Source organism: Eubalaena glacialis, chromosome 12, assembly GCF_028564815.1.
Source record: "Eubalaena glacialis isolate mEubGla1 chromosome 12, mEubGla1.1.hap2.+ XY, whole genome shotgun sequence".
In the NCBI taxonomy this organism is placed as follows: Eukaryota; Metazoa; Chordata; class Mammalia; order Artiodactyla; family Balaenidae; genus Eubalaena; species Eubalaena glacialis.
Window position 1 is genome coordinate 44704446 of NC_083727.1, and position 72089 is coordinate 44776534.

At 38.7% G+C, this 72089-nt stretch overlaps 3 protein-coding genes across 3 annotated transcripts; 1 reads left to right on the top strand and 2 right to left on the bottom strand.

The window, feature by feature from the left end:
* Positions 1–15697: 15697 nt before the first annotated feature.
* On the bottom strand, positions 15698–18750 carry CALHM4 (calcium homeostasis modulator family member 4). The gene is given in 3 exon segments (XM_061207552.1): positions 15698–16084; positions 18195–18278; positions 18280–18750. Coding segments are annotated over 3 exon segments (942 nt in total).
* A 10634-nt stretch (positions 18751–29384) lies between these two features.
* TRAPPC3L (trafficking protein particle complex subunit 3L) lies at positions 29385–57689 on the top strand. Its single transcript, XM_061207207.1, has 4 exons — positions 29385–29426; positions 32611–32709; positions 54531–54716; positions 57570–57689. The coding sequence occupies exons 1-4, from the start codon at positions 29385–29387 to the stop codon at positions 57687–57689; spliced, it is 447 nt and encodes a 148-aa protein (XP_061063190.1).
* CALHM5 (calcium homeostasis modulator family member 5) lies at positions 47823–52310 on the bottom strand. Its single transcript, XM_061207533.1, has 2 exons — positions 51771–52310; positions 47823–48282 (listed from the first exon to the last, which is right to left on the bottom strand). Exons 1-2 carry the CDS (start codon positions 52308–52310, stop codon positions 47875–47877), a joined length of 948 nt encoding a protein of 315 aa, XP_061063516.1. The 3' UTR covers positions 47823–47874.
* Positions 57690–72089: the final 14400 nt, after the last annotated feature.

Below are 72089 nucleotides of genomic sequence, written 5' to 3' on the forward strand. Positions count from 1 at the left end.
AAGTCTGAAAGTGTGGAGACCAATTAGTCCATGGCAATAAGCTAAGCAAAAAATAGTGATGACTTGGACCAAAGCTATAGGACTGAACGAATTCTGGATATATTTTGAAGCTGTCAGGATTCGATATGTGTTGTGAGAAAGGGAGAAGTAAGGGGTGATTTTTGGCTGGAACAACTGGAAAGATGAAGTTCTTTTGACCACAGTGACAGGTGAGGAAGACAGAATGAGTTTGGCAAGGAAGTTGATAGCACCTTTAATCCATGGACCAAAGAAAAACATCAAGTAAAAAATTTTTTTAATTTCCTAACATAATAAAAACACAACTTATCAAAATAGGTGCAGCAAAGCAACCAATTTAAGGTTTATATTAGAAAGAGAAGGTTAATTACTGGCCACAAGTTTAGGTAAATGGAGTGCCCCTTTATTTGCTTTACTCTTTTATTAACAGAGTTTTTGGTAAAACATCCTTTTCAAACCTGTTGTATATCCACTGTAAAGCCTTCATATTTCAGAATGCTCAAGAGTTGTTCTTTAGTTTTTTAATACTAGAGATAACTTTCTGAGAGACTTCCAATGCTAATGTAAGCAAGAGAACACACCTCCAAATCTTTGTCACACCTACATGGGCATCATTAAGCATTTTTGGTTGATCTCTAATTTCATTTTGACACAGAGACACTTCAGCGAACACAGGGAGGTCCTTAACTTCCTGAAAGTGGAGAATTTTTATGAGGCAGATTGGCTTTCTTTCAGTGTCTCATTTTTAATTTGTAGTTAAAGATGTTATAGGATAAGTGTGTTTCAAGCTCTGCAGGGATATAAATGATGTAGTGGGAATAACCATCATGGGATCTGGAGCCAAAAGTGAGAAGCCCAGCCTTAGCCATTTACAGGTTATGTAAACTTACAAGATCATTCGAATAACATGAAATAATGTATGTGAAAGCACACTGCAAATTCTCAAATAGGATATCAGTGTTATTAGTAATTAGTAAGATATATATACATACACATATATATATTCCTCTGAAGCAGTTCTGTTCTCCCTCTTCTCTGTTCATCTTCATTGCTAAAGAAAAATGTCCCTGAGAGATTCATCTTACTCATTTGTATTTAAGTTTTTTTCTGCAGATAATGCAAAGTCACAGTTGCTGCTTCCTAATATTAGCAGTCTTTAAAGTGTGTTTTGATGTTTACTTTTGCTTTTCTGTCCTTATGAGTTTTCTAGGCAATCTCGCCTCTCTCAGAGGTGCAGAATTGAGAATTCCCTATTTAAAGGTTAATCTTCTCAAACACAGTTCATGTGGCTAATGTTTTATTTAGTCAGGTGTCTCAAGAACTCATCACCAGTCACAAATACAAACAGCCATATGAAATTCTAATTCTGTGAGTTCCTTTGAAGGGTAGTGAATTTCAGTATCACTTCTTCTAGCCTAACTGATCTCCCTGACTGACTCAACACAGCAGCCAGATTGATCCTGCTACAATGGAAATTAGGTCATGTTACTCCTTTGCTCAGAACTGCCCCCTCCCCATCTCATATTAAAGGCCCATGTATTTACAGCCTAAACTCTATAGAATCTGGCTCCCTGGCCATCACCTGCAGCTCTTGTGACCTCTCTAACCTTATCTCCTGTTACTCTGCCACCTATTCTGTGCTTCAGCCACACTAGACTCCTTGCTGTTCCTCAAACCCACGAGGCAAGTTCTCCTCCTAAGGAGGGACTTGCTGTTCCCTCCTTCTGGAATGCTCTTTCTCCCATGCCCAAATGGCCTACTCCCTCATCTCCATTTTATTTAATTAGATTAGTATTTCTTTATTTGTGGAATTTCTCCCAAAGTGAGGCCAATTATATTGTCACTCCTAAAAACAAGCTACAGGTTTTATAATATGTATGCAATACAAATAAAATTCCCTTTCTTCTCTGAGCAGACTCACCAACTTCTCAGTGGGTATTGAACTTGTTTCTAAAGAGTACATGCACTAATTTCATCTGGAAATTATGTTATTCCATGATTTCTATTGATTATTTGTCTTCTAATATTGAAGTCCACCATCTCCTCTATCTATAACAAAATCTAGGCCCTCTGATTTCCTCCTATTGAAAATCTTCTGTCCCAACTTTTTTTTTTTGCCTTTTTTTTTAACATCTTTATTGCAGTATAATTGCTTTAAAATGGTGTGTTAGTTTCTGCTGTATAACAAAGTGAATCAGCTATACATATACATATATCCCCATATGCCCTCCCTCTTGCATCTCCCTCCCACCCTCCCTATCCCACCCCTCTAGGTGGTCACAAAGCACCGAGCTGATCTCCCTGTGCTATGTGGCTATTTCCCACTAGCTAGCTGGTAGTGTACATATGTCCATGCCACTCTCTCACTTCGTCCCAGCTTACCCTTCCCCCTCCCCATGTCCTCAAATCCATTCTCTAGTCTGCATCTTTATTCCTGTCCTGCCCCTAGTTTCTTCATAACCAATTTTTTTTGATTCCATATATATGTGTTAGCATACGGTATTTGTTTTTCTCTTTCTGGCTTACTTCACTCTGTATGACAGACTCTAGGTCCATCCACCTCACTAAAAATAACTCAATTTCGTTTCCTTTTATGGCTGAGTTATGCTCCATTGTATATACGTGCCACATCTTCTTTATCCATTCATCTGTCGATGGACACTTAGGTTGCTTCCATGTCCTGGCTATTGTAAATACAGCTGCAATGAACATTGTGGTACATGACTCTTTTTGAATTATGGTCTTCTCAGGGTATATGCCCAGTAGTGGGATTGCTGGGTCATATGGTAGTTCTATTTTTAGTTTTTTAAGGAACCTCCATACTGTTCTCCATAGTGCCTGTATCAATTTACATTCCCACCAACAGGGCAAGAGGGTTCCCTTTTCTCCACACCCTCTCCAGCGTTTATTGTTTGTAGATTTTTTGATGATGGCCATTCTGACTGGTGTGAGGTGATACCTCATTGTAGTTTTGATTTGCATTTCGCTAATGATTAGTGATGTTGAGCATCCTTTCATGTGTTTGTTGGCAATCTGTATATCTTCTTTGGAGAAATGTCTGTTTAGGTCTTCTGTCCCCTTTTGGATTGGGTTGTTTGTTTTTTTGATATTGAGCTGCATGAGCTACTTGCATACTTTGGAGATTAACCCTTTGTCAGTTGCTTCGTCTGCAAATATTTTCTCCCATTCTGAGGGTTGTCTTTTTGTCTTGTTTATGGTTTCCTTTGCAGTGCAAAAGCTTTTAAGTTTCATTAGTCCCATTTGTTTATTTTTGTTTTCATTTCCATTATTCTAGGAGGTGGGTCAAAAAGGATCTTGCTGTGATTAATGTCGTAGAGTGTTCTGCCTATGTTTTCCTCTAAGAGTTTTATAGTGTCTGGTCTTACATTTAGGTCTTTAATCCATTTTGACTTTATTTTTGTGTATGGTGTAAGGGAGTGTTCTAATTTCATTCTTTTACATGTAGCTGTCCAGTTTTCCCAACACCACTTATTGAAGAGTCTTTTCTCCATTGTACATTCTTGCCTCCTTTGTCAAAGGTAAGGTGACCATATGTGCGTGGATTTATCTCTGGGCTTTCTATCCTGTTCCATTGATCTATATTTCTGTTTTTGTGCCAGTACCATACTGTCTTGATTACTGTAGCTTTGTAGTCTGAAGTCGGGGAGCCTGATTCCTCCAGCTCTGTTTTTCTTTCTCAAGATTGCTTTGGCTATTCGGGGTCTTTTGTGTTTCCATACAAATTGTGAAATTTTTTGTTCTAGTTCTGTGAAAAATGCCATTGGTAGTTTGATAGGGATTGTATTGAATCTGTAGATTGCTTTGGGTAGTATAGTCATTTTCACAATGTTGATTCTTCCAATCCAAGAACATAGTATATCTCTCCATCTGTTTGTATCATCTTTAATTTCTTTCATCAGTGTCTTATAGTTTTCTGCACACAGGTCTTTTGTCTCCTTAGGTAGGTTTAGTCCTAGGTATTTTATTCTTTTCGTTGCAGTGGTAAATGGGAGTGTTTCCTTAATTTCTCTTTCAGGTTTTTCACTGAGTGTATAGGAATGCAAGAGATTTCTGTGCATTAGTTTTGTATCCTGCAACTTTACCAAATTCATTGATCAGCTCTAGGAGTTTTCTGGTAGCATCTTTAGGATTGTCTATGTATGGTATCATGTCATCTGCAAACAGTGACAGTTTTACTTCTTCTTTTCTGATTTGGATTCCCTTTATTTATTTTTCTTCTCTGATTGCTGTGGCTAAAACTTCCAAAACTATGTTGAATAATAGTGATGAGAGTGGGCAACGTTGTTTTGTTCCTGATCTTAGAGGAAATGTTTTCAGTTTTTCACCATTGAGAACAATGTTGACTGTGGGTTTGTAATATACGGCCCTTATTATGTTGAGGTAAGTTCCCTCTATGCCTACTTTCTGGAGGGTTTTTATCATAAATGGGTGTTGAATTTTGTCAAAAGCTTTTTCTGCATCTATTGAGATGATCATATGGTTTTTCTCCTTCAAATTGTTATTATGATTTATCACATTGATTGATTTGCATATATTTAAAAATCCTTGCATTCCTGCGATAAACCCCACTTGATCATGGTGTATGATCCTTTTAATGTGCTGTTGGATTCTGTTTGCTAGTATTTTCTTGAGGATTTTTGCATTGATGTTCCTCAGTGATATTGGCCTCTAGTTTTCTTTTTTTGTGACATCTTTGTCTGGTTTTGGTGTCAGGGTGATAGTGGCCTCATAGAACGACTTTGGGAGTGTTTCTCCCTCTGCTATATTTTGGAAGAGTTTGAGAAGGATAGGTGTTAGCTCTTCTCTAAATGTTTGATAGAATTCGCCTGTGAAGCCATCTGGTCCTGAGCTTTCGTTTGTTGGAAGATTTTTAATCACAATTTCAATTTCAGTGCTTGTGATTGGTCTGTTTACATTTTCTATTTCTTCCTGGTTTAGTCTTGGAAGGTTGTGCTTTTCTAAGAATTTGTCCATTTCTTCCAGGTGGTCCATTTTATTGGCATGTAGTTGCTTGTAGTAATCTCTCATGATCCTTTGTATTTCTGCAGTGTCAGTTGTTACTTCTCCTTTTTCATTTCTAATTCTATTGATTTGAGTCTTCTCCCTTTTTTTCTTGATGAGCCTGGCTAATGGTTTATCAATTTTGTTTATCTTCTCAAAGAACCAGCTTTTAGTTTTATTGATCTTTGCTATCATTTCCTTCATTTCTTTTTCATTTATTTCTGATCTGATCTTTATGATTACTTTCCTTCTGCTAACTTTGGGGTTTTTTGTTCTTCTTTCTCTAATTGCTTTAGGTGTAAGGTTAGGTTGTTTATTTGAGATGTTTCTTGTTTCCTGAGGTAGGATTGTGTTGCTATAAACTTCCCTTTTAGAACTGCTTTTGCTGCATCCCATAGGTTTTGGGTTGTGTTTTCATTGTCATTTGTTTCTAGGTATTTTTTGATTTCCTTTTTTATTTCTTCAGTGATCTCTTGGTTATTAAGTAGTGTATTGTTTAACCTCCATGTGTTTGTATTTTTTACAGTGTTTTTCCTGTAATTGATATCTAGTTTTATAGCATTGTGGTCAGAAAAGACACTTGATACGATTTCCATTTTCCTAAATTTACCAACGCTTGATTTGTGACCCAAGATATGATCTATCCTGGAGAATGTTCCATGAGCACTTGAGAAGAAAGTGTATTATGTTGTTTTTGGATGGAATGTCCTATAAATATCAATTAAGTCCATCTTGTTTAATGTTTCATTTAAAGTTTGTGTTTCCTTATTTATTTTCATTTTGGATGATCTGTCCATTGGAGAAAGTGGGGTGTTAAAGTCCCCTACTTTTATCATGTTACTGTCAATTTCCCATTTTATGGCTGTTAGCATTTGCCTTATGTGTTGAGGTGCTCCTATTTTGGGTGCATAAATATTTACAATTGTTTTATCTTCTTCTTGGATTAATCCCTTGATCATTATGTAGTGTCCTTTTTTGTCTCTTGTAATAGTCTTTATTTTAAAGTCTATTCTGTCTGATAGGAGAATTGCTACTCCAGCTTTCTTTTGATTTCCATTTGCATGGAATATCTTTTTCCATCCCCTCACTTTCAGTCTGTACGTGTCCCTAGGTCTGAAGTGGATCTCTTGTAGACAGCACATATACGGGTCTTGTTTTTGTATCCATTCAGCCAGTCTATGTCTTTTGGTTGGAGCATTTAATCCATTTACATTTAAGGTGATTATCAATATGTATGTTCCTATTACCATTGTCTTAATTGTTTTGGGTTTGCTATTGTAGGTTTTTTCCTTCTCTTGTGTTTCCTGCCTTGAGAAGTTCCTTTAGCATTTGTTGTAAACCTGGTTTGGTGGTGCTGAATTCTCTTAACTTGTGCTTGTCTGTAAAGCGTTTAATTTCTCTGTCGAATCTGAATGAGATCCTTACTGGGTAGAATAATCTTGGTTGTAGGTTTTTCCCTTTCATCACTTTAAATATGTCCTGCCACTCCCTTCTGGCTTGCAGAGTTTCTGCTGAAAGATCAGCTATTAACCTTATGGGGATTCCTTTGTATGTTATTTGTTGCTTTTCCCTTGCTCCTTTTTATATTTTTCCTTTGTATGTAATTTTTGATAGTTTGATTAATATGTGTCTTGGCATATTTCTCCTTGGATTTATCCTGTATGGGACTCTCTGTGCTTCCTGGACTTGATTGACTATTTTCTTTCCCTTATTAGGGAAGTTTTCAACTATAATCTCTTCAAATATTTTCTCAGTCCCTTTCTTTTTCTCTTCTTCTGGGACCGTTATAATTCGAATGTTGGTACACTTAATGTTTTCCAGAGGTTTCTGAAATTGTCCTCAATTCTTTTCATTCTTTTTCCTTTATTCTGCTCTGTGGTAGTTATTTCCATTATTTTATCTTCCAGGTCACTTGTCCTTTTGGGGTCTCCTTTTCACAGGCTGCAGGTTCATAGTTCCTACTGTTTTTGGTGTCTGCCCTGAGTGGGTAAGGTTGCTTCAGTGGGTTGTGTAGGCTTCCTGGTGGAGGGGACTGGTGCCTGTGTTCTGATGGATGAGGCTCGATCTTGTCTTTTTGGTGGTCCGGTGGTGTGTTTTGGGGTATCTGTGACCTTAGTATGATTTTAGGCAGCCTCTCTGCTAATGGGTGGGGTTATGTTCCTGTCTTGCTAGTTGTTTGGCATAGGGTGTCCAGCACTGGAGCTTGCTGGTCGTTGAGTAGAGCTGGGTCTTAGCATTGAGATGGAGATCTCTGGGCGAGCTCTCACCGATTGATATTACGAAGTGCTGGGAGGTCTCTGGTGGACCAATGTCCTGAACTCAGCTCTCCACCTCAGAGGCTCAGGCCTGACACCTGGCCGGAGCACCAAGACCCTGTCAGCCACACGGCCAGGTACATGGGGAGTTTCTTGCCTTTTGGGAAGTCTGAGGTCTTCTGCCAGCATTCTGTAGGAGTTGTTCCACATGTAGATTTATTTTTGATGTATTTTGGAGAGGAAGGTGATCTCCACATCTTACTCCTCTGCCGTCTTGAAGGTCCTCCCTCCCTCATCTCCTTGAAGTCTTCCTCAAATGTAAGTTTTTCAATGAGGCTACTCAATCACTCTACTTAAAATTACAACCACTCCCTTCTCAGTACTATCGATTCCCTTTATCCTATTGTATTTTTCTCATGACACTTTAAAATTACATTAGAATTATGTATGTTGTTTATTCTCTCTCTCCCTTTACTAGAACATAGGTTCTGTAAAGTCAGGGATTTTATATACTGTTGTACTTTAGTATATAGGGTAGTGCCTGACACAGAGTAGGCACTCAAAAATATATTCTCTGAATGAGTGAATCACATGGAGTCGTAACATGGGATGGTTCTAAAAGCACTGGACCAGGGAATTATAAAACTAGTTTATAGCCCTTCTTTACAATTGACTTACTATATGTATTTGGACAAGACACACCCTCTCTGGGGCTCAGCTTCCCCATCTATGAAATGGGGGAGTTGGACAAAAATAATCTTTGAAATACTTTCCAGATGTAAGTATCTATGATTCCTCGAGATCATGCATATATTGAAGATAGGTGTGTGAAACCAGACTTCACAGTTAGTGGTTAATATCTCTGACCCAAGGTGTCATGGCCACACGAGTGGTATCTGTGGGTGGAGTTGTTATTCCCCTAACAGCCTTGATGCTAATGTTCTTGAACCAAGTGACAAGATGGGGGCCTCAATTGTGAAGAACAACAAAGTAGGGACAACATGAGTTTTAAGTGCGCTACACTTCCAACATTACCTTGCACGTAAGGATGAAGTATAAGGTAGACAGACAAGAAATAGCATCTGTACATGTTCCTTTTCTCCCACCCTAGTAATGACCATTTTGATCGTTTGTTCTCTTTGACTTTTTCTCTCCTCTTCCTCCTCCTCCCTCTTCTCCTCTCCCTCCATCTCTCTCTCTCTCTCTCACACACACACACACATGCACGTGCATGCACTTACCTTTGCTTTGGATTTGAAAGGGACTGAGTGGGAAAGAGAGAAAATGAAGGAGCAAAAGAGGTATGGAAGAAGATAAGGTTAGTGAAATGCAGTATGATTTTTTTTAATGTAGGGAAGGAAAATAAACTTGAGAGTTAAAATGGAAAATTAAAATTTAAGTCAAATCACCCTTTTTGGCCTCCTGAGAGAAAATATAGTGAAGGTTGAGTCAGGGATGCCCCTAAGGGTGTGCAGGGTCCTGGGCAAATATTTTTGTGGGGTCCTTGTCTATATAATAAGCAATTATATTAAAAGATGTGTTTTTAAAATTCATGGGCTCATGTAATATATAGTGGTTAACTGATGTAGATGTAGAATAATAAAGAGAGGCACTTACACATTAGTTTACTGTTAATCAGTGTGAATGACGATTCTCCACGGTGTCCATGCACCATCTCCTCCTGTTCAGGTTGAAGAACCATCTCTTCCTGTTCTTTATTGCCAAATGCACTGTCCCCATCTAATTTCATATCTGCTACAATGACTTTCAAAAAAAGTAGCAGTGCTGTTACTACTCTCAATGCCATGGCTCTCTGTAATTTCTATTGAGACAGTATAGTTCTTGCCTCTGCAGTATCCTAATACCATTTATGTAATGCTGGTGACATCACTAACTCCATCATCATCATGCTGCTCTTGAACACTGGCTTCCAGTGATTTTTCTCAAAGAATGTGCTCTCTAGATGATGTCCACAAATACATTTCTTACCCAAAGTATGCAGGAAAATGTGAATGATCATTTGTTTCCTAGTCACCTTAAATTTACTATCTTCCAAAAATGTATTTTCTTGATTTCTTTCGGCCATAATCACTGCATCCTTGGACTGGGATCTCTTTTTGTGTTGGCTGCACGCTACCTTCCACACATGGCCACCAGCTGGGAGGACCAGCCAGAGACCTGCAGCGGAGCCAGAGGAGCGGTCCCCTTTGCGTGCAAGGAATGCACTTGACCCACCCAGCCAGGCACAGCGTAACCACAAGATCAGCAGCCAGAGAGGACAGCGATCGGAAGGGCGCGTCGTAAGGAGGACTTGCTGCCCCGCCCACTGCGCACTGCCTGGTCAGAGGCGGGCATCCCGCGGGCAGCCCACCCTGGGTGTCAGCGGTGCTGCGCAGTGAATAAAGGACCTGCTGCCACCCCGCCGGCTCGGATGCTGCAGCCGGAAGCTGGCACCTCTGGTCGGAATACCGTGGGCTCCCTAAACTCGGGGAGCGCATGGAAGGAAAGAAACCCGTCCAAACGGTCGGGCCCCAGAAGATTTCCAAGAATGAGCTCAAAACGCAGAGCGCCCTGACCACAGGCAGTACGGAACTGCATACTTACTACATTTTATAATATTAGTCTAGCTCTGCCAGTAATAGCTTGGATGGTTTTTGCTTTTGGCTTTATCTTCCCCGCAAAATATAGACCTTTCTCACAGTACTCAGGATCCGTTAAATCATTAATGGAGTGAAGATGCTTAATTTGTAGGCAGCTTTCTCAAATTCAAGTTATCTCAAAGTGAAAGAATGGCAAGCATGAACTTATCAATAATAAGCCAAGTATTCTTGATTTATGAAATTTATATAATTAAAGCACCACATGGATCCAGATTAGTTTTTTTACCTTTGGCATTTGTTTTCCTACATTTCAAATGCTGAATTATGTCCACAATATGTAATAGCTTGTAACATATGGTTCTGTTGATGTCATTAAAGGGCAACTACAGAAGAAAAATGCATTTTAAAAATTTTTATTTGTTTAGACTGAAACATCTATAGAAACATATAAAATGTATATTATTCAGCTGTTCTTTCTGCACTTTAGAACACCTTAAAACATTAGAACACATTGTATTTTGTATATTTATAAAGTATTATATTATAGATATATTTATTTGTTTTCCAGGAACAAGAGTTTTGCCTAGGGCAGAGCATCAATGCATGTAGAATCGTAGAATGCTTATGCAAACTTACCTTGAAGAGGTCTTAATCCAGAGCATGTCACTCATGACAGGCTTGTGGGTTCATAAACTCCTGAAATGTGGTGGTATGTGTATTTCTTTCTCATCTCTGCTGTAGCCAATTACCACAAACTTAGTGGCTTAAAACAATGCAAATTTATTATCTATAGTTCTGTAACTGTAAGAACGGTATATATTTCTTACTGTCTGAAACAAGTCAGGCACAGGTCTCAGTGGGCTAAAATCAAAGTGTCAGCAGGACTGTGTTCCTTCTGGAGGCCCTAGGGGAGAATCCATTTCCCTGCCTTTCCAGCTTCTAGAGGCTGCCTGCATTCCTTGGCTCATGACCCTCATCATCTTTAAAGCCAACAATAGCTAATTTCTCAGGCATCACTCTGATACTCCATGACACTCCTCTTCCGTTGCCACTTTGCCTTTTCTCTGACTTTGATTCTTCCTCTTGTAAGAACCCCTGTGATTCCAGTGAGTCCACCAGGATAATCCAGTATCCTCATCTCAAGATCCATAACTTGATCACATCTGCAATGTCTCTTTTGCCATGCAAAGTATAAAGTAACACTCACATTTCCCAGAATGGCTCTTCAAAGGGGTCTGTGACTCAAAATAGTTTAAACACTTATTCCCACAATTTGATCACCCGCCCCCATCTCTTGGAAAGGAAATTAGTCCTAGAGAGATTGACTTGTACAAGACCCTATGAATGATGAGAGAGTGTGTTTCCCTACACCTCACTTTGATCCTTCATAACTATGGCCTATTGAAAACAAATTGACAGATTAGAGCAGTGACTGCCACTTCCTGCATGAGAAAGAGAATACCGGAGATGCCTGGGCAAGCTTGCAGTTAGTCTATAGCTAACAAAATCAGTGCTGCTGGCTGTTGGGTAGCTCAGGTCCAAAGTGAGAGTGGACAAGTCAGTTTGCTAAGAAGAACAGTGCCCTGAAAGTGAGCCGTTATATATGCTGGTACAGTGGAAGTGGAAAGAGAGGGACTCAGGTGTGATATGGCATCCTGAACTCAGGATGTTTTAGTTATTCATGGACAGGAGTAGGAGGAGAATCCTCCTAACACCTGCAAGGCCCTGGAAGGTTTGTGATATGCCTCCTGTTGCTGTATTCAGTGCTATGGAGTGCAGTGTGAGAAGTCAGACTACCAGGGCTAGATTCTGGCTCCATCACTTATAGGTGTGGGAACACTGGCAAAGTGCTTGACTTCTCTGTATCTCAGTTTACCTCATCGATAAAATGGGGGAACTCATTTTATTAGAGTCAGATAGGCCTGGATTCCAATTATGAACCATGATTCACCAGTTATCTAATAAAATAATTATATCAATGAGAAAGCATTTTATTCGTATAGGACTTTATACAAAATTCCTTCACATTCTCTATGTCATTTAATAGCATTTCAGCAATTCATTTTCTAATATGTGACTCCGTTTACCATTTTGCTGTAAAGAGTGAATGGAATAATTTGTTTAAAGTAGCTGCATAATATGGAAACACTACGAATTATTTTTACCACAACTGTGTCACCACTACACTTGCGTGCAGCCATCTGTCTAGACCACTGGGGAGCAGCAGAGGAAACAAAACGAAATCCATTTCTTTCTGAAGCTCTGGTGCACTGAGATTAGAGCTTCATTGTACTTGGTTAGCACAGAGGAATAATTCGGGTCAGGAATAACGTAATTTGTCTCTCTGGAAGTACCATCTTTGCTCCTTGGTCCAGAGGTCACATTTATAGATGTGTGCCCCACAGCTCAGGGAGCCAATTGTGTAGCTGTCTACTCTTGAGGACAGCCTGCCAACATTTATTCTTTAGTGACCAGTACCAAATTTTGGTAGATTTATTTAGAAGCTAAAATTGTATCTCTAAACTATATATTTTGAGGTAACAAATAGCTGCTGAGTCTCGCATTTGGAAGGCCTTTGGTTGGCCGTGATATTTCAGAGTTCGAAGTTAATGTGATTTCCCTTTGCGCTACAAACAGAATGCAAGAAAACACTTTGTAAAATCATATTGTTGTTTCTTATTACAATCATGCATTAGAATTTTTTTAATGGAATTGGAGACTGAGAACAGAAAGAAGACAAAGAAGATGATGAGTATAAGTATGATTCTGCAACTCAGCTTTGGAGAGCATTTAGAAAGCTGAGTAAAACATGTCTAAACATTGGGATTGTATTTGTCTCCTGGGAAGGAGGCAGCTTGGATTGTGGCAGGCAGATGGGGGAGCTGATGAAGTTAAGAAATGACCAAGTCTGTATTTATGCCAAGCCACAGCATTTGATGTAGGTTCCAAAACCATTTGGTAGCAAAATATAAGGTAGTATTAGCACATAATTGATTTTAATCATATGTTTTAAAATTACATAAATCCATTAAGCATAAAGGGGAGGAAGTACAGTGTTCTTAATGGAAACGTTTCATCTAACTGGCTATGGAACAGAAGAATATGCTGGACAAAACCAAAAAAACTTGGCAATTTAATTTGAAATAGATAATATACAATAAAACTCAAGGTTGTGTACTACCCTTTAAATAGTCATATAGATGTTATAAAGCCCTTTGAAGCCATGCAGAGGAGCCAAAAAATACTTAATCTTTTGATAGAAAACTACAGTGAAAGGTCATGATTAAGTGGTTCAAAAGATAAACTGTATGTAATACTCTGGAAGAGTTTGGTATAGAAAGCACTTCTAGAATATAGTGGAAAGAAAGTTTCCTGGTGTCAGTATATGAACAACTATTCTTTCTGATGATATAATGCTTTAACTTCATACACTCTGACTTTGCTGACAGAAAAATCTTACTGAAGAGTATTTTTTCTAATTTCTGTATATTATTCTATATATCAGAGTATACTCCCTGATAACTAATAAAATAATTCTGATCATGATATAAAATGTTGATTTAACTAGTGTGTCCCAATACAGAGGAACTTCAAAGATTCTCAGATAAGTAGGGCCATAGAATTTGGAGCTGGAGAAGATGGTAGAGAACAAAGTGGAAGGGGCCTTTCATAATTACACAGCTCATATCACAGCAGACAAAGACCCTACTTCCATACTTACTTCTATTTTTTAAAGATCCCTCTTGTAATGTCATATCAGAACTGTATATCGAATTAGATGACAAAGTGGAATAACTCTCCTTGGCCACTTGAAAAAATCAGTAAACAAACATTCTTTTAAATGTGGAATGCCAGGGAATGTCTGTAGAGAAAGCTCAGAATCAAACTCAGTGATATTTTCCTTCCAATAAAAACAACCTGAGCTACTAGCACTCCAGAAGATTGTATACTCATTCACCTGTATATATATATACATAAACATCTTATTAGATTTAGAAGGGACCTCAAGAATTCATTTGGTTCAGTTCCTTCCCTTTCAGCAGGTATCATCCCTACTTTACAGATGCAACAACTGAGTCCCAGAGAGACTAACCAACTTGCCCAGTGAGTAGTGGAGAGGGAGGAACAGGTCTCCTGTCCTAGCAAACTACCATACTATGTGTCTCCCATTGTTTAAAAAAGGATAGTCTTCTTAGAACTCATTTTTTATTTGTTTCTGTTAAGTTTGAGGGACCCATAATTTCACACAAAATAGACTCTTCCATGACTGTGTAAAAGTAGATTACCAAGTAAGTGATTGTTTTTTAGATAGTCAAATTCTCTGGTATCCTTGAAAGTGAATCCTGAAAGTCAGCTTGACTTTTGGCAGTTGGTCCATTGCCCAGTAAGCAGCCACTATTTTGGTTTAAAAGATAAAGAAAAACCCTCACTTTGCTTATTTTGGCCAATGAACCAGTTGTTTAAGTGAATGTGGCAAAAATCAGGCATGAGACACTGTATATATCAGAAATAATCAAAATAAAATAGAAAACTGTCAAATATTAGAAGTGAAAAGGTAGGTAGGTCTTCTTTTTTAGAGTTCTAGATAATGGATAAACAAATGTAGGTTGCAGTCTTGCTTTCTAATATGGATTATGAGTGCAAAGGTGCAATTGATAATGGAAAGGTACCGAAGGTGTCACCATAGTGGAACACAGGGGAAACTTTCTAGAATAAACTTTCTATATCATAGCTGTAAAAATACTTCTAGTATGGAGGTGCTACAAACAACATTTATGACACCAGTGAGGATACAATATGTCATCTTTCCTTGGTTATGGCACGATGACTCAAGACCTTCTTGCATGGGCTTCTCCCTTACATGTTAACACTTTAGAAAGGGCTTTTTATCCTGATTCCCAAAAGGTCAGATATTTAAGCTTGCAGAAAGAGGAAGAAGCAGTGAAAAGTTGCTGGATATTATATAGAGGTAGAAATTTTTAACAACAGAAATTAGAGACAGGGAAAATAATGGTAGAAGACATGGAATGCCAAGAGAAAGGGTGACAGTAACATTTATTACCACTTGTTTTATGAAAGGCACTGTGCTGAGTACTTAGCTTATATTATCACATTTAATTGTCGCATATGTCCTCACAGTAGCTCTGAGGTTAACTACTATGCGCAGATAACAAAATGGCTCTCAAAGATATTAATTTCTGCGTAGCTACTAGGTAACAAAACTAGGATTCAAAGTTTGATGTGACTACAATTTTCACATTTTTTATTTTTATTTTATTTATTTATTTATTTTTATTTTATTTATTTATGGCTGTGTTGGGTCTTCGTTTCTGTGCGAGGGCTTTCTCTAGTTGCGGCAAGTGGGGGCCACTCTTCATCGCGGTGCGCGGGCCTCTCACTATCACGGCCTCTCTTGTTGCAGAGCACAGGCCCCAGACGCGCAGGCTCAGCAATTGTGGCTCACGGGCCTAATCGCTCCGCGGCATGTGGGATCTTCACAGACCAGGGTTCGAACCCGTGTTCCCTGCATTGGCAGGCAGATTCTCAACCACTGCGCCACCAGGGAAGCCCCCACATTTTTAAAATTAGACCAATATAGCCACTACCAGACCATCAGTGAAATTTCAAAAAGCGAAGCTGGCACAATGATCAGATAAACGGATTTTGGAAATAGCATTTAGGATGGACTTATGTAAACAAATATCAGAAGAGAGAAAAAAAGATGAAGCGATTACACTGAAACTCCCTCACCACAAAAATAAAACATCTGTTAAGCAACCTGAAATGTGAAATGTGCTATGATTAAGGTTTTAATTCAATACTTCCTGATTTGCTTTCCTCATTATCCTCATCCAACCTGTCTCCAAGGAAGCTGTAGTGACCTTGCATGTCATTACCCATGCAGAGAAAGCTGGGTACTGAAATATCTCTCCAGTCCTGACATGAGGGAATACGGATGTGTTGGACATCTTCATTTCCAGGAATGAAGCCAAATAGCTTCTTTATACGCTGCACGATGAGGAACCATGAGTGCTGTGCTGCAGCTTGTTCAAAGAGCTCCCTCTCATTGTAGAGGTGGTTGGTCCAGTAACGATGCTGTGGAGAGGTGAGGGGTGAGCAGCACCTCGCCAAAGAGCAGAAGACTAGGACAGCGATGGTTGCCAAGGTGATCAAAATCCAGCCCAGCATCTTCATATAATTATTCAAAAGAAAAACAGAAAACATCAATATATCAAATATTTAAGAAACAACCATGGTAGGAGGGATTCCTACAAAACGGAGAGCTAAAATGTGGGTAAGAAATTTGCTTTTCTAGTCTTTAGCGTATTAGCAGGTGCTATTCATTTGATCCCAGATGCAGGTGTGACAGAGGATATAGGCCCTACCATTTCAACTTGGTTTTGGGATTACAAAGGATTTTTGGATGTGGGGGATTTCCAAAGGATTTTGAAATGGATTCTAAGTACTGTCCTTGAAGTGGCAGACACGATAACCTACCAATTACCTTTGCATAATGGACATAAAATACATACTTTGATTTTAGCTCAACCATCACGTATAGGGCCATGCATTCTTTGGACACTTAATAAATATTTGATAATGATAATGATGAAAATGATGATATAATAGATAACAATGGTAGCTTCGTAAGGTGTCTTCAATGATGTACCAGCAAGTATTTGTTGACATTTCTTCTTGAATTGCTCTTTCCTTTTATTTTTCTGTGACCAAAGAAAGTCAGTGAGCAAATGAAACTAGAAACTAGAAAATGAACTAGATTTTATTTGCAACTATTTAGTTTCCATTTTTAAAGACTGACATAAGTAGCTGTTTTCTATATTTAGATTCCTTTTTTTCCTTTTCATTATTCTTTTTTTCAATATTTAGTGGTGGTTATGTAGATTGAGAGAGACAGGTTCCACACATTTAGGGAAGCCAGCAGTATGCAGCCATAGTCTGGGAGGTGAAGGTCTCTTCCACAGCTTCTGATTCACTAACAGGCCTGGTATGACCAGTGTGTGCAGAGCAGGATAGCTTCACTCTAGAGAGGCTGAAACCTACAAAGTGATACTGAGGCCAGCACGGCAGAGGAAAGGTCATCTCGGATGCCCATTAATTCATCAGCTATCGTTTACTGAGCCCAAGGTTGACCTCCCACCATGTGCTGTGCATGGTGCTTGGTTATTGAGACTCACATGTGAATTTAGATACGTTCATTCTTTCCAAGTCTTTATGCCTAAGGAGGGAGACAAAATATAAAGCCAAGAAATATTCTGTGTGTTGAGAGCAAGTTTTTCAACTAAATAGCATTAGTACTTTTAAAATTTAATAACTGAAAAGTGACAGGTCAAAAAATGGCTTTGCAATAAGTAGCTTAAAATTAATGTGTTTTTCTCAATATTCAGTAATAACCTAAAAGGAAGGGAAAAGAATCTGAAAAAGAATGGATATAAGTATATGTATAACAGAATCACTTTGCTGTACACCTGAAACTAACACAACATTGTAAATCCACTATACTCCAATATAAAATAAAAATTAAGTTAAAAAAATTAATGTGTTCTTACTAAATTGCAGTGATTTGAAATGTGTTTTTTCCCCAAATCCCTTGGAGAAACTGATAAAAGCCAATGATTCTTTCTGTACTGACAAAAATGTACTTGTACATCTTTAAATTTAACCCATAAGGCTTAGGTCTTCTCCTCACTTCACTCCACTCCCTCACACAAACCTATCTAAGGACACTAAATTTAGAACTATCACTGGTGTTTATTTTTAATCATAATTCAGCTTCCTGTCATTTTAGATGAGATTTTAATATATAAGAATGCATATTTAAGAATATATATGCAGAAAGATGGAATTTAGTAATATAGCAATAATAATTTTAGTATCAATATCTGAAATTCATTGTTTTAATATAGATTCTGAACACAGTCCTGAGCACTTTAGATGTATTAGTTTATTTATTACTCACTCCAACCCTATGTGATAGATCTTATTAATAATATCCCCATTTTACAGCTGAGAAAAGTGAAGCATGGATGAGTTATACAACTTGCTTAAGGTTTTGCAGGTTAATAAATGGCAAAGCAAGACAAACGCAGGTCTGCTGACTCCAAAGCCCAACATCCTAACTATATTTATATAGCCTCTCAGTAAAAATCAAATTGATGAGTGGCATCTAGTTTGTGTTCTATAATCAGACAATATGAGAAGCAGCAGGTATGGGAAATGTTTCCAGTGACTGTAGTTAATATGGGATAGCAGAGCAGCAAAGAAAAAATCAAGAACTTACGTGTGACTGGTATCTGTGCAGAAAAGCGACTTCATCTCTGACCAGGATCATGTCGGATGGAGCTGATGTGCAGCATGGAAAACCCAGCTAAGATCTCTTCCCGTTTGCTGGCACTGACATTGTCAAACACTCGGTAATGGTCCACAGATGCGAATTCACTTGCTGCGCATTCGTAGTACGTGCCTGTCAGCAGGGTCACCGCCAGCCACGTTAGTGGAGCAACAAGTGCCCTCCCAGTGATGCTGAAGAAGCGAAGGCAAGCCAGCTTGCGCTCCAGGAAGCTGATTCTCCGGGCCGGAGGGGTACAACTGCAGCAGTATTCATTGGTAATTGTCCACATCTGGCCTCTCAGAGCAAAGCCAGCAACCAGAAGGATTAAGGCAGGAATGACTAGAAAAGCAGAACCATAATAGAAGTTTTTCCCAACCTGACAGGGGCATCTGAATGTGAAAGAGGAGATTTGTTGCCCACCAGTAGTCAAAGCAGCAATTAAAGAATTGATAAATGTTCCACTTCTCTGCAGCGAAGATACAATATTGTTGAGAGCTGGGCTCATCGTTGGGAATTCCTTACACAAATCAGCTTGTAGCCCTTTCTGATCATCAGACTCCACCAGCTATAACCATTTTATGGGATCTTACTGGTTTAACTGGTTGTGTCAAGTGACCCAACATCCTTACATGTTTAAAGGATTCTAGCATCTTTCCTTGTGTACTTTGTGAATCCTGAGCTAATAAATGCACTTCACAGTACAGCTGGAGGGACCTGAGGGAGAGATTTATCTGGTATGAGTGATGGGGGAAATTTCTTCAGTGTATCTTTCTACTAAAAAGAAGATGACCTGCTTGCAAAACAAACTGCTGCCATCTTTCTATGTGCTGCTTTGTGTGACACAAAATGCTCAACACTAGCAGAAGAGCATTGGAAGAAAAACATAGAACATTCTTACTGGTTCAGGACTGTGTTACCAGAAAATTATGGCATAAAGAATACTGGAAATTACCTAATACTAGAGCAATCTAAATTTAGGGCTGTCTGGAGCATCCATAACCTCAGAGTTTTTCCAGAAGATCCCAAAAGAGAAGAAAAAGACTTGGGTACCCATAAAACCAAATCACAACAAAAAAATTCTACCTTTGCATAAAAATGTGTTTGTATTGACAGAACATAATATAATAATGTGTTCTTTAAAAGTTAAGTTGCAAATTTGTTAATAAGGTATCTTTTTGTTATATGAAAATATAATATTTGGTTAATTAATAAAGTTATGTATATAGACAAGAATTTAGTGATCAAACATGTAAAATGTTATCTATATTTATTTAATCATCAAATGTTTTTGTATGATTTCTATATAAAAGGCCCTGGAGTAGGCTTGCTTTGTCTCAAAAAAAATGAATAAGATATAAATTTCTCTTCTCAAATAAATCTCAACTGGCCTTGGTTAAGTACATAATCAGTGAATTGAAACATAATGCTGAGGAACTGACCCAAAGTGCAGTACAAAAAGACAAAGAAATAAAATAATGTATCTTAAAAAGCAGTTAAAGGAGGGAGGAACACTCCCAAACTCATTCTACAAGGCCACCATCACCCTAATACCAAAACCAGACAAAGATATCAAAAAAAAAGAAAACTACAGGCCAATAATACTGATGAACATAGATGAAAAAATCCTCAACAAAGATCAAGTGGGGTTTGTCCCAGGCATGCCAGGATTCTTCAATGTAGGCAAATCAATCAATGTGATACACCATATTAACAAATTAAAGGATAAAAACCATATGATCATCTCAATAGATGTAGAAAAAGCTTTCAACAAAATTCAGCACCCATTTATGATAAAAAGTGTCCAGAAAGTGGGCATAGAGGGAACCTACCTCAACATAATAAAGGCCATATATGACAAACACACAGCCAACATCATTCGCAATGGTGAAAAACTGAAACCATTTCCTCTAAGATCAGGAACAAGTCAAGGTTGCCCACTCTCACCACTATTATTCAACACAGATTTGGAAGTCCTAACCACAGCAATCAAAGAAGAAAAAGAAATAAAATGAATCCAAATTGGAAAAGAAGAAGTAAAACTGTCACTGTTTGCAGATGACATGATACTATACATAGAGAATCCTAAAGATGCTACCAGAAAACTACTAAAGCTAATCAATGAATTTGGTAAAGTTGCAGGATACAAAATTATTGCACAGAAATCTCTTGCATTCCTATACACTAACAATGAAAAACCTGAAAGAGAAATTAAGGAAATACTCCCATTTATCACTGCAACAAAAAGAATAAAATACCTAGGACTAAACCTACCTAAGGAGACGAAAGACCTGTATGCAAAAAACTATAAGACACTGATGAAAGAAATTAAAGATGATACCAACAGATGGAGAGATATACCATGTTCTTGGATTGGAAGAATCAATATTGTGAAAATGACTATACTACCCAAAGCAATCTACAGATTCAATACAATCCCTATCAAACTACCAAACGCATTTTTCACAGAACTAGAACAAAATATTTCACAATTTCTATGAAAACACAAAAGACCCCGAATAGCCAAAGCAATCTTGAGAAAGAAAAACAGAGCTGGAGGAATCAGGCTCCCTGACTTCAGACTACAAAGCTACAGTAATCAAGACAGTATGGTACTGGCACAAAAACAGAAATATAGATCAATGGAACAGGATAGAAAGCCCAGAGACAAATCCACACACATATGGTCATCTTACCTTTGACAAAGGAGACAAGAATATACACTGGAGAAAAGACAGCCTCTTCAATAAGTGGTGCTGGGAAAACTGGACAGCTACATGTAAAAGAATGAAATTAGAACACTTCCTAACACCATACACAAAAATAAACTCAAAATGGATTAAAGATATAAATGTAAGGCCAGACACTATAAAACTCTTAGAGGAAAACATAGGCAGAACACTCTATGACATTAATCACAGCAAGATCCTTTTTGACCCACTTCCTAGAATAATGGAAATAAAAACAAAAAAACAAATGGGATAAATGAAACTTAAAAGCTTTTGCACAGCAAAGGAAACCATAAACAAGACTAAAAGACAACCCTCAGAATGGGAGAAAATATGTGTAAATGAAGCAACTGACAAAGGATTAATCTCCAAAATACAAAAGCAGCACATGCAGCTCAATATCAAAAAAACAAACAACCCAATCAAAAAACGGGCGGAAGCCCTAAATAGACATTTCTCCAAAGAAGATATACAGATTGCCAACAAACACATGAAAGGATGCTCAACATCACTAATCATTAGAGAATGCAAATCAAAACCACAATGAGGTATCACCTCACACTGGTCAGAATGGCCATCATCAAAAAATCTACGAACAATAAATGCTAGAGAGGGTGTGGAGAAAAGGGAACCCTCTTGCACTGTTGGTGGGAATGTAAATTGATACAGCCACTATGGAGAACAGTATAGAGGTTCCTTAAAAAACTAAAAATAGAATTACCATATGATCCAGCAATCCCACTACTGGGCATATACCCAGAGAAAACCGTAATTCAAAAAGACACATGCACCCCAATGCTCATTGCAGCACTATTTACAATAGCCAGGTCATGGAAGCAACCTAAATGCCCATCAACAGACGAATGGATAAAGAAGTTGTGGTACATATATACAATGGAATATTACTCAGCCATAAAAAGGAACAAAATTGAGTCATTTGTTGAGACGTGGATGGATCTAGAGACTGTCATACAGAGTGAAGTAAGTCAGAAAGAGAAAAACAAATATCGTATATTAACGCATGTATGTGGAACCTAGAAAAATGGTACAGATGAACCGGTTTGCAGGGCAGAAGTTGAGACACAGATGTAGAGAACAAATGTATGGACACCAAGGGGGGAAAACTGCGGTGGGGTGCGGATGGTGATGTGCTGAATTGGGCGATTGGGATTGACATGTATACAGTGATGTGTATAAAATTGATGACTGATTAAAAAAAAAAAAGAGAGACATGTACCACAATGTTCATTGCAGCACTATTTACAATAGCCAGGACATGGAAGCAACTTAAGTGTCCATCGACAGATGAATGGGTAAAGAAGATGTGGCACATATATACAATGGAATATTACTCAGCCATAGAAAGAAATGAAATTGAGTTATTTGTAGTGAGGTAGATGGACCTAGAGTCTGTCATACAGAGTGAAGTAAGTCAGGAAGAGAAAAACAAATACCATATGCTAACACATATATATGGAATCTAAAAAAAAAAAAAAGGTTCTGAAGAACCTAGGGGTAGGACAGGAATAAAGACGCAGACGTAGAGAATGGACTTGAGGACACGGGGAGGGGGAAGGGTAAGCTGGGACAAAGTGAGAGAGTGTCATGGACATATATACACTACCAAATGTAAAATAGATAGCTAGTGGGAAGCAGCTGCATAGCACAGGGAGATCAGCTAGGTGCTTTGTGACCACCTAGAGGGGTGGGATAGGGAGGGTGGGAGGGAGACGCAAGAGGGAGGGGATAGGGGGATATATGTATACGTATAGCTGATTCACTTTGTTATACAGCAGAAACTATCACAACATTGTAAAGCAACTATACTCCAATAAAGATGTAAAAAAAAAAAAGCAGTTAAAGGAAATAGAAAACAGATTAAGCAACTCCATGTTCTGTCTAATAGGAGTTCTCGAGGAAAAAATGAAGGAGCAGACAGAAAAGCAATATTTGAAGAGAAATAACTGAGAATTTTGCAGAATCAAAGAAAGTTCTTACATCAGAAGAGTGTTATCTATTCTGAACGGTGTCACTAAAGATAAATTCACATCTGGACACATCATGGTAAAACTGCAGAGTGTGAAAAATAAAAAAGCTTATAAAAGCTTAAAAGCTTAAAAGCTGCCAGAAAGAAAAGAGAGATAACCTACAAAAAAATGACAATAGACTGACAGTACACTTCTCATCAGTAACAACAGAGACCAGAAGATGATATGCAAAGTGCTTAGTACCAGCTAAACCATCATTCGAGATAGAGCAAAATAAAGACACACACAGACTAAGGGAATTTACCACCCACAGAACCTCATTAAGAGGATTATTAAAGGATATATTTCAGCAAGGAGAAAAATAAAGGCTGAGGAAAGACATGGGAGCAAAAAATAATGGTGAGTACAAATATATTTTTAATGTTCCTTTATTTAATTATTAGTTATTTCTACAAATAACTACTTTTTATTTCAAAAGATACAACTAAGGTAATCCATGGTTATAATAAGATATCACTGCATAGCTCCTAAAATGGCAAAAATTAAAAAGACACGCCATACCAAATGTTGGTGAGGATTGCAGAGCAACTGTAACTCTTATATACTGATGTTGGGAACATAAAATGAAACAACCACTTTGGAAAATTGTCAGTTTCCTTAAAAGTTACCTATATATACCTGCCATAAAACACAGGCATTTATCTCCTAGTTATTTACTCAAGAGAAATGAAAGCATATGTCCACATGAAAACTTGTACATGAATGACAGAGCAATTTTATTTATAATAGCTGCAAACTGGAAACAACACAAATGTCCATCAACAGGTGAGTGAATCAACAAACTGTTATATATCCATGTAAGGGAAAACTACTCAGCAAAATAAAGGGAATAATCTTTCGATATATACAATAACAAGAATGAATTCCAAATAATTTTCTGAAAGAAAGAATTCAGGCACAGGAATACATAATGTATGACTATTTACATAAAATTCTTTAAAAATGTAAATTAATCTCTACTGACAGAAAACAAACCAGTGCTTGCCTAGGGAGTAGGGGAGGAGGAATAAGAAGAGAGGAATTGCCAGGGGCATGGGACAACTTGTAGCGGAATGTATCAATTTGAACCATGGGATTTTAATTTACGGAAGTGACTGAGTGATGACACAAATACATCAGTGCCACTGAAAGAAAAATTTATTACTTACATTTACCAAGAGGAGGGGGCATGCCAGGCCACTCAGGGCCACATGGGGAAGTGCCAGGTTTGGTCAGGAGGCAGAAAGGAGGAGGGAAAGCCTAGGCCAGAGCCTTTAGTGGGGTTTCTGTGGGAAAGGCAAGGCAGGTCAGGGGAAACAGCTTAGGGGTGGCTAATTTAAATAGTTCTGGTGGGCTTCAGGGCATGGGGGCTGTTGCTACTTGTCTGGCACCTGGTCCTGGGTTGATTTAGAGCAGAGGAATTTTTGGCTTGGTGTATGAGAGTTAGACAAGAGAGTGGGTCAGAATATGGACTCCGGATCACACAGGAGATATAAACTACTTTGGCTGTTGGTTTGGTCCTGTAGTTAATGGATACAAAATAGACAAAGAATCAAAGAAAACACAGTTACAAAACAGGAGTGATGGAAATATTAATTATGTTGCTTAATTTGATGGCTTTAGGGGTGTACACATATGTCAAAACTTATCAAACTGTAAATCACTTATATTTCAACAGAGCAGTAAAAATCTTAAGTATAATTACTAAACAATAGAAATACAGTGCATAGATCATTCAGAAACAGGGGAAATAAAAAGAGAATAATGATAAGAAAAGAGACAGTAAACAAAGGAAAAAGGATGGTAAAAAGAAAACACAAAATAATGGTAGAAATGAGACCAAACACATCAATAATCACACATACAAAAATTTTAAATAGCTAACAATTACTGAGTGCTCACTACATACCAGGCACTGTTCAAGAACTTTATCTTATTTAATTCCCACAATAATCCTATGATGAGGTACTAATACTATCCTCAGCTTTTTTACAGATGAGAAAATTGTGGTATGGAGAGATAAAGGAAATTGCAAAGGGCCACACAGAGATGAGTGAAAGGGCCAGGACTAGGACCCAGGTGGTCTGGCACATGCTTTTAAGAGCTGGTGTAAACTCACCTACAGAGTGATTAAAAAATAGAGTCGTTCCACTTACAAGTGACACACCTAAAACTAGACCACACACAAAGCTTGAAAAATAAAGGTACTGAAATATGCATGACTGGAAATAATAATATTAATATAAGGCAAAAGTGAGGTAAAGGCAAAAAGGGGCAAAAGGGCTAATTTTGAACACAATCATAATAAAAGGAACAATCCATTATGAGATATGACAGTCATGAACTTGTATGTCTATGACTGTATAACTGAAATATACAAAGCAAAAATATCAACTTATAAGGAGAAATTCTTATAATCATAGAGTTTTTAACATGTTAGAAATGATCAGGGAAACATTAGAAAGTAAACATTGAAAGGATATAAAAGATATGAAAGAACAAAATTAGCAAGCTTTGTCTAAGATATAGTGTTCCATACTCTAAAAATCAAGAATAAGCATTTTTATAAGTTCCCCATAAATCATTTGCCAAAACATACTGATCATGTACAAGATCACAAAGAAAATTTCAGCATTAATGTCTAATAACAAGGAAACAGATTGAAAAACCAGGGTGATAGAATGCCATAGAGTAGGGGTTGGCAATCTGTAGTTCAGGGACCAAACTGACCCACTGCCTGTTTTGTATGCCTTTTAAGCTAAGAATGATTTTTACATTTTAAAATGGCTTGAAAAATTTTTTTAATATTTTGTGACATGTGAGAATTACATGAACTCCAAATCTGAGTGTGTATAAATGAAGTTTTATGGTCATATAACCACATCTGTTCCTAAACTGTCTATGGCTGCTTCCCACCACCACAGCAGAGTTGAGTAGTTGTGACAGAGTCTGTATGGCCTTAAAGCCTAAAATAATCCAGCCCTTTATAGAAAAAGTTTGCTGACCCCCTATTACAAAGCTGTGAAAAATAAATTAACTAGAATGACAGGTACGGATATAGATAAATCTTAAATAATTTTGGAAGAAAAAGGCAAGCTGTAGGATAATTGCAGTATGATACCTTATGTAAAGTTTTAAAGTAAAATAATATTATGTATTCTTTATGGTTACTGACATCTGCAGAATTTAGAAACATATATAGAAACAATAAATATCAAGTTCTGGGTAGTGGTGAGGAAGAAAGAATAAGATTAAGGAGGGTACAGGATATTTCAACTGTATCAGTACTGCTTTAATGCTTAAAACAAAGCCTGAAGTATAGACAGAAACTTGTTCAGTAGAGCTTGGTAGTAAGTACTACATCTTCCTTATGTTTATAATTTCATATTTTAAAAATCCATTTAGTAGAGTATATGGGAAGTAAGGAAGTGGAGAAGGAAATTGTAGACCACTCTTTCAGGGAACATTGATTAGAAGTCGTTATTGAGGAGTCAAAGTCTTGTTGTAAGGGAGTTTGTTGATGACAAATTCTTAAGTTTTTATTGTCATTTACTGTTGAAAGAACTGACTTTGTCTGCAGTGCTGGCATGTACCTTGTCAATGATTGTGAACCGTTGCATCCATGAGTAATCATTTTCTTTGGGGCTTTATAGCCAAATAGTCTCCTTGTTAAAGATAGTTTGCTGTTGCCTGTCTAGCCAACATGTAAAATGTCTACCCCTCAGCAGGGATCCGCCAGCTCATTCACTGAGCACATGCTGGTATTTGTACATGGGTACGGGAAATCAGGTCTGCCGGCTAGAGCTGTCTTCAGAGGGGTAGGGGTGCTGAGCGAATTAACACTGATTTTACGTAAAGAAATTCACTTAAACACCAAAAGCAGACTTAAATAGAAAAAGAAGTTGCAAAAAGATAACAAGCCCCTGGACCAGATGTTATAGTAACTGGAAGTGGCTTTGCACTGTCTGAGAGTTTGTGGATGATCACCATTATGTTTACCGTTATGATGGTAAACATAATGCTGACAGATCTGTAGATGTCCTCCTCTTTTACCATCTCCCCAATTCTCTACTCAGCTGCCCTGGCACTTCCTAAAGGACCAGTATAGGGGAGTTGCCCAGCTCACCACTTACTTGTGTTGATTGGCTGCAGTGCAGATACGATGAGACTGAAGAATGCGTCATTTTCCCAACACTGGCTCCAAATTCAGTCCTCGGTTACAGAATGAACACTTGATAAAAAAGGAAAATTTTATCTTCTGCATTATTTTGAAATGACTCTTCTTCCTAGTTTGCTGCCAGGGCAGAAATTATAGATCATCTACCTGTTTGAAACATAACCTCTGTGCTTTCCTCTATTAAAGTGAAGGGCGGTTTTACATAAAAAGAAGGAGCCTGGGGAACACAAGGCTCACTTTGATCAGAAGAGCTGCTGAAGGTAAGCAGGTTTCATAGTCTGAACCCCAGCAAAGCAGTGACCCAGCCAGTGCCTGCAGCTAGGCTTGTGCAGGCTGTGGTTTTGCATGGAAGCGACTGGCAGGGGCTCCTTCCTTAAGCTCTGTGGTCCTGGCTGCCGGGGTGCGGAAATGGGGGAGACCCATCCGTCTGGAGGAAGGTCTGGCTTTTTCTAATGAACCCATGATGTCCTGAATTCTCATAGCGGCCCTGATGTCACCATAGCATTAGAGTTCAGTGAAATCGATTCCTGTATCATCATACCCCTCCCACCAAGTACACAGGCCTTATCTGTTGTTCTCTGGATGTCTGATCCAGAACCAAGAATTGCCCCCAGATTGGACACAGCAACATGCTGTCAGCATACCTGATTAGCTTTTGCGAATCTACCTCTAAAATACTTTGCTCTAACATAATTAGATTGTGTGTAGTAGAAAAAATAACATTCTTGATTCGCAGTCAGCAAATTGAGCCCAAATCACTCTTTGTTGTCTACTATCCAGCTAACCTTGAACAAATTTCTTTACCTCTGACTTTTAGATTCCTATCCTTTAAAATGGTCATGATTACAGTACTGACTACTTCACAGGTTGTAGTTGAATTAAAATGAGATAAAGAAAATGAAAAACATGTTGTAAACTGTAAAGTTTGTATAAACGTAAGGTGTTATTAATCTGCTGCTGAAAAGCCCCCCCAAGCCAGTAACACTGATTTTCCTGATAATTAGTCACATAGGCACTAATGGAAATGTCTTAAATATTGTAGAATTCCATTCAGTATATTCAGTACAAAAATCATCTATAGTAATTAGTGTTTATATAGTACATTATAATGTGTTTTATAGCACACATTATCTCTGATACTCACAATTATTCTGTGGGGTGGATATTATTATTGCCATTTTCCAGATGTGGCAAAGAGCAATATAATGGCTTGTCCAAGGGGACTCGGCCAGTAAATGGTAGAAATGCAGCTGAGCCTGAGCCTACCAAATCCTCCTAGGCTCTTTGAACTACACCACACTCTTCTTCAAAGTAGTCAGTAGTCTGTCACTTTAGAGCAAGAATTTTCCAGAACACATAGGCTAAATGACTCAAGCTGTAAGAAATAGGAAACTACTTTCTCAAATTGAGTTTTATGCTTCTATTTCTGGAACAGTTTTGATCCTCTGAGCCCCGCAGTTGTCACGATGAGAAGGTTTCTTGTTTTAACGTGATGTATTTATACTTCTGCATAAATAAAGACAGCCTTCAATAGTTAACATCTCAGGTACTTTCGAAAGAAAGCTAAGGGCTTGCTTTCTCTGACAGAATCATTATACATTATTAAACTGTAGAGCATGCGTTTTGAGCAACAGTTTTGTAAGAAAATATTACCAACCAAATTCTATCATACCTTAAAATTGCTAATTATGAAGAAAAAACGTTACCAGATATATTTGAATTTTGTAATCACACAAGATGGGTATCTGTGAGACCTGTTATTTGGGGGATAACATGATACCTCGAATCCAGGATTTAGTGCCTATAGATTGCTGATCCTGTCTCGAATTCACACAACAATCAATACAAAGACTGAATAACGCTAACATTTAGATTTGTGTTGGATTGTGACGCTTTCTGTTTGTGATTTTAAAACAATGCCTTGGCATGAGAGCAAAACACCACTCATATTCCCTTGGGCAGAAGACATTTCAGTAGCCAGTGCTTCTGGTCTGACTTTTCACTATCAGCTTTTATGCCTTTAGATTACAACTCATCCCCATAAGTGAAGCAGTATTTGATCGTTGGCAATGTTCACGGCTATAAGACAATCCTATTTACAATTCTTTTCCTCTTCAGAAGTAGCACCCGTATCTCAGAGCAAGGAGGAACTTGCAAAAACAACACAAAAGGACAAAGATTGATACACTTTCTTCACCTGCCAGGCAAAATGTCTCGTCCTGCACACGGAAGACCAGAATACCATAAAATAGTAAGATCTTTTTATAAACATATTCTCAAAGAGATTTTTTTTCTACTTCAGAGAAATTGTTTTCTTGAGTGATTTCTGAATTATTTTGCAAGGGGATGCTATTAAGTAGACTTTTTCAGTGGAGCAAGGAAGTGTTTAGTGGAGAGAATCATAAATGACACTTCTGGGAATAGTTACAATGATCTCTTCCATACTGTGAGAGAATAAATGATTCTTTATACATATCTGTAGGTCTTCTTTTCTGACTAATTAGATCTACAAAAGTGTCAAATTTTTCTTTTGTCTCTAACAGAAAATGTGAAAAGAGTAAGCAATTCTTTGTATTTCCTACTTGTAATTTGTTGTATTTCATACTTCATGAAATAGGAAACAAAATGTATACAAAATAGGTGATTATATATTAAATTAAGTAGGAATAGGTCATCAAAAACTCAGTATTAAAATGTTGCCTTTGAAAACATATTTTCTAGACTTAAATGTAAGTGATTATTATTGTGATTTGGTGTGTGCTATTATCTTTTCTGTATATTCCAAGTTCAGAGTTATTTTTAAAACTAATTTGAGGATAGATTGGATAAACATTATCCTTTAATCCTCTTTTATTATAGTTTAGAGGCATTCAGAAGTTACAGATATGAAAACTCATCAGTTTAAAGCTCTGTTAATTATTTCAGTAGACTGATGGGCATTGCATACAACTAAGTAATTTCAGGCGTGGATACTTAGAATTGTATGACTAACCCACGCACACCCCAGTTGGGAGAGCTGGCAGATGCCCCTTCTGGCATTCTGGAACTTTATTTCTTTTTTTGTGGGGCTCTAAAATGCTAAAAAAATATTATATGTGGTTAATATTGCACCTAAATCACTTGATTTATGTATCAGTTAAAACACATTTTTATCCTGATGTATCCAAAACCTCCTGAATAATTAATGGTGTTCTATTTTTCATATATGAAATGATTGCTTTTTACTGTTTTTAAAACTGTGAAGACAAATTTGTGTTGATCTCTCTTGTGATCAATTTGAGACCCTACTGGACATGTACTTCAAGATACAGCCTTTGGCCATGAAGCAAAATGAAGAACACTGGCCTTTATGGGCATTGAGCTTGAAACTCAGCTGGAAGTAAATTATAGTTAGTACCCACCCACCAGAGAGAGGGAGAGAGGAAAGAAAAGGAAATGCCATTTTTCCAGTTTAGCCTTAATTATAAATGGGCACAATGTTGAAGCTACGGCATATAAGTAGGTCTAATTTTAGCTCCTTTTCTCTCTTTTTTCAAATTCTTCTGTTTTACTGCTAGTGGTAATGACCACATTCATTCATTTCTCTCTCCCCCCCGCCCTTCACCTTTGCTTATTCTTTTGCTGTGGTATTGGCATACAACAGTAATTTATCTTCTGCTGTGGCTTGTTACATGTTAGGCGATACTTCGTGTGTAATTTATAGGCAGTTCTTATTCTTGTGATTTATGATTAGGTTCTTAGAAGATTTAAATAAGAACAGAATTAAAACTGAATACATGATGGCCCTTCAGTGATTTGTTTAACAACATTTTTGTTTAAATCACTTGCTTTACATCCCTGGTTTCCTAAGAGAAATATTAACGTACTCATTATTTTCTTATACCTGAATTGTGTACATTAGTGTTCTTAATGTAATGTTAATGTATTTAATGTATATTCTACATACATTTATGACATTTTGATTTATCTTTTCAACATAAATTATGTCCACATGTGCCATATACTATTTAGATTCTTTTTATTTAAAATGTATTTAGTTACAATAAATATTCTACCCAATTAAAGAAACATATTTGTCATGATATAAACCTATACATAAGGGAATGGACGTTCATGGTATTGGGCCAATTTTGGAAGTATTTGGATCAAAATTATATAGCATTTCATAGAAGCCACTTTGTTGAATAAACTATTTTATTGGTTTTCTGAGCCATTTCTGCCCATGATTTAAGAATAAACAATTGAATACATATTATCAGGCCTTATCTTTCTCTCCACGTTATGCTACACAAGATACCTGGGCCTGGAGGTAAACACACCTCTTCTAACCAGGAATCCATATTTGACCTTTCATGAAAATACAAGATTCTGCACAAAATAAGATTATGTTCAACAGTGGTACCCCTTCCTACCTCCCTCTCCCATTCACCCCTACCCCAACCAGTTCTTTCTTTTTTTTTTTTTTTTAACATCTTTATTGGAGTATATTTGCTTTACAGTGTTGTGTTAGTTTCTACTGTATAACGAAGTGAATCAGCTATATGTATACATAGATCCCCATATCCCTTCCCTCTTGCATCTCCCTCCCACCCTCCCTATCCCGCCTGCAGTCTCAGACTCCACCCTGGCTCTGCCCATTGCTGGCTAGTTGGGCAAGTCGCTCATTCCTCCTGAGGCCTCCTTCCCTCCTCTGTAAGACAGAGAATTGGAATAAATTATCTCCAATATCCTCTTTCTTCGTACTCAATAGCAGATGCAAAGCAGAGAGACTTTTTAAAAGGGATTGATTGAGCTTTGCGTATTCTTTTTTCCATACTTTCAACACATCTTTGATAAACTAAACCCAAGTTATCCTCAGTTTTATTTTTCATTTTTAATTTACTCTGAAAAACAGTACATATTTTGGAGATCTATAAGGAAAGTGCAAATTCTCCTTTTTCTCTAAGTATAAAGAAAAAAACTCACAAATTGGTTGGGTTCAGCCTGATGGTCTCCTTGGCAGACCTGGAACCCATTAGGGATTGTGCAGACTCATGAGGAATCTCACCCAATTATTCCTTCCAACTGCAAACATGGTCAGCATATGGCAAAGGCCATTCTAGAGCAATAAGAATTTATATTATCAATTAGTATTTTAAAAAACTTCCTCCATGAAAACACATTGGAAGTTAGATAATATAAGCAAATGCACAGAAAGACGTTCTCATGTTGAGATTTATTTCACAGCTCTTTTCACCCAGCATTGTATCCAAATATAGGTACAATTTGTTCTCAAAAGTGAAAATTGTTGCACTTTTTATGGGGGTAGGGGTGGGGTGGAAGAAATGAACAGATGATCTCAAAGGCTGCTTCCAACTGGAAAATTTTGTGAAAAGAAAGAGTAATATATTGTTCGTAACTTTGCCTGTAACATAAAACTATCCCTTTTTCCCCGGAACAAAGATCTCTTTGTCCTCACCTATGGAGTTCTGGTTGCCCAACTCTGTAAGGATTATGAAAAAGATGAAGATGTGAATAAATATTTAGATACAATTGTGAGTAGAAGTCTTTCATTCTTGTGGAATGTAGTTGGTCTTCCTCTTTTGACTTCTCTTGCTCCATTATACCAGCTCTTCTATTTCAACAAATCGCATCTAGAGCTGAACGTTATTTCTGACAATTGCCATTCAGGTTGCTATAAAGCATAAAATAATAGGAAGGGACATTTATTCCATGAATATCAATCATGCAACGTTTTCTTTTACTTGTGAAGTAAAAAGGGCATCTGTCATTAGCCTCATTTTACTGATGCTGTAATTAAGACTTAAATGATGTCACCACGACCACATAGTAAGAAAATCCAGTTTAACTTTTCGTGGGGATGTAAATTGGTACAGCTACTATGGAAAACAGTATGGAGATTCCTAAAAAAAAAAATTAAAAGTAGAACTATCATAGGATCCAGCAATTCCACTCCTGGGTATTTACTTGAAGAAAACAAAAACACTAATTAAAGAAAAGATATATGCACCCCTATGTTCGTTGCAGCATTGTTTACAATAGTCAAGATATGGAAGCAATCTAAGTGCCCCTCAATAGATGAATGGATAAAGAAGATGTGGAACACATATATATATATATATAATGGAATACTACTCAGCCATTTAAAAAAAGAATAAAATCTTGCCATTTGCAATAACATGGATGGACCTAGAGGGTATTATGCTAAGTGAGATAAGTCAGACAGAGAAAGACAAAGACTGTATGACTTTACTTATACGTGGAATCTAAAAAGCAAAACAAATGAACAGACATAACAAAACAGAAACAGACTCACAGATACAGAGAACAAACTAGTGGTTGCCAGAGCAGGGATGGGAGGAGGGGTAAAATAGTTGAAGGGGATTAAGAGGTACAAACTACCAGCTATAAAATAAACAAGTAACAGGGATGTAATGTGCAGCACAAGGAATATAGACAATATTTTTAATAACTTTGTATGGTGTGTAATCTATAAAAATATCAAATCACTGTGTTATACACCTAAAACAAATACAGTATTGTAAGTCAACTATACTTCAATTTTAAAAATTTATGGTTTTCAGAGAAAAAAAAGCCAGCTTAGAATTTAATTCTTCTGACTTTATTCTAGTGCTTTTTCCAAAAATTAATTGTTTCTTTAAAATATACCTTTGAATAGAATATATATATATATATATATATATATATATATATATACAGACACAACTGAATCACTTTGCTGTACACTGGAAACTAACACAACATTGTTAATCAACTATACTTCAATAAAAAAATAAAATATAAAATATAGCTTTGAATATTTTCTCCTATTATGATCATCATTCTGAGAAAAATGAAAATGTGGAATTTACAGTAGAGTTACCATAGTTGATTTTACTTGTAGTAATGAAATATTAGAGGGTTTAACTTAACAGGCATATATCCCTGTGTTTATTATAAGAGCAAGCTGAAAATAAAGTTGTACTTCTCTCCGGTCTAAGGTCTAAAAGAAAGCTCCTTAGTTACACAAAAATATATTTCATGGTTTCCAAACACATTTACGATAAAAGTTTTATTATTAGGAGAAGCTAATCAGAGATAAACTTGATCATTTAAATCAAGATAATCGTAAAGGATAGGCTTGACAAGAAATATTATGATTTTGCCGTTACGAGTTAAACGTGAGGAGCTCTGATCCTCATCAGATTCAGAGCGGTGGTCTAACCAAATCCAATGTAATGGAGATTAAATATGAGTACATATCCTGCTCAGCGACATTCCCACTGTGTGACCCTGAGCAAGTCATTTAGCCTGTCCAAACCTCGTTTTCCGCATCTGTCAGGTGAGACCTCTTCCAGCTGTAGTTCTCCTGATTTTCAGGTATTGCTTTCCCTAGCTAAACTCTGCACACAGAACTAGATCATAAATAGATGAGTGTGCTGATTGTAGCTTCCAAAGCCTCCCTTAGAGCATCCGGGCCTTCTCGTTACTGATAGTGTTTACAAATACTTGGCCTGGTGCAAACTCTGTTCGTCAAAGCTGGGAAAGCTTTTTACTGTCAGGTCAATGTCATTATGATGGTTGTTCTGAGAGGTATAGAGGGAATTTATGATTTTTCAGTAAAAACATCACATCATTGGTGTTGTCACAGTAAGATGAAATTTTTAAAAAGAGAAAAATATGATATAAAATATATAAAAACTAGAAACAGACTTATAAAACTTGAAATTCTGATCCTTAGGTTGAAAAATTGGAACTCCATATATTGTGCTTGTTAGAAATTCTGGAAAGCAAAAATGAGATCTTTTCCTTTGAATAGTATAAGTTGAAACCTTGGAAAGGTAAGGGAACTCATGAGCAACTTTACTGAGAACATCTTTATTATGAAAATAGAGCAGTATATATCTGCCTTTTAGTTCAATGTTTTAATCAGTATGTGACACACAGTTTTACTGTATTTTGTGCCTGTTGATCTTCTAAGAACTTGCTGCTGGCCAGCTTCTTTTGTATATATTCCTATTCTCCATCCAACTAGAGCAAAAATGTTTTACAAAGAACGAAAATAATATGAAGTTTTCTTGAGTTATGTTAATAGACATAAAATTTGACTTGATACTTTCTTAGATTATCCAGTGAAGTTATGTTTCATTTCTGGGAAATTCATTTCCCCATCACGTCTGTAAGCTTTTCCAAAGGAAGGGAAATTTCAGACATTCTTGGGGTTTGGCCCACCACGTCCTGGCAAACCAGCACATTGCAGACATTCATTAAATATAGAAGTGAATTTACAAAATATTTGAAGATTTTTTTTTTCACACATCTACACACTGTTGCCCCTCCTATTCTGTCCAGAAGAGGGCAGTGGGCCACATTCATCTCCAAATTAAAGACTTTCCTATTCCTTCCCCTCTTACCCTAACTCTCACTACCGGCAAAAGCCCCCTTAGTTCAAGCAATATTTACTACGGTGAAAATTCAATGCTCCAAAAATGTCTGGTTGCTCACAATAACAAAACCACAATAACAAGATTTGAATTACAATAGGATCCTGGACAGGAAAATAACTGACTGTCATTAAAGAATAGACAGTAAACTCATCTTGATAATTTTATAGAAACGTTTATTTTTTCCATGATTTATATGAGTGTAGAAAGTTTTGGGACAAGATTCATTCTTGCTACATTGATGTCAATTGTGATTACAAAATGCAAACATTAAAGAGGTAATCAAATCACTAGATATTATATTTCACTTAACTTACTTAATGGGCTCATATCTCTTCCAGTTTATTATAAGGGCAAATAGAAAATACAATTGTACCTTTCTCTGGTCTAAGATCTAAAAAACATCTCTTTAATTACACAAAAATATATCTCATGCTTTCCAAACATACTTATGGTCAGTTTTATTATCAGGAGATGCTGGAGACAAAAATGATCATTTAAATAAATCATTCCCATTTATTGTGGAAAATATTTGAAATGTATCCTAAAACTCATCATGGAGCCAAACTGTGTTAGGTAGGCTTCTTTATGTTGCTGGCATTTGGGTTGTCAGGTAATAGGGGTTTATTGTGAGGATGTTCTGGGACACGACAGCTAGGCCTCATGGAAGAACAGAAATTCAGTCTGTCTTGTCGTCTCAGTAGCAGACATTTTTGGTTCCCTACTTCAGTCTTCTGCCATTTTGGTGACTCAACTACTCTCTGGTTATTATGTTCTTGCAGCTACCTACTAATATCATTCTATTCTTCTATATCTTCTCTCCATCTCAGTGATTCTGCTGCCTCTTGGTTTCTGCTTACTCTCTTCTCCCCAGGCATTTTTTGTCTTTTGCCCAATCATCCAAACTGTGACTCTCTCTGTGTGTCTCACATTCAAAGTCCCAGAAAGAGTCTCTAGCCTGTGCAGCCAATCACTAGCCCTCTGCTGGGTAGAGTTTTCATGCTAAGCCACTTCCAGGCCTATAGCCAAACTATGGACTGACAGTCCGGGTTCTCAAATGCCCATCCTTGTCCATTATCTGTGGCCAAAACAACAGGGTAATGAGACACAAAGCATGGCTATCATAGGGAACCCCTCAGGAACGGCATTTGGTTATGAAAAACATCCTGAGTTTTCCCCAAATGGGGAAAAGTAATTGGCAAAGACCTTGTTCTTCCTGTCTAGGAAATTAGTAGCAGTAATTTATGAGTCTTCCTTTACCTATGAATGCTCTGCTCACTTTATTCATCTTACTGATGCTGGTGTTTGTTTTCCTTTGTTCCAGAAGCTAGAAGTCCTGTATAGAATAGTGTAGCAGGCTCCATTTAGCATGCTAACTATAAGGTATTGAAGTAGGGAATTGTCATTGTTATGCATTTTGGAGATAACAATCAAGTAAGCAAACCTTTCGCCAAAAAAAAAAAATACTTCCCCCATGAGGCAGTCCAAGTGAAACCACATTGTTAGTTGAAAGTAAATATTTTAGACCATTAGCAAGAGTGGGGCAGATGTTTCTTAGAACAGTAAACTCAGAGGGATGCTTTGGTGGAAGGGAGACAACCAAGTTCTCCTAAGAAAAATGATGTTGTACTACAGTAGATAGTATTAGGTTTTTCTTTTGAATTTCTTATAAAGGAACCAATCATAAAAGTTCTGGTTCTCTAATCCTATGCGGCTTTTGCTTTTGTTTCCCTTTTTCTAAATCCCTTGCAGTCCTTTCTCTTGGCAGTCTGTGTTTTTTCAGAGAATGTTACCAGAGATGACCTGATTTTTTATGTGAATAGAAAAACTGCCCAGGTGAAGTGAACTTGAACCAGGCTATTCAAGTCAGAGACATCAGCATATCTTAGGATATATTTTTTCTCTTAAAAACAAAACAAACAGTTTTGTTCCTTATGTTTCTGTATTTTACTTTCTCTCCTTTTCCCCCCCGATATTTGGCTTCTTTCATTTTCTAAACAATGTACATTTTTAAAAGAAGTACTTTCCCTGAAAATTACCATATTTCACAATTCTGAGTATAAGCCTAAATGGAATGCACCCAGTACCAGGCACAACACGCAGGATTATGTTGACATCATAATTCTGTGCACAAAATGGAGAGGCTTTTTTCTGTGCTTTGAATGTTTTTTTTTTTTCTTTTACCAGGATGAAAATTTTAATCTCAATTTTAAAGTTGCCTCCATTCCCACACCACCCTCCCACCCAACACGCAGACACACATAGACAGACACATACCCCTTCCTTTTACACACAACTTACTTAAAGGGATAGATGAAGAAACGCAGCCTGAATGGCATAAAATAGAGGGAGACTTGGAACATTTTTATTGCTAGGCAATGCTTGCCCTTTGTTGAAATCTCTCACTGATGTGGAGGACTGTATTTTGCCGTGATGTATTTTGCTTTTACCGTATCAGGGCTGGGAGCATGTCATTGCCTCTGCCTAGTGGTCAGCATCATCAGATGATAACATGCCCTGGCTCAGCCTTCCTTCTTCTGGAACATGTGCTCCCCACACACATACTACTGGAGGCCAACTTCCACTCAGCTCAAATCTATCCACGTCAGGCAACTCAAAGATAACCTGCCAGGAATCCCAACAGTGTAGGGTGGGAAGGGGGAGAGGGTGCAGGGTGGCTACCACTAATTTCACCTCCATCAGACAGCCAGGAATTGTGACTCTGTCACAAAGATTCCCCAATCCTAAAATATTTAGGTATCTTGCCACTGTTTTATACTAGAATAAGTTGTAAATAGACAATTAAGTATTTAGCCATGATGTCATGGGCCCCTAACCCCACCCAAAAGATTGAAGTGGGAAACTGAGGTCCTCAGAGTCTACTACGTTGCATTCGGGAGCCAGGCATTCCTTACCTGTGACTCATGCAGGGAGCTGAAGGGTGGGAAGAAGCCAAGTGACAGACTCGGTCACTCATCAGAAGAGTCTGGGCAGACCTGGAGGGTCAGATTCACAACCAACAGGGCGGACTGGAGACCAGGTCAGAGGGCAGTTCTTAGCACAGCGCAGGCAGAGGTGGGTCCCAGGGTTAATGCACCGTGTGTGCCTAATTCCCAACCCCTTCCTAGGGTTACTGCTTCCTTTCATCCCTCCACCAAGCAAAGGAAGCTAATCAGATTAAGCCTATATAGAACATCTTTCTTTGCTATTACTTACTATTTTTCAAAGGCTAACTCACAATTTAGTGGTAGAGGTCTATTGAATTACTTTACTTTTTCCAACATATGATATTAAAATAAGTGGGAGACCTTGGTAAACAGGGATTGAATTCCATAGAAGTCACAGCACAGCACCACACAGCATTCCAGAGAAGGATGGCCTCACAGTTAGCTGAATGTCAGGCCATTTTCCTTCTTAGGAACATTTTTGAGCAAGGAAGACGGGAGTGGAAAAAATTAAAAGGAAAGAAAAACCCTTTATAGTCATAAAATTCTCAATATTTAAAAATGGTGAATATTAACAGCAAAAGGAACACACAAAATATTTTGAAAATTCTTACCATTTGGTCCAGAAATATAGTGGAGGAATTATTAAAAATAAGAAATTTGTTTAAACAAACATAACCATTTAGGCTTAATTGTCCCCTCTGAGTAAGCAAGAACTGCCTTATATAAACACCCACACACTTGCTCTGTTCCCCTTTGTACCTCTGGGAGAGGAGAAAGAAGAAAAGCGTAGGAAGTTTTCATTTGTGGACAAGCTTGTGTGCATAACCACAAGTTCTGTGGATTCTTCAGACTGATTAGGTCTAACCCAGAAGACTGCATCAATTACTTAGGACAGATTCCCATTATGAAGGCAAGGCATCTGCAGGAAAATTACGCTTAAACTTTTATTGTGACTACGTTTGTGTAACATTATTTTTCTTTTAGTCACAGAAAAGTATCTCTTAAGGCTCAATTCTCAGTAAATTCTGCAAGTTATCTCCCCTTACTTATGAATGTCCATCTTCCACTCCTGTTCATGATCCAGTCTCACAAGCAAACTGGCTTTCTCTAGGCATCTTGTCTCCTTAGCACTATTACCAAAGATGTTCCAGAAGGAAGTTTTCAATCTTCCAGATATCTCGGCCCATGAAAATCTAGGCTGTCCTAAGTTTCCATTGGAGATTCTTGTTTTTATTCCTATTGCTTAACTTATTTGGAAGAAACTCATGAGAGACTGACTTATGAAACAAACCTAAGTGTGTGGATTGAAAATAGCAATCGCATGGGGAACGTTTCATTAATGTAACTATTTACAATGAAATTCCTTACCGGGAGATGAAAACAGTTGAGGAAATACTCTGGGAAACAAAACCCCCAAGGCTCAAGCAACCTTTATCTGAGCCTAAACATTCAGAAACACATGGCGAAGGCCAGCCACACTCAGAGACACATGGAAGGCCAGCCACGCTCTTGGTCAGCCCTGCTTGGTGTGACTCTTAGTTTGTGTCAGAAGTAAGATTTTGTCCAGACTTGCTCTGACCTCTCAGTGAGGCTCCAGGGTAATGGTTGTCAATCCTGACTCCCCCATAGAATCTCCTGGAACTTTCCCCCCAAAATCCTGATGCCCAGGCCCTAATTTTGACCAATTAACTCACACTCTCTGGGAATAAGACTCAAGCATCAGAACTTTTTTAATGCTCCCCAGGTGATCTTAATGGGCATCCAGTGCCCTAGAGCAGGGGTTTTCAAACTGCGTTCCTTGGTGCTCTAGGGTGATCACTGCAGAGGCAAGGTGGCATGTGATGACTGCTACCCCTCCCGTCCCTCAGTCCAAATTCTTCCAGAGTTGCCACTCATTTTGTCTCCTTTAAGTGTTTCAAATAAAATAAAATGTCATTGGAAAAAAAGTGAAAAACATTAGAGAGATGTAATCAAGGATAGTCTCGATTAAAACAAAGCCCACCAGTGGTTGGGATAACTAGCTTATCTCTCGCAGAGGAGGTAGGGAGAGAAGTTTTGTCTCCCAGGACCTTCCCTCCAAAGAAGATGGATATTGATCAAACACTAGTCTGTAACTCTGTATTTGTCTGCATATTTCTTTAACCACTTTACTTCCTATATAGGGTCAGTGAAACTCACTCATAGTTAGCCAATTGCTTAAGGAAGCAAGCGTTTTAAAAGCACTATCCCTCGTGTTTCCTCTCATGGCACAAATACCAACAAAACTCCTGGGAGAATCATCTTGATCTGTTGATATCATCAGCAATTATTATTATTGCAGAAGCACATCCTTTTATGTTAAAATCTAAGAATAAAATGTTGTTACAATGCAACTGGTAATCATTTTATAGGTTATGTATTCTGCCAAAGGATGCATATATTCTGAGGTATTTTCTAAAGCAAAATTATTCAATAGTCACCTGAGTTGATAACTTTTCTTACTTTATCTTATTCCTTGAAATGATCTAGAGAGTGTGATTAGGTAAATTGATTAATTCATTTTTCCCAATTGAATCTCAGTTTTCAATACAATTTAAAACATTTAAAGATTTTTCTCTGGCATTGGTGTAGCTGTAGGGTCAGGAAATTTGAAACTGTGAAGAGAGAGCTGTTCACACAGACAGACAGAAAGATGTGCTCTAAAAGGTATAAAAGTTAAAGTTTGGGGACTATTCTAAATCTTTTATGAACTTTCCCTTGCTGAAAATTCCTTCTTTATCAATTGTCATTTTTACCTAAGGAAATAAAATGAGAAGTTGACCTCATCAATATAGAGAACTAGAAGCATAGTTAGAGCATGATTGTCTCAAATATCTAGAAACCCAAGGAGGAAAAGCTGTGCTGAAAGAGAAAGAGGCCAGGGACCCAGACGGAGGCCAAGAAACTTGGAGATAGGCATCAATTCCCAGGAGTACATCAAGAAGCCAACTGACTGGGAATTCATGTGTTACTGGCCTTAAGATTTAGGACGACAGAATTGAAAGAAATTCTGATCCAACACTCTAATATTACAAGTGAGAAAACTTGCTTCAAAAGATTAAATGAACACTTGAGAATATACCAACATGAGGCAGCATTTATGTGACGGAGGTTAGGAATCAGACTAATTCAGGTCCAAATTTAAGCTCTATCTCTTACCTGCGGCTTAAACTTAACCTTTTTGAAATTTAGCGTTATTCATAAAAAATGGAAACAATAATCCTTCCGAGTGTGCTTGTGAAATTTTAAATATAAATCTTATGTAAAGTATCCAGCACATGATAGTTTGCTAATAAATTTTAATTCTGCCTTTCCTCTTCGATGGAATAGCAAAATTTAGAATATGATCTCTCTCACAGCTGGGCAAGTATTCTTTCGGCATAACTCAATTCTAACAAACTACTGAACTTTGAAAATATTATTTGAAGCAACCTAAAAGCAGTTTTCTTCCAGACTCAAATATGACATTTTATGTTTGTAATAAGAATCTTCTGAGCTCCCTGGTGGCGCAGTGGTTAAGAATCCACCTGCCATTGCAGGAGACACGGGTTTGAGCCCTGGTCCAGGAAGATCCCACATGCCGCGGAGCAACTAAGCCCGTGAGCCACAACTACTGAGCCTGCGCTCTAGAGCCCGCAAGCCACAACTACTGAAGCCCACATGCCACAACTACTGAAGCCCGCGTGCCTAGACTCACAACAAGAGAAGCCGCCGCAATGAGAAGCCCATGCACCGCAATGAAGAGTAGCCGCCGCTCGCCGCAACTAGAGACAGCCCACACGCAGCAACGAAGACCCAATGCAGCCAAAAATAAATAAATAAATATAACTTTTTTTAAGTTAAAAAAAAAAAAAAAGAATCTTCCAACCTCCAAAAGGGATTAAACTAACCTAATGCTCTTGACCAAAACCCTACTCCAATAGGTATAAGTACAAAGCCACTGACACTTGCCTTGCCTACAAGTAACCCCAGGCCTCCTTCTGGGGTTACGCTCCATGCTCAAGTCCAGCCTCAGTAGCTCAGCTTGCCCTTCTACCTCTCCTAAAGTCTCATTATTTCCCAGTACACATTTGGGGCTTCATTTAGGTTTAGTCAGAAGCCACTGCTATAAATGATTAGAACTGGAGCCAGATCCTTCCTTGTGTCAGCTCCTCAGGGAAATCTAGGTTCCCCTGGGAACTTTGGGCAATGATGGGATTGGTTGAACACATGCTAACAATCAAGGCAGCAACCACACAAACGAGAAAAGTCTTCATCCTTGCAGCTGCCATATAAAAGGTACAAGTACAGATCCACTGCTCCTTGCTATTCACCTCATAGGTGAGGGGCTGCAAGTATTGACTTTATTCTGGTTGCATGAATGGGCAAAGGAGAAGGAGAAGGTAGGAATGGGTTAAACAAGAATCAAGACCACAAGATAACTTAGCTTTTTAAAATTATTATTAAATTAATGAGATTCCAATAGGAACATAGCAGTGGCTTAGTTCTGAATCTAAAACCATAAGGTTTCTTAAAAATCATATAGAGCAACAAGGAGAATAATGGGAAACTCACAAACTCTATTTTCTTGAAACAAGAGAAAATATTTCTCCATAATGAAAGAGTATAAATTGTAGCAGGGAAAATTGATCCAAAAGACCTATCTGAAAGCATATTTGGTACTGTTTTTGGACTTTAAAGATGAAGAAAGAATTTTGTGAGAATATGGGTTAAAAACATCATGTTAGTAATAAATTAGGATGTCATCAGATGTTTCCTTAACAGAATTCAATGACAAAAGACAGTGGAGTAACACTTAAAATATACTCAAGTAGAGAAAGTGTGAACCAGCTAAACTGTCCTTCAAGTATAGAATAGGCCAATAACTTGAATATATAAAAATTCAGGGAATAGGATTCCTGAGAACTTTTTCTGAGAATAATACTGGAGGGTAAACTCCAGGCAAGCAGGAGTTGATTGACAAAACTTCAGCAAAAAGAACTGAGGTGAGCACATAGTTTATTTCATTATATAACTATTATGAAAAATTTCAAACCTACACAAATACAAAGGGAATATGTAATAAGTCCCAAGTACCTACTATCCAGCTTCAATAAGTATCAGTATTTTGCCCATCTTGTTTCAACTATCAGCTCCCCCTTTTTTTGTGCTGAAATATTTTAAAGAAAACTCTAGACCTTCTGGTAATTCACATATAAATATTTCAATGTGCATCTCAAACTGGTAAAACATAAACCAATGTGCTATTATCATACACATCAAAATGAACAATTCCTTGAAATTATCTAATACCCATTTAATACTCATTCATATTTCCCTAAATATCTCAAAGATATCCTGTGTCAATGGTTGTTTGAAACAGGATACAAATAAGGCCCACATGTTGTTTCTGGTCATTACATCTCTTAAGTCTTTTATTCTCCTTTTTTTAATGCCATTGGTCTACAGAAAGCTGGGTCATACGTCCGATAGCATGTCCTATATTCTATATTTACTTGGTTGCTTCCTCATGGTGTTAATTAACTTGTTTTCTTTTACCTACATTTCCTATAAACTAAGAGTAAGATCTTGATTAGAGTCAGATTTAGTTATTTTAGGAAACAATATTTCACAAGTTGTACTGTGTACTTACTCTTGCACTGCATAACATAAGGAGTCACATAATGTGTGGTTGTCCCATTTTTAGGGATGCTGAGACAGAGGAGTGGCTTCAAGTTGCATGCTCCTCACCCATCCCGCCTTCACCTAGTAGTTCAGAATTCATTATTTGTTGTCCAGATCCATTACGTCATTAGGGGTTGCAAAATAGTTATTTTCTAATTCTGAAAAGCTCTACAAAGAATAAAATAATTTAAAAATCAGTAAGGTATAGAGGTATAAAACTAATATGCATAAAGTAATAGCTTTTTCATGTACTCAAATAACCATCACTTAGAAAATATCACGGGAAAAAGAAACCAATAGACTAGCAGCAAAGAAGTTACCTACAAATGCACAACGCTTGCAAAACTTATGTGAGGAAAACTTTAAAATATCGTTAAGGGATGAAAGGTCACCTTGAATAAATAGAAAATACATGGAAAGTTACCCCATGTTCTCAGGTTGATAACAGCATAAAGTCTAATTCAGTAGGTCTGGGGTGGGGCCCAAGATTCTGAATTACTTCTAGGCTTCCTTCCTTGGCATGGCCTGCTTTGTGCTTTAGAGAAGTGGTCCCCAAGCTTTTTGGCACCAGGGACCGGTTTTGTGGAAGACAATTTTTCCACAGACCGGGGTTTGGGGGGGATGTTTCAGGCGGTAATGTGAGTGATGGGGAGCGATGGAGAGCAGCAGATGAAGCTTCACTCGCTTGCCCGCTGCTCGCCTCCTGTTGTGTGGCCTGGTTCCTAACAAGCCACGGACCGGTAGTTGGGGACCCCTGCTTTAGAGCAGTTGTTCTCAAGATGTGATCCCTAGACCAGCAGCAGCATCACCTGAGAACTTGTTAGAAATGCAAATTCTCACCCCAAACCTACCAAATCAGACACTTGGGCTCAGCAATCTACATTTTAACAAGCCCTCCAGATGATTTTGGCATGCGTTAAAGTTTGAGAACCACCGCTCCAGCACTTCTAAAATTTAAGTTGCATAGGAATCACCTAAGATCTCGTTTAATGGCAGGCTTGATTCAACAGGTCTAGGATGGGGTCTGATTCTGCATTTCTAACAGCTCCCTTGTTTACTGATGCTGTGGTTTGAAGGCAACACTTTGAGGAACAAGACTAGAAGACCAATATGTTTCTAGCTTACTCAAGGCCAACCTATCCTGTACCTTCTACTGCCATTTTCTTCTAGGTATTAATGATAATAGTATGTTTATCCTCTCAGTTATTTATTTTAAACTGAATTAACTCACATCAGTGTGTTCCTCTCAAACCAAATTTAACCAAAAATCATTTAAAATGAATTTCAGGCTTTGGTAGAGCTAGTTTGGAGAGGTACCTATTCAGCATCTATCAAATCATTCCATAGAGGATATACTGCTTACTGAAATCAAGAGGAAAAAATTATTAAGGAAACACTTATGCATAGGGAGAATTTTTGTATAAATCTATGTATAAATTCAATTTGCCTCTAATTTCTCTCTTTTAATAAATTCTGATTTTCACATATTAGTGTTCAGGCTATCTTACTTCATAGTGCCCCCAAATCTGATGGCTTAAAACAACAAATATTTTTTTAAGCTCATGATTTTCTGGAGCGGGGATTTGGACAGGACATAGTGGGGACCCCTTTGTAATGTGTGCAGCCTCAGATGATGTGGCTCGAAAGTCTGATGGCTGGAATGACTTCACTCAGACCATAGACCTGGGACCTTTTTTCTGGCTGTCTGTTGGGTCCCCTGGTTCTTCTCCATGTCTTGTCTGCTGAGGCTGGAATGTCCAAAATGACTTCTTCACTCAGATGCCTGGTACATTACTGAACCTATCAATAGAATGACTCAAAGAGTTGGAGTTAGCCAACTAACTCTTTTTAATCTCTCTCTCTCTCTCTCTCTCTTCCTCTCTCTCTCTCTCTCCATTTGGCTAGCTTGGCTTTCTTCAGAGCTTGGCGCTCTCAGGGTAATTGGACTTCTTACATGGTGGCTGGCTTTTACCACGCTGAGCATTGCCAGAGACCAAGGCATAAGCTGCAACAATTCTGCAATCTGGATTCACTTCTGCTACATTCTATTGGTTCATTAAGGTCAGAATCAAGAAGAGAAAGAGACTCCATCTCTCAGTTGGAGCCACTGAGCCAAGTTTAATTTCCCATGGTTAGGTTTTATTACAGTGAAACTCAGATGCACCAAAGTTGCACGGGAGATGGTCTGGCTAGAATCAAAGTAAATGCAAAAAACAAAAAAATACTAGCTATAAAAACTTCTTAGAAAGTTCCGGCCCATAGAGCCCATGGTTAGCATCTCTTCCTAACTCTGCTTTCAGTGACATCACCTTGGTAACTTGAAATTACATCATAGAAATTGGCAAACACCTCAAATCAGGGTTGTTGTTTTTTTTTTGAGAGCCAGTTGTTAAACATTTATCACATACCATGTCTAAAACCCAAACAATATTTCAAATATTGCAACAGCACAGCCCCCACCTCCCACTCTCCCACCTACACACACACACACACACACACACACACACACACACACACACACACACACACAACCTGACTCTGCACCTCCAAGTTTCCAAGGATATGTTTCAGGTCTTATACCTATAGGATCCTTTCCCCAATTTGGTATAATGTTCCATGGTAATAAGGAGTTCATCCCCAGGATTCTCCAACTAGGAGGCAAGGACTCTCTGTGGTATAAGATGTGAGCCACAGCATAAAACATGGTGCCTCTCCCTTAAATATCAATCCCACTCAGAGATTTAGAGGGAATTAATATACCTATGTAGTTAAACTAATGTGGATATATTACATAATAGAATGCAAAATTTGCATTCTGTAAATGCCCACAAAAGTGTTTTTAATTTCTTATAAAGTCACAAGGAAATAAATGAACTTCAAGGTTGAAAAAAAGTTTTAACATGTAATATTAATATATGTCTATAACAATACAGTCATAAATATATATATATGTATATGTGTGCTTGTGTGTATGTGTACATGTGTATTTTTTAATGTAGAAATGGGTTCATGAAGGTAAAAGTGCCTAGAGCCCACAAAAGTCATAATACAGCCCTGACCGTAGGGGTCTACTTTCAGTGCATAGTGGAAACATGTGAAGAGCTCTGAATTTTAGGCATCATATTCTTTTAACGTGTTATTTTGAGAACCGGTGTCTTCAGATTCCAAGGAAATGAATTTCAAATGATAGAATTTCACACATCCTTGAAAGGCAGTAGGATAGATTTACTGAGTGAGGATTTCTACCAACTACACAGCAGATCCCACTGTACAGAAGTCTGTTAAGAGTACCACACTCACTCACAAGTCACCACTGCTACCCCCGGATGCCATGACCATATTTACACAGAGTGGCAGACCTTCTTGCATGAGTCTCACTGTCAGTCATAAAATCTTAGAACTTGAAGCCCCTGAGCCCAACCCCCGACAAATGCGACAGCACCTCTGTCACCATCCTTGGCCGGTCACTCAGCATCAGTTTGAGCACATGACACTGTCTGTAGCTGGGAGCTGCAAAGCTGCTTCCCTTTGTGTTATTGTCTTATAAAGAAACACTGAATGTGAGAAAATGCAGAGATGCTCCAGTAGCTGTTGACGCAGTAGGAAGATGTCTAGACACCACGAGTCAGTGATGGTGGGCGAGCTGCACATTTTGAGCAGCATCCACAAGCACCATTGTAGTCTCATCATCCTCAGGGCGAAGTTCCAGACCATCTTCCACCACCCTGTGGAGGACGCTGTAGTGTTGCTGGTTTGGGTGGAAAGAATGCAGCTCTGAAGCAGACTCCCAGGCCGCAAAGGTAGGCATGGAGAAGACCTCTGGCCTCTTGTTTTCGAAGAAGCATTTCAGGTTCCTCTCACTCAGCCTTTTGGCATAGTCCAGGAATGTATTTTCCAACTGCTCCTTCTCCTTTTGTGCATACGTCTTCCAAAAACTCAGCTGCAGGTAGCTAACTTTTGATCGGCATCGAGCATAACAAGTGGTGAGCAGAGAGAAGAAAGATGCTGAACAAATCAGGAACCATCCTAGAATCTTAGAAAGAAAGAAATATTGAGGACCTCAAAAGCAAAGCCACTTCTCAGGGAGCCGGGGTAGTGTTATCGGGAAGTGTATGGCTAACTTAATACCAGACTTCAGTTGAAATCTTTCATCTTAATTACTAACGACAGGGTTTTTTTACAGTCAAATAAAGTTAGGCTTTACCTAACCTCTATTCTCCATCCTACCCACCATTGCTGGTATGCAAAGAAAGACCCAGAAGGCAGGCAAATGGAAATGAGCAAAAATATAGATTATCCAAGAATTGGAAAAACCAAGCCCTCAAATAGTACTAGCTATTAGAGGAAAGAATTCTGTGCAGGAGTAAATGTGGTCATTTGAGCAAATGACCAGCTCCTTAGCGGAGTGCTTTCAGGCGTTGATACGTGCATCTTCATGGCACGTGACTGATTTTTCCCTTGTTACATTGTTTGCAGAGAGCAGCAGACCCTCCCTGAGAGAAGTATCAACGCTCATTATCCAGGATAAAGTGAGACAAACATAACGCAATAAGGAAACTGAAGCTCTAAGAATCGGAAGCCTGCATAAAAGCCAAGAAAAAAAAATAGAGTCATTGCAAACCTTCAGGATTTGCTGGTTCTGAATTTTGGTAATTGGAAAAAACAAATTCCTCTCTGAATACGAACTGGTTCTGCTGGGGTTTTTTTCTGAACTTTAAAAACAGAAGTCTAAGCAGCTCAACTTACCTTCTAAACTTTTTGTTGTTCTAATTATATTTTTCACAATTGGAATTAATTTCATATGTGGACAGCTAACAAAGCTCTTTCAAAGTTTCTCTTGACATTTTAGTTAAATGGCCCTTAGTATTTCTCAGCGGATGGGCCTATTTGAACACAGAAACAATCTGCAAATGAACCCATTCAGACCGTAACAGAACCACAGATATGCTCCAATGCTTTAAACCAGTGTTTCCCAAATTCCAACTCCAGACTATGGAGGTCATTGTACAGGGTCTCAGACCCCACATGAATGCTAACTCTGGGTTGCCACTAGTTGGGTTTAAATCTCAGCTTTCTCCTTTCTGTGGCTATTCTCCATGCCTCAGGTTTCTCAGTTGTAAAGTGGGGCTTACCTACCTCAGAGGGTAATTTGGGGCATTAAAATGAGATGATGTAGAGATACACGTGACTCAGTAAGTATCAACCATTGTCATGTGCTGCTATTTTTCAAACGTATCCATGTCTATGTAAAAGCATTGCTGAACACGGGATATCTTTCTGACGTGATTTAACAAATGAAGCACAGCTCCCATCGTGTGAAAGTCCTCACATTGACTTTAGTCACTTGTGGTTGGCTCCCTCGGATCTTCCTCTTTTCTTTAACCTCTACCTTTCTTTTTCCACACAGCCGGTTCTCCTGTAGGTCAGTAGGCCATCTCACCTCAGTATCTGAACCAATTCTGCCGTGTCATCAGCTGTTTGATCAGCTTCAGACTCCCCCTCCCCCCATTGCATGACCTTACCTTCCACTCGCTCTCACCTGAGCGCTGAGCACTGAGCGCTGAGCCCTCTCTTCTTCCCTAATTCATGGTACCCAGGGTCTACCTAGACATGGTGGATGCTCCCACCCCAGCCCTCAAGAGTGTCCCATTCTGCCCGAGTCTTCTCCCTCAAACCCTGGCGTTTTTCTACTAAGTTTAGAACACTTACTCCGTGCCAGCAGCTTTATATCCATTTACGTCCATCATCTACTATACCTTCCAGCACGCCTCCAAGGTAGGAGGAAACTATGAGGAAACTGGGACTCTGAGGGGTCAAACCAGTATCTCTGGGTCGCATAGCTGGTAAGTGGTAGAATCAGTATTCAAACCCAAGGAGAGTGAACTCCAAGACGGAGTTCTTGCCACTGCTCTACCCTACCTTCCCGAAGAATAGAAAGCCACCCAGCTGGATTCCGTTTCTCTGCTCCACCCATGGACGAGGCACCTTTTACCCCCAGCCACATACCCAGCTGTTGGTCTAGACTCTTTGTCGCTCCTGCCTGTCGGAAACACTGTGGTCAGCACCTGCTGTGACACAGCTCCCTTTGTCCACATCTCTTATGCCTCTTCTCCTAGGAATCAGCCCCAGGCCCTTCTCATTCCTCTGAAAAGTAAACAGGTCAGCGTGCCCAGGCTAAGCTATGGGAGGATGTGCATGATTTCCTTATGCCTCTGTTTAGAGAAGAAAAGTTCACACAGCGACAAGTGTTTGGATCTACCTGAATGGAGCCTGGCACCACCTGAATGGAGCCTGGTGCCCGAGGACACAAATCATAAATCACTCATTGTATCATAACACTTGTAATTAATACCTTCCTTCAGCCAAAGAAGGAAGATGTTTGGGAGCCTGGCATGTTTTTATCTAAGATGCGCTTTATGTGTGAAACAAAAGATTTTGTTTGGGGAGCATTTTTAGGCTTATCAGTTTATGAAGAGAGTATGACTATATTGCCAAGCAGTTTTGGAAAGTATGATTTTAGAAAAAGATTTTGCCTTGATGTGTTGTTGAAAAGGCAAGTCTATGCTGAAGAAAAGTAAAATTATACTATTTTCAGCACATTTATTCTTAAACAAATAGCATTCCTGACAAAGTGTGGATCTATTTATCTACTCTTATTGCTTGTTTTGATTTGGGGAATGTCATTCCCGCTCCTCACAAGTAGGAATTCAGTCTTTTCCTGAGGCCAGGGCCAGGCTCACATCTGGATTCGTGCTCACGTACCTGGAAGGATGACAAGCTACTTCCTTGTGTCAATTAGGTAAAGCTACAATTTCCTGCTGTTAAATAAAACAGTGCCCCAAATCTTGAGCTTCTAAAGTAATGTAAGAACTTTTTTAGCTGTAGAGCACAGAGCACAGGACAAAACCTCCCTGGAGATTATGGTCCCGTTTCACTGAAGGCTATTTAGGGACTGCCAACACCCACTTTATACAGGAAGTTCTTCTCCATCTTGACAATATTTATACATAGAGATAGCAGTTGCCAGAAATCATGCAAGGGAATCTCTACACTAATTATATTATGTACAACTTTGAAAAGTATTATCTCATTTCGTTCAGCTATATTTTAATAGACGTGTGTGTTTTTCTGAGAAACCAGTTTGAAAATAATTAATAGAAGGCAGTAATTTCTAATTACTCTGCCATTAGCACTCTATTATGAGTCAGTGTCATGCATTATTTACAAAATCAACCCAGAGAGATTGTTTTAAAGTACATAAGTATTTACATATGTATAACTCAGAGGAGATTTCTTTTCAGCAATGGAAAAGACAATCCAATCAGCAATTTTACTAGCCAAGCAACCACTGAAAAGCTTTTCCTCAGATTGTCTTAATGCTGCCCCGTGTTCCAATTTCCACTTAGTTTCAAAATGTTTTAGGAGGATTCAGACTCAGCCCTGGCTCAACAGAGTACAGAGAGAATACTTCAAGCTCACTCTGGGGAAAAAAAGAAAAAAGTCATGTTTGTCCTTTCTTACCTGAGACTGGGCTTGCAGGGAGAGTTTCAGTTCTTCGTTGTCCGTAGGGGTCATGCTGATTTTGCCGCAAGGTACTTTGTGAAGTTCGTCCCAGCACTCTTTGGGCTTGCCCTTGCAAATCAGCCCCAGGAGTCTTGAACTTTTGGTCCCACTCATGGCGCATTCATAAAAAGTCCCATTGAGCAAAGCCACAGAAAGCCACATCACTGGAGCCACCAATGAACTCAGAGTGATCTGACCGAGGACGTAGAAGAAGCGGCAGCTGTGGCCCCTGGGGAAGATTTTCCTGGGATTCACACAGCAGCCTGTGAAGAGTCTCCACGACCTGTTGTTCAGAAAGAATCCCAGGATCAGTAACACCCAGGCGGGAGCAAAAAGGAAAACCAATCCGTACACCACATTCTCAGTGCTGCAGGGACACTTAAAAGCCACGAGTGAAAAGAGACGCTCACCTCCCACAGTCAGCAGAGCCAAAAAGCTGTAGCCAATAACAGTTTTCTGGTTGAGGATGAATTTTAAAATCCCCTGAAAAGCATCCATGTTGAAGATACACAAAGGGAAAACGCTTTGCTCTTATTTATTGGCAGAGCAGCTGTGGCAGTGGCCGAGGGTGGAGCTCTTTCTTCGTTAGAAGCAACAGTCCTCCTTCTCAGACTGAATTCAGCCAGATAAGGAAACTGTCATTCCCTAGGAATGAATATTTCCCAACAGCGTTCAGATAATGCCTCCTACTGGTGGATATTAGGCCATGAAACTAGAGCCAAAACACGGAGAATTAGAGTAAATTCAAAGTGAACAGCCTCCATTTTTATGTTATTTCCATGTGGCTTGGATTGAGACTCAGAAAGAAATTGCGACTCCACAGATAATAATAGTCTAGGAATTTTCCAACCAGAGGAATCAACATTAGCAGAAATAGGGTGTCAGCCAATTGATTGGGAGCCAAATCAAGCCTCCTAGCCTAGAGTTTCATGATGGTATTTTTCTCTTGTTACTTAAGACTTTTGCACTTTGACTTCAGATCTGGAAGATTCATTTTACATCCTCTTTAACTGACTAGTGACAAATGACACTGACAAATTTTAGGAGTTGGGCTATTTGAAATTTACATGGAAAAGTTCAGGGAGAGTTTGAGTTTTGAATGAAAGACAAAGTGAGAAGGGTCCTAATCATTTCTTTCCTAGACTTTCATAGTAACCTCTTGATTGGTATCTCTGCCTTTGACCTCATGCCCACCCCCATTCTCAACCCTAAATCCATCCTCTATGCTGACATGAAGGAGATCCCTCTAAAACAGAAAACCAGTTCCTCCCTAGCCTACTCACACCTTTGGGGCTCCCTGTTGCCCACAAATTGATAGATGCCAACTTCCCCTGAACCTCACCATGGTATTTCATGCCCTTGACATGTTCCTTCTATCTGGAATATCCCCCCCCCCACACACACACACACACCTGACCTTGTTCCCCTGGCAAACTTTCACTCAATATTCATAAACAGGGTAGAAGCTTCTTATTCTGTGACTATTTCAAGAGTTGCTACCTAATATATAACATTGTACTTGCAGAGCTTATCATAGTATTGCAGTTTTTTTTTAATATCTATAGCTCCTCTGTAACTGTGAGCTCTTATAAAACAGGAACTACATCTTATTGCATTTTGTATTCTGGGCATAAATATGATGTCAAACACAGAATGGATGCTTACTCAATAATTCTTTTTTCAAATAGTTTTTGAACTCCACACTCCACTCCACAGTGTGCCAGGCACTGTACTAGACAGGCAGTGCTCAGTGAGTACTATTGAATGAATGAATGAATGGTGAAACTTTTAGTACTTCTAATTATAAATAATTTAAGGAAATTGTCTCCATATCTGTCCTACACTGCTTTTAATTTTAAAATTAAATTAATTAAGGCACTTGAAAGACAACAACAGTCAAGCTGACAAATTTCCACTAATGAACTTCAGATTCCAGGCCTGTATGTTTTGTGACAAGGAAGTCCCTCGCACTAGAAGCCAGGGAACTAAGTTACAATGTAACCTTAGCCATGTCATTTTACTTCTCTGAGTCCCAGTTTACTCATTTGAGAAACTGGAGGTATGCAAAAAATAGCCTCCAAGGCTTCCTCTATCTCTACATTGTAGAATTCTTTCAGCTCTTTAAAACAGCAGACTTTTTTGAGAAGCTGCTTTATGACTCACTTATGTGCCTCCCACCACTAACCCTTGTTCCTTCTCAGAGACTTGTCATCCTTGGTGTCACAGCTCCCTCCACTTCCCAAAACACACCCTTGGGTTTAATCTTCCCATGGCACCCTCTGCCCTCTGCTCTGTTGCCTTCCTGTTGTGGCAGGTGTGTCTTGGGTCCCTTCTAATTCAGGATCTTATCCTTTACTAGGCTCATGTGACAAACATTATGCTAGTATGCTGATGATTAGTAATATTTTAATTTCTTACCCTCCTAAAGGTTATTCCTTTTTGAAAAAGATTTTTTCAAATATGATGCCTTAACTCTGAGTTTCATAAACCATATTGTTTCCATAGAAAACTGGTCCTTTAGGATACTCCATGAAAATAAAAGGGTTGAAGACTTGCACAAGTCAGAGGGTCAGTAAATTTCAAAGCTGAGTGTGAACCCAGGCTTTCTGACTACAAACTCCATGAGCTTAACCACTGTGCCTGGAAAAAGGTATTTGGGTGCCTTACTAACAGTTCTTTGTTCTAGACCAAGTTTTTTAAATTTTTCCTGTTTACTAGGTTGCTTTCAAGATGTACTTGGGCATTACACCAAGTGTGACATGTAACAATTCAAGCAGAAATGAATTTTCCCTGATTCCAGACAAGAATCCTCTGGTGGAGTTTGTGGAAGAGCTCCCTGCTGGGCGATCTTCTCTGTGCTACTGCAATTTACTCTGTGGGATTATCAGAGGGGCCCTGGAAATGGTAAGGCACAGACTCTATTTTGCCAGGTATATTCATTATCTAGTGCTGTGTAACTACCCCGAAATGTAGCCTCTTAAAACAACAAATATTTATTATCTCACACAGTTTCTGAGATCAGAAATCTGGTAGCAGCTTTGCTAGGTGGCTGTGATTCAAAGCCTTTCACAGCTTAATGCACATGCAATCAAGCAGTTGGTCAGGGCTACAGTCTCTGAAGGCTTGACTAAGGCTGGGAATCTACTTCCAAGCTCACTCACGTGGCTTCAGTGCCTTTCTCGCAGTCGGTTAGAGGCTTCATGAAGTTCTTTGTCGCATAGGTCTCTTTGTAGATCTAATCACAACAGGTGCTGTCAACTCTGGGGCAACGCTGGAGGGGACTACCTGAATGATAGGAGGCGGGGTCATTGTGGGCCATTTTGGAGGCTGGCTTCCACACCTGAATTATTCATTGATTTAACTAAAACAGTGATCGGCATCTGTTAAGAGGCACTGAGCATACACAGATGAACAAAACACAGTTATTGCCCTTCAAGAATCTTCTGTCCAGTAGAGAAGTCAAATGACTTAGGGCCAAGGGAGGACCTGGGGTGGGGTGGGGTGGGGTGGGAGGTGGGCAGGGAAGCTTTCCTAGGGAAACTCTGAGCTGACATCTGAAAGATAAAAAGCAGTTAGGTGAAGGTCTTGGGGTAAGGGGAAAATAATATTCCAGGTAAAAGGAGGACCTTGTCCAAAAGCACAAAAATAATATTTCGTTCAAGGGACAAGGAAGTTGAATTAGTTCAGTGTGATTCACATGTAGATTGGGGAAAAAAAAATCAGGTCCGAAATAGGATAAAGAAGTCTCCAGCTTTCATGGGTAACAGTTGATTATATGTGTTGAATGACAAATATGTATCAGACTTCATGTGGTCCCAAATATCCAAATAATTTCAATGTAGTCTTTTTGTTATTTTAACTGATTTTCAGTTAAATTATGACAAAGACAAAAAAGATCCTATGGGGAAAAAAAGAGAGTGAATTTAGCTTCCATATTTCAAAGTGCACTGTACATCCTTCTATTGGATGGTGAGCATCACAAAAGCATGGCTTCTGCACGCTACAGGAGTAGATAATTTGGTGCACCAAAGTCTACGGTTTAACAAATGAGGCTGGTTGGCCAGGGAATTCTTAGTGAGAGAGGGGAGTGAGTCAGATAAGACTCAATAAATATTAATTAACTGCCTACTAGACCCAGGCTTTTTCACTTATTATTTGCTTTTACTAGGTATTTTTTTTAACATTTTTATTGGAGTATAATTGCTTTACATTATTGTGTTAGTTGCTGCTGTATAATCAGCTCTACGTATACATATATCCCCATATACCCTCCCTCTTGCGTCTCCCTCCCTCCCACCCTCCCTATCCCACCCCTCTAGGTGGTCACAAAGCACGGAGCTGATCTCCCTGTGCTATGCGGCTGCTTCCCACTAGCTATCTATTTTACATTTGGTAGTGTATATATGTCCATGCCACTCTCTCACTTCGTCCCAGCTTACCCTTCCCCCTCCCCGCGTCCTCAAGTCCATTCTCTACGTCTGCTTCTCCATTCCTGTCCTGCCCCTAGGTTCTTCAGAACCCTTTTTTTTTTTTTTTTTAGATTCCATATATATATGTTAGCATACTGTATTTGTTTTTCTCTTTCTGACTTACTTCACTCTGTATGACAGACTCTAGGTCCATCCACCTCACTACAAATAACTCAATTTCATTTCTTTTCATGGCTGAGTAATATTCCATTTTATATATGTGTCACATCTTCTTTATCCATTCATCTTTCGATGGACACTTAGGTTGCTTCCATGTCCTGGCTATTGTAAATAGAGCTGCAATGAACATTGTGGTACATGACTCTTTTTGAATTATGGTTTTCTCAGGGTATATGCCCAGTAGTGGGATTGCTGGGTCATATGGTAGTTCATATGTACAGTGCACTTTGAAATATGGAAGCTAAATTCACTCTCATTTTTTCCCCATAAGATCTTTTTTGTCTTTGTCATAATTTAACTACTAGGTATTTTTTACTGGGTACTTTTGCTTATATCTTATTTATCCCAATGACTTAAAATAGCTGAACAGGTACTCTATTGAGGGTAGGTCAGCAATATGCTGCTCTTATGTCAATATATTTTAATGAATAGAGAAGCAAGCCCTAGGGTTTGCTTCAATGTCTGGGAAATGAGAAATGCTTTATCGTGGAAAAGAAGGCCTGGGTATCAAATATTCATGTCTATAATTTCGATTTTTAATTTTATACTTATAATTTATTTAGTTGGTGTTTTTTCACAGCTCTCAAAGCCATAAGTAATTGCTAAATGTTGTTAGGACAAGTGATTATGTTATTGAGCTAATGACAGAGTGATTTATAGCAAGTCAATCGGAGAAGAATCATTTTAAGAAGCCATTTATCCTTGGAAGTTCTGCTTGGCAAGGCACATTGAGTCAAGGCTATCTTTGAGTTGGGAATTTGTGTTCTTCCTGAGATGGAGCCTTACTTTAGACCTGCACTGTGGGTAAAAAGGGGCCCACATCCTGGGCTTGCCCCAGAATCAACCAGGTTGAGCCTGTCCTGGACCACCCCTCTCTTTGCAGACTCACACACAGAGCTGACCACAGCCAGATCATCAATGGAGGACACACAGTAAAGGGCCCTTCATCCACAGAAAAAGCTCTTTTTTTATCATTTTGTAAGGAAAGTCAGCTCTTTATGGGGTAAATCAAACTGAAAATAAAGACAGAAAAAAATTAGAGGTTGTTTTTTTTAAAACCTGAATGACTCAGGCCTGTTGTTTTTTTTTTTCTTTTTGTCTTTCCTAGGTTCATTTGGCTGCTGATGTTACATTCTTGCAAGACAGACTAAAAGGCGACAGTGTGACAGAAATAGGAATAACATTTCTGAAAAAGCTGGATGAGGAAAAATACAGATGGAAAAAATGAAGAATAGCATGCAAAATGCCACAGGCTGGCTGGTTGAGCGGTTAATATTAGCTAAACATATATAGCCATAGATGTTTTGAATTGTTTAATAGCATGGGATTTAAAAGACTTATAAATCAGCCAGAAATTTGAAATGCAGGGCACTAAGATTTAAAGCTGTTTTTTCCTTTGCTTGTAAATCACACATTTTCAATCTCGAGCCCGCAAGATTTCATATACAAATAACTCCTTGTAAAATAGTAAGCATGAATTCTACATATTACATAATCCATCCTAAGAGAGTCTGTTTTTTTCATTTTCTTATGGTAATGAAAAAAAGTATACGACCTACACAGTTGGTGTATTTATCCCTTCTTACTGGAAAAATGGATGAAATTATACAATATCAATGTCACTATATAAAGACAGTTTCTAGATACTGTATATTGCATTCTCAATAGGAACAGTATCATTTGTAACAATTTTCCATATTTTTGAGAAGCTGTAGATATGACTTTTCTCATATATAGGCTTGGCTTATAGCTTCGGCCTCCTGAAGCTACTCTTGATTTGTAATCATCAAGGCAAGCTATTTATTTGAATACTAATTCTGAAATATTTTAAAATAGCATTCAATTTTAATTCATTTAATTTTTAGATAGCTGGTAATAACCAAATTCCTTCCTTTTCTCAGGAAATATTACTGATGGTCAGGCCAGGAAATAAAATGAAAGGTAAAGAATGTTCTTTGAGAATACTTTCTTATCCCAAAGCTTATTTGGTTAGAAATTTTAGTGTCATTTTTATCCCCTAAAAATTGTACAAAGTATATTTTGTTTGTGACCAGAACATATTTCAAATTCAAAATGTACTGGATTAAATAAATGATCATCTTTACCAGACCATAAGCATATAGCAGTCCAGAATCTACTAGGCTCTGCAGAGAACTCAAATTATAAGTCAAAGTACCAATTAGTGTGGCACCATCAGTTAAAACTGGCGTAAGTAATAAGGTAGTGGTAGACCTCAACTAGGTCTCAGGATCCTGAAGATACAGTCCCAGTTCTGTTTCTAGTGGCTTCAGCTGATCCTGACTAGTGGCTAATCCTGGGCAAGGCACATCATCTCTCAGCCTCTCTCCATCTCTGTCTCTCTGTCAGTCTCTGTCTCTGTCTCTGTCTGTCTCTCTCTCACTTATCTGTAAAATGAGAGGATTGGATGTAGTAAATATCTAAAATTATATCAGTGAGTTTAAATGACATAAACAACCACCACTGAAATTCTACATTTTTGGACTTTAGAAGGCTATGGGGAAATTGTTTGTTCCCCACCTACTCAGCTATCTCTTCAAAAGGACACTGAGGTAGGTACTAAGGACAAAATAAGGTCACTGGGGCAGCTGCAGCATCAATGGAAGGACTTTCAAACCAATACCACAGAAGACCAGGAGTAGAATCTGGAAGAAGAATGTTATCTGATATCAGAAGTGATAGCGTAAGCCACGGATTTTAAACGGATGCCTTCAAGGCTGTTTGTTGACAATCCACCCCAAAACTTATTTTGGGATGTTTCCATCTTCTGCTCAGTTTCCTCTTTCTCCTCTATAGTACACTCACCCCTCCAGAAACCCAAGATATTCATGTCTAAGGGTCTCCCTCTGAAGTCAGCACTCAACTAGCTGTCTTGAAAATGTTCCATGCCCTGGAATATTCTCCTACTTGTCTACACCTTCATCTCCTTTCTCTCCCAACCCAGCCATCAAAATTCGCTTCTCCCAATCCCTTTATTACCCACCCCCTGAAGGCAGCTAATCTGATACTCTCCGTGGTGCTGAGTGTTGGAACTGGTGATTGCTTCAAGATGGGGTTTGTTCTCCATACTTTTTTGTTTTCCTCACCCTGGAGAGGGAGGCAAGTCTCTTGGCATTGAATTTATGCTATGAAAGGTGATCTATATAACCAAGAGAATGGCTCGTTTGTATTCAATCTTGAATTGCTCCATCTTGAAGAATGCAAGAATCTAGAAAGTGCCATTCATTAGAAATATGAGAGACACATATATAAATTTTCTAATAACCACATTAAAAAAGTAAAAAGAAACAGGTAACATAAATTTTAACAACATATTTTATTTAGATTAATTATCCAAAATATTATTTCAACATTTAGCTAATATAAAAATGATTATAGACATTTTACATTCTTTTTTATACTAAATCTTTGAACTCTAGTGTGTATTTTACACTTTTAGCACATCTCAATTCAATGTTAAGTTTTCAAAGTTTACAGTAAAATGCAGTCCTACCAAAACAATCTAACTGTGTTTAGTGTTGTTTAGTAGCTTCAGTTTTTAAATCTAAATTAATTAAAATAAAACCAAAATAAAAATTCATTTCCTCAGTCACACTAGTCACATTGTAAGTGTGCAATAGCCATATGTGCTGCAGCTACTGTAATATGTACACAGGTCTAGAATTCCCAGTCAAAGATCTATTGGGTCTCCTTGACCTTGGACACAAAGAATAAGTGGGGAGGATCCAGGGTCATGGAGAGGGAAAGAGGAGATGAATAGAAAAGATAACAGGTAAGGAGAAAGAGAACATCAGAGATCCATGAAATTCTATCTCTTCACAAACTGAATGAGGATTCGTAAAAACAGAAGTGCTTCATAGTAAAGAAAGGTTGCACACCACCCCCTGGGCTCCAAGTGTATTTTCATTGCCTTTGTGTAAAGTTAACTCTTTACACAAAGAACCTGTGGAAATTGCACAGCGTAACTACAGAGTTATATACTATTTTTATTTCATAAAAGCCTTCACTCTGAACCCCAAACCTTGATCAGTGCAGGGATTTCTATCATCTTGGCAAAGCCAAAGGGAAGAGAGGTTTGGGACAGAGGGATAGTTTCGTGCTATTCAAATGACATCGCCAGATGGTTCCTCGAGCTATTTTCTGAGGAGACCTGCCTTGGTTGCCTGTTCACTGTTTAAAGATGCCAGGAATCAGACATACTTCCCTCAGCAGCCTGCACATTTATTTATTGTCTTCTGAAATCTCTCAGTTTCACCCATTAGTTATTGGAAGCCTGGATCTCTTTAGCAGTTGGAATGGACTATTATGAATAAGTGGAAAGTTCCCTCTTCTCCTTGTTTATGAAGGACCAAAGCAGAAATTTGGAAAACCAGACACTTGAAGTGCAAATATAACACTAAAACTTTTGTAACCAAAGAGGTCCCTTTAACCAAGACCTGCTAAATGTTGAGTAACACAGCAAATGCTGAAAGATATAATGTTATTCATTGTTAAGAGTCTCTCCAGTTGGGACTGTAGACTGTGGGTGGTTGTGATGGTTCACAGCTTCATCCACCAGCTATGGAGGCTAATTCATTTCTTCTCAGTAACACTGAAGGATGAAGGATGTCTGATGAAGCCACCCTCCCAGTCCTAGAAAGTTGGGACAACAAAAGACTCCCTTTTTAAAAAATGAGCCAAGTTTTCTTTACGCTGCTTGGTTGCATATTCCTTAAAAAAATCTGTCCAGTTGCTGCACTTCCTCATTCTGGTAAACCTTCCAGAACTTTACCTGGACATGACCAATGGTCAACCTACAGTGGCTATGGCAAATAATCAGCAGACAGAAAAGGGATGCAGCCAGTATAATGTACCCCTCTAATGATCTGAAAAGGAAACCGTTCTTATTCAATCAGTAATAGTTACCCTAAAATTGAAAACAAGCCATAGCCACAACAATCATTAGCAAAATTTTATTTTTCAAGTGTTTCACTGACAGAAGACAAACAAAACGCATCAACCATTGGAAATCCTTCACTAAAAACAGTTAAGAAATAAATGTCCTAGGATAATTCCTTGTTCTCCCTTAAACTCAGACTCTGTCTCTCCCAATTAAATCTTTCTTTGCTTTTCTTCCTTCAGCTTCTTTTGTCTTCCATTTTTTCTTCTAGGAGCTCTGTTTCCCCTACATATACTTCTTCTTCCAAAGAAGTCTCCCTGCAACTCCTTTACTTCCTTTTTTATTCTCTCTTTCAGTTCCTTTATTTTAATTATTCTTCATGTCATGGACATTTGTTGGCTGCCTGTATGTTTCCCTGTCCTAATAGAATGACATGTTTCTGTTCAGGTGCCCACATTTTATTAGGCAACCCATCTACTTCAGAGGAAGTCATCCATAGCCCCAGCTTCATTGCTGTTACCTAGGTACAGTGGCTCTTTCCCAGTTTAAAATCTTACCAGCCAGATCTAAGCCAATCGTGACATGGCATTCCCCAGACCACAGTCATTGCTGCTGACATAGGGAGGGGGACAAGGCTGAATGGACTGAAGAGAAGAAAAACCTGCCTGTTACATGAGGCAATAAATTTACTATATTCCTTAAGTAGCAGAGTTGGGTTTCTGTTACAGTAATGCAACAAGGTTCATTGCATGATAAATATGTGATAGGTCAGATAATTTGCAACATATTGGAGAATACCAAAGAGAATAAACTGTTTATTATTACATTTTTCACATGGTTGAATGCTCAATGAAATAAAATTTGCATTGACAATAGCTCTTTTCCTCACAGAGAGGAAAAGGTTACAGGGCAGAGAGAATAGAACTAGCATTATGGTATGCATCCACACAGCACAGGTTCCAGAAAAAGTAGATTTCATAGAAAAAAGACATTTTCAATCAGTGGTAGCTCTTAAAAAAAAAAAACCCACAGAAAATCTCATACATTTCAGGTTCTTGCTTCAACTATTTCTAGTGGAAACTTAAATCACATCTGAAGTCACTTGAGGATTTCCAACTTGGAATCCTTCTGATTTCTGGAGCCTCCCAAGCGGCCTGAATCTTTCAAGCCAGCAGACTGTACTTAGTGACTTGCTATTTCCTTGTAGCACGTGAACCACATAGATTTTAATGACTTAAAAGAGGAAGTGCTAATTCCCAGCGGTCTGTATATGCCGAACAATAGAAGCACCTGGAAATGCTGCTTTCTTGGTTTTGGATTCAATTAAAATTTTTATCAGGTGCTAGGCACGTTAATTATGCGGTATGTCCCTTAATTTTCATAACAATCTGTGAGGTATTAAGTTGGTAACAGGGAGAGGAAAGGAGTTGGATATGAAACTACAAAGGGCCTAAATTTGCCTGCCTTAAGTGTATTATTCGTGGGACCGGAAGTCCAGGGAGTTGGCAACGTCTCCTGAGTATCTAGCTTGGGAGGCTGGGTGAGGGACGCAGGAAGAGGAGGCAGCTTAGGAAAGAAGCTAATAAGCTTTGAATATTTTGAGCTTGAGGTGCCTTTGAAACATCCAAACAACATGAGGAGCTCAGGAGAGAGGTCTGAACTGAAGATGGACTTTGGAGTCATCAGTATGTGAATAATAGTAAAAGCAGAGGATGAGGATGGCAGCATCCAGGGAGAGCATGGACTTCAGAAAATACAAGGAGCGAAGATAGAATCTTGAGAAATACCACCATTCAAGAGGCAGCAAGAGAAGAAGAGCACAAGGGAGGCTGGACTTCTAGTCAGAGACGGAGATGGGAGAAACTGGTGACACTGAGGCCAAGAGAGTTTCAGGGAGAGTAGAGTGGTGAGAGGTATTAGATGCCACAAGAGAGCCAAGAAAGTTAGTCCAGAAAAGGGACATTGGACTTGAGGAGGAGGTCTTTGGCTCAGATCAATTACAGGGCAAGATGGAGACAGCAGCCTCATTGCAGTGGATTGAAGGGTCAGTGGCAGGTGAGATACTAGTATAAATGATTCTTGGAACTTGACTGTAAATGGAAAGAGAAGTAGGATACTGGTATAAAGTTGGGCTGTTTGCTCTTTTATTTTATTTTTTAAGAATGCAGGCATAGAAAAATATAAGAGAGAGAGAATGATTGACAAAGCAAGGTTGTCAGAAGGTAGAAGGGGACAAGATCCAGATCATAAGAGAAAAGTTTGACTCTGAACAGCAGAAAGACCACCGCTTCCCCTGAGAAAAAGTGATGGCGGTGAGAATGGGCATAAATAGGAATGGGATTGGAGGTGTTAGGGGAAGAGCTTAGAGCTCGTGACCACTGGCCTCAATCTTCACTGTGAAGCAAGATTCACGGTCTTTGTGGAGATGGAGGGGGGTGGAGGCTGGATGAGGACACCTCCTGGGGCAGGTCACCGCCCATCCTCTCAGCACGCACACCCGGAAGTAGAAAATACCCCAACCTTCAGCTTGAATGACTGTGCACATGCCTGGGGAGAAAATACAGATCACCTTTACTTCCCCTGTGCCCTAATGAACCATTCTCCACCCTCGCACCAACACAAAGGGGATTAACAGCCTCACTGCATGCTCTGACCTGAGACTCCACCTGGATCAAAAGCGGGATTCCCTGTGTCTCGGAAGGCGATTGGGAGATTCAGCTCTTTTCAGGAGCTCTTCCCTGCAGTGGGCACTAGATTTGTGGCTACAAAGTTGCCCCAGGGACTCCTGCATTCTGAAACTGCTGATGGTGTACACAGAAAAGTGACCACTAAGGAAAGCCATAGAAAGCCACATAACTGGATTACAAAGCCTTGTAAGGCGATTTTCCCAAAGATGTAAAAGAAATGGCACTGTTCCTCTTTGGGAAAGATTTTTCAAGGGTTCACACAGAATCCTGTAAAAAGCTGACAAATGCCACTATTGAAGGAAAAAAAAATGTTTTAAAAAAACAGGAAAAGCAGCACAAAAACCGGAGCCGAAAAGTAAAAAGTGTCCATGGACATAATTTTTACTGCTGCAGAGACACTTAAAAACTAACAGAAAGAAACAAATCCCCATCCTGAATGTCAGCAGTCCCTAAAAACTATAACCGGTGTCTGCCTTGTGACTACCTAAGACATTTCAGACAGTTTGGAAGAGCTCCAGGTCTAAACAATGTGCTTTTCAACCCCCTTGAGAGGTGGGAAATTGCCTCTTTAAACTTTTCTAAACAGCCACCGGGTGGAGTCCTTCGTGAGGATGTCAAATCAAAATGAATGAACTTGGGGGGGAAAGGAGGCCAAAACTAGTTGCTTGAGTTTACACAGCTCTGGGGACAATTCTTTGCCAAGAATTCAACTTCTCCGGGTCCAATAGTTTCTATGCATGGACTGGGCCAGCCGTCTCTTGGCAAAGATTTGTGATACTCTATAACTGAAAGTTTAATGTACTTGAGCACGATGATATGCCTGGTAGCTACCTTTTAGAGGTAAAAATATCTGCAGCAAATCTGGCTTGGCAGCAGGAAGATAGACCATACAATAACTCAGAGAGTTCTTTCCAGCTCTGGGATGGTAGATTTTATAGAAAAAGCTACGAAGATAAAAGTTTAGTACCAAACATGGTCTTGGGGATTATCTAAAGTATCCTGCTTTTTAAAAAATTAATAAAGTTATTGAGACCTGAAAGGCTGATAATGATGTCAGGAGGAAGACCCCAGAGCAAATTAAATAATTACTAGTCTATGGATTTGCTTATAGAGACACAGGCACGCTCTAGCTCCCACTACATCCCCAGGAACCTTTCTTAGTCACTTAACCACCTTCACCTTTCACTTGGCTCCTTCTCATAAGCCTAAAAGTATGCTCAAGTCTCCACCATCCTAAAAAAAACATTCTCGACACTGCTTACTTAACAGACAATTGATGCCCCCTTCATCCTTTCACTGACAAATTTTAAGAAAATGTGATGTAGCAGAGTGTTTTATGGACTGAATGTTTGTCTCCCCCGAAATGTCATATGTTGAAGCCCTAACCCCAATGTGATAATATTTGGAGGTAGGACCTTTGGGAGGCAATTAGGGTTAGATTAGGTCTTGAGAGTGAGGCCCTCATGATGGGATTAATTCTCTTACAAGAAGAGAGACATAAGATCTCTCTCTCCTGGCCTTCTGAGGCTACAACAGGGCAGCCATCTGCAAACCAGGAAGAAGTCTCTCACCAGACACTGAATCTGCTGGCACCTTGATGCTGAACTTCCCAGCCTCCAGAACTGTGAAGAATAAATGCTTTTTGTTGTTTAAGCCACCAAGTCTATGGAATTTTGTTATAGCAGCCCAAACAAAGAGTGCCAGCTTTGAAACTGGACAATTCTATGTTAAAATATTTGTCTTAAAATTTCTCTATCCTGATTCTTCTCCTCTATTTTAGCTGGCTATTAATTCTAAGTCTCCTTCATTCTCCTCCAGTTCCTCTTTCCTCCCCAAATTTTGATATATGCAGGCTCCATGGTTGGCACTTTTCTCAAGGTAGACATTTCCCGTGGATAGTACAACCCTTACCCAGAAAACCTCTCCTCTCTACCTCTTCACTCACCTGCTCCTATTCCCTACTAGTCACCTAGATGTTCCAGAAGCATGTATTTTGTGTGTCCAAAACTCAACTTGTTATTTCCTCTCACTCTCTGTTAAATCATTCAGGGCAATGCTGAAGAATTCAGTTACTAAAGATACAAGGCGGTTTGCGCCTCTGTTCCTTTTCACATGCTGTTCCTTCAACCTGCAATGCTCTTCCCCTGCTTGTACACCTGGTAAATAATTCATCTTCCAAAAACCTCTATAGGTCTCGTGTTCTCTAAAACCTTCCCTTATCACCTCTCTCCAACTCCTTAGTCAATTTATATCTTGCCTCATTCCGTAAATACCTGAGGCAACTCTCAGAGAAATTATCACTCTACTATTTCTCTGACACGTACACACATTAATCTTTGCACAAATCCCATTGCATTTTAATTATTTGATCCCAGGGCTGCCCATCCCCCACTAGGCTATGATCATGTAATGAATGCTTAATAAATATTAATTAAATCAATCTGTCTCCCGTTTCAAAAGTTTTTGGAGTGACATTGCAAAGAGAAGGAAAGGCTAAAATGAAGAAAATCTCTTCAATAACTGGAATATTGTTTTTCATACTTTAAATCAGTAGTCAACAAAATAGTCACCGGAACTGATTGAAGTTGTCACTAGAAATTTTGTTTCATCTCAAAACACAGAAATATTCTTCTCAAAGAGCAGATTATTATGGCTCCAGTCATAGGATTATTTTTCATCAGTTCAGAAAACACTGGAAGATCTTAAGTGAAAGTTAATATCATGTAAATATTCCTCTCTGTACCTGTAAGGACCATATTTGAGGGGCCCCTGGAAAAGGATTTGACATTGCAAAAGACGTAAAGCACCTATTAGTAACATTGGTGACATTTACAGACTCTTTCCATACATTTTAGTGATCATTTTAGTAATTACCTTATTTCTCTTTTCTTTTAAAATTTACTTTAAAAAATGTATTCATGCAAACAATCTAATGCATCAGATGAGAGTGTGAATCATCTGCCTGCCTCTCCTCCTTGACCTCCATCACTTTTACCTTTTACCATTTCCTGCTTCACCTTAGCATCCCCTCTCTACTCTTGTGACCGATTCTTCTGTCATTTACTTCACCTTTATGCATAAAATGCTTATATAGCTCTTTATTTTTTCAGTTTGAGATATTATTTTTTTATTTCCACACAAGAAATATAAGGCTTTCTCACACACAGCCTCCATCTTAACCACACACATAGGCAAACTTCCTGACTGTCATCCCTCCTACTATGGTGTCATTGGGGTTAGATCAATATTCAGTGGTTACATTACCAAGACTGTGTAAACACTATTGACCACTGGACCGTGCAGCACACTAAGAGTCGGTTTCCTTTCCTCTACAACTTTTCCCTAGAGTTAATAATAGAAGAGTCTTTACATTTTCTTAGCTTTCTCTATTCTTATCAGTAATCCTTAAATTCTTCCCCCACGTGCATAAATCTCCTCTTAATATTTTCAAACACATTAAGTTCTCTATCAGTTTATCTTCTTAGTGATAGTCTCTCTCAAACCTTTTGATGTTGTCTTGTTGCTTACCTACTGCAGTGGGAAAAAGACGTACTCAAAATTTAAAATAAGATTTTGATGATGCTGAGAACTGCAATTCAGGAATGAAGAAGTGGTGATTACCAGCCAGTAGTTGGGCATTTACAAATCCAGGTTCCTTAACCCATCAAAATCACAGTTCTTTTTACACACGAGTACAGTGTAAAACTCTCTCCAAAAATTGCCTTATGGTCAGCAAGAGTGTCAACCTGTGACACTGAGGTAAGAGCAAATGAGATATAATGTCATAAAACAACAGGTGGGAGAATGGACCTTAGAGACATAAGTTACTTCAAAAAGCAGTGAATTAGTTACCCTTTGCTGTGTAACAAACCACCCCATAATTTTGAAATAATTAATGATCTAACAACAATAATTATCTCACAGTCTCTGGGGGTCAAGAATTTAGGAGCAGCTTAGCTGGGTCATTCTGGTTCAGGGTTTCCCTCAAGGCTGCCATCAGGATGTCAGCAGAGTCTGTAGCCATCTGAAGGCTTGACTAGAGCTGGAGGATTTGATTTCGAGACAGGCCATTCACATGGCTATTGGTAGGAAATTTCAATTTCTCACCACATGGGCTTCTCCTGAGCCTGCTCCATCACCCTCAGAACCCGGCAACTGAATTCCACCAGAGAGAGAAATCCAGGAGAGGGAGAGAAAGGAGGCTGCAACACCTTTTATGACCTAGGTTCTGAAGACACTTGATATCATCACTTCCACTTTTTTCCCATTTGTTAGAAATGAGTCACTAAGTCCAGCTCACAATCAAGTAAGGGACTTCATCTCTATCTCTTGAAGGAAGGAGTCTCAAAGAATCTGTGGACAACGTTTTAAAAACACCACATGCTATCTGAAAGATGTCGCAGTGATTTTCCAGTAAAATATTAAGAATGCATAATTTTGTTGTTTTTAACTTTCTTCCTTTCTAACCCTTGACTAACCCAGATAGGGCTAATCTTATTATCAGGGGTTAATTTTACCATCGTTTTTGTCTTCTCCTCTCACTATCTTCTTAGAGATTCTCTTCTCCTCTATCTTCCATGGGATCCTTTGTTTCCTTGATCCTATGACTTTCCTTTCTCGGTGTCCTCCCTCTTCTGAAAGAATGCATACCTTAGTAGCTTCATGAAAAAGAGTGAATAGAGGATAAAGTTTGTGAAAACATGATCATCTAGCTTCCAGATATTTTTCAGAAGTTCAGTGCCATGTGATTTTGGATTCTGGGTCTATTATTTCTCTCTGGAAAACTTTAGGATCTTCTTATCCCCATTGTTCCAAAATTGCACCATGATGCATCTCACTGTGGCTCTGTGTCCTTCTACTGTGCTGATCACCTGATAAACTCTTCAATCTAGAAATCCATCTTCCATTTGGTGAAAACATTGAATTATTTCTTTGATGATTTCTTATCCTATTCTATCCATTTTCCCTGCTTTCTGCTAGGCTCTTATTAGTAGGATGTTAGATCTCCTAGACTAGTTCTCTCTCTCTCTCTTTTTTTGTTTTAACTTTTCTCTCTTTTCCATCTCTTTATATTAATATTTTACATCTTGGGAGATTTCCTCAAGTTTATCTTCCAAACCTTCTATTGCATTTTTAATTTCTGCTATCATGTTAATTTTCAAGAACTCTTTTGTCCTTTAAATGTTTTTAAATACAATTCTAGTCACATTTCATACATGTCATGTCTCCTGTTACATCTCTAAAATCATTATTGGTCGTTTTTTTAAAGTTTTCTTAAAAGTACATAGTGTCTGTTTCCTCCAAGTAACTTTTTCCATTTGTTTTGGCCTCTGTCTCTCATACTTTTTTCAAATCTCTGGAGCTCCTTGGTTATCCACCCATATTGGATAAAATCTGAACTTTAGTGGAGCTTGTAGATTATGGGCTTCAACATAGAATAATAAATTGAGGGACTTATTATATTATTTTTTATCTTAATAAACATTTTACTTTAGAATAGCTTTAGATTTATAGACCCGGCAAACCATTAATTTGTTTTCTCCTCTTCTGGATCATTTTATGAGGATTCATTGGGAGTGGGGTACAGATTGGAGTAAGGAATTTTTTTCCAAAGAGTCCAGTTCCAGATTCCTGTCATTATTTCTTCTCCAGTTTCACTTTGTCTCAGCCCTGCTGGACTGGTCTAGACCTGGCTTTGACATCTAGTTTCAGAGTTAAATACCCTACTTTCTGACTCTCTCAAGAGTTGGATAGCAACTGAGTTAGAGAGTTGGGAAAGGCAGGCAGCTATGGGAAGGATCCTTAACAGCTTGGCTTCTGGACATTCTTCTGTCTTATGGGGCTGTGACAGGGGAGTGTTAATAGTTTCTGCTGGTCTTTCCTGGAGCCAGATACCTCCCGTGAAACATAGGGAGCATCTGCAAGGTGAGGCCTGTTTGCTTGGATGCTCTCCTGAGTCTGTCCTTGTACGGTGCAGAATGTTTTGTGGTGGTGGCTGTTCTGGACCCAGGCTTCAGTCTGCAAGCAGGCGGGCTGGCAGTGGGCAGGATAATATCCATGAGCAGCTGGTGGGCTTTGCTTTGGGCCCCAAGCACATTCTCTGTTTAAGGGAAAGGGGTCTGCGATCTCCTTGGCTCTGGGTGTGAACGGGCAATGGGTGTGAATGCTTATGGCCTTTGCTGGATGTGCTTTTTCAATGAGATCATTCCAGAATTACATTTCTGTGAAATATTTCACTAGGCTAAATCTAGGATGTGAAGCTAGATTTGTGTGAGAGCCCTGGCACTAAAACTCAGGGCTCAGAGAGGGGCAGGAATGATAACTGAGATAAACAGCTCTCCTTTAGAAGGAAAGGAAGGCAGAAGGAGAGAGAAAACAGTTGTTAATTTCGCATCTTAAACTGGTGAACTGTAGGCACCCCAGGAAGTCAGGATTGCCACTCAGACCGTGGAGAGGGCAGCTGTGATGTTAGCTGCCCCAGCTACCTGTCACCCCCGAGCAGTATGGCAAGTTGGGGAATTTAAACGTGAACCTCGAAATGTGTCATTTTATTGAGGTCTCTTCTCTTGGGCAGTCATATTTGCTAGATATGACCCTTCTGACCTACTGCTTGAAGAATGTGAGCCTGAATGCCAGCATTCTGGGAGCCAGGTTGGGGAAAATAAAATTCAGTATGTGTATTTTAACTTTTATTTCACTTTGTTCAATATAGTATCCCTGCCTTCAACTATCCTGTTGTCTCAGATCAGAAATTTTTTGAAAAACTCTATCTAGAGATTAAAACCCCCATTTTTGCTAAGGTAGGGAGAAGCAGTTGCCCAGCTGCTTGGAATGGCAGCAGAGATGTGAGGGACCAGTTCTTCTTAAGCAAGCTTTCAATCGATCCTGCTTTTAACTCTGCTGCCAGACCCATTTCCAGAGGTGACTGTTGCTGCTAAATCCTGATCCTTTTGTACAGATCATACGGTACAAATCATATTGCTTCTTATCTTTCTCCAGTTCTGGCTTGGGATTCAGATTTCTCAGGCCTGGTAGTACAGTCACCACTTACACCTGCTTTCCAACTTCCAAAAAAAGTGTTGCCTTTTCCTCTCCTGTTCTCTGGTTGCTTTATGACATGAAAAAAGATCCTTTTATTTTGTTTGCTTGTGGTTGAATATGTACTTTCAAACCAACAATTTAAACCAGAAGTACCTCTTTGGGTAGCCTTTCACGGCCAATGATCGCATTTATCAAGCACTCCTTAAGCAAGTATAAATTATTGAATCTCAAATTGGAGTGGGGATATAGAGGATGTGCAGTAAAGGTTTACATTTTTAGAAAATAAAATGCCTATTTTATAGAGAGAGATTCAGCACACATCTGCAGGGAGAGTTAGGCAGCTTCTAGCTGGGATAAATGTGCCTATGAGGCTGGAAGGGTTGTGGAATTTGGTTGGTATGTACAGTGGCAAGCAGATTTAAAGTTAAAGCATGTGGACTCAAAGTTAGTCTTCTTAGATTGCATAGGAATTGAATAGAAAGCAGTTGTCTCATCAAGAGTTCCTGAGCGGAGCTGGGAGCTGAGAAAGGGGTTAGGATTGTTTTGATTTTTTAAGAGGAAAAACATCTGTTTTTTATTTTATGCACTGCCCTCTTTCCAAGTGCTTTTAAGTATCTTTAAAGATGCCTAGACACATGATGATCTGGTCTCCATGAAATAAACTATGGTTTAATGAATCCCCTATGTATCCATTTACTTGCTTGGCCATTGAAATGTTGCCCCACAGCTTGACCATGTCTTAGACTTGAGTTCATTCAAGTTGCTATTTTTGAATAGACTATGCGATTTGAGAATACCGTGAAGCAAGCCAAACAACAGTTGATTTTCCATCTGCCTCTGATTATCTGAGGTACTGGTTCCCAAACTGCATTCTGTGGAACATCAGTAACTCAAGTTGCTAGTGGATACGCCATGAAAAAAAACTTTTGGCTTTTAAGTTTTGTTTCTCTATGATGTGCAAGAAAAATATTAAATATATTTATATAACTGTTTTTCTTATGCT

Excerpts from the sequence above, each read along its gene's own strand:
- TRAPPC3L (XM_061207207.1), top strand. The coding sequence starts at position 29,385 with ATGTCTCGTCCTGCACACGGAAGACCAGAATACCATAAAATA. Across the intron at positions 29,427-32,610 it reads GACCAGAATACCATAAAATA|AACAAAGATCTCTTTGTCCT; the intron begins GTAAGATCTTTT and ends CTTTTTCCCCGG. Across the intron at positions 54,717-57,569 it reads TCAGAGGGGCCCTGGAAATG|GTTCATTTGGCTGCTGATGT; the intron begins GTAAGGCACAGA and ends TGTCTTTCCTAG.
- CALHM5 (XM_061207533.1), bottom strand. The coding sequence starts at position 52,310 with ATGGATGCTTTTCAGGGGATTTTAAAATTCATCCTCAACCAGAAAACT. Across the intron at positions 48,283-51,770 it reads CCCTGCAAGCCCAGTCTCAG|ATTCTAGGATGGTTCCTGAT; the intron begins GTAAGAAAGGAC and ends TTTCTTTCTAAG.